This window comes from Pseudophryne corroboree, chromosome 7 (genome assembly GCF_028390025.1).
Source record: "Pseudophryne corroboree isolate aPseCor3 chromosome 7, aPseCor3.hap2, whole genome shotgun sequence".
NCBI lineage: Eukaryota > Metazoa > Chordata > Amphibia > Anura > Myobatrachidae > Pseudophryne > Pseudophryne corroboree.
Genome location: NC_086450.1, coordinates 41,061,768 through 41,133,856, shown reverse-complemented (window position 1 = coordinate 41,133,856; position 72,089 = coordinate 41,061,768). Strand labels below are relative to the sequence as shown.

The 72,089-nt window shown below is 47.3% G+C and overlaps 1 protein-coding gene and 1 long non-coding RNA gene across 3 annotated transcripts; one reads left to right on the top strand and one right to left on the bottom strand.

Moving 5' to 3' along the window:
• Positions 1-24,974: 24,974 nt before the first annotated feature.
• Positions 24,975-47,941, bottom strand: LOC134944481 (uncharacterized). Its single transcript, XR_010181864.1, has 4 exons — positions 47,769-47,941; positions 30,327-30,421; positions 28,771-28,923; positions 24,975-25,320 (listed from the first exon to the last, which is right to left on the bottom strand). It is a non-coding gene; the product is annotated as an uncharacterized LOC134944481 (long non-coding RNA).
• A 631-nt stretch (positions 47,942-48,572) lies between these two features.
• MYL1 (myosin light chain 1) lies at positions 48,573-70,465 on the top strand. Of its 2 annotated transcripts, none has more exons than XM_063933072.1 (7): positions 48,573-48,840; positions 64,640-64,667; positions 67,792-67,935; positions 68,382-68,555; positions 68,647-68,724; positions 68,928-68,970; positions 69,965-70,465. In XM_063933072.1, the coding sequence occupies exons 1-6, from the start codon at positions 48,721-48,723 to the stop codon at positions 68,954-68,956; spliced, it is 573 nt and encodes a 190-aa protein (XP_063789142.1). In that variant the 5' UTR covers positions 48,573-48,720; the 3' UTR covers positions 68,957-68,970; positions 69,965-70,465. The 2 variants fall into 2 exon arrangements, with proteins under 2 accessions (XP_063789142.1, XP_063789144.1); XM_063933074.1 differs by lacking the exons at positions 48,573-48,840; positions 64,640-64,667 and adding exons at positions 62,266-62,367; positions 64,312-64,336.
• Positions 70,466-72,089: the final 1,624 nt, after the last annotated feature.

The window sequence follows — 72,089 nt, the reverse complement described above, 5'->3', positions numbered from 1 at the left end:
TTTGCCCCTGACCAAGTAGCTGCTCGGCAAAGTTGTAAAGCCGAGACCCCTCGGGCAGCCGCCCAAGATGAGCCCACCTTCCTTGTGGAATGGGCATTGACAGATTTTGGCTGTGGCAGGCCTGCCACAGTATGTGCAAGCTGAATTGTACTACAAATCCAACGAGCAATAGTCTGCTTAGAAGCAGGAGCACCCAGCTTGTTAGGTGCATATAGGATAAACAGCGAGTCAGATTTTCTGACTCTAGCCGTTCTGGAAACATATATTTTCAGTGCCCTGACAACGTCTAGCAACTTGGAGTCCTCCAAGTCCCTAGCAGCCGCAGGCACCACAATAGGCTGGTTCAGGTGAAACGCTGACACCACCTTTGGGAGAAACTGGGGACGAGTCCTCAATTCTGCCCTATCCATATGGAAAATCAAATAAGGGCTTTTACAAGACAAAGCCGCCAATTCTGATACTCGCCTGGCAGAAGCCAAGGCCAATAACATAACCACCTTCCACGTGAGATATTTCAGATCCACGGTTTTTAGTGGTTCAAACCAATGTGATTTTAAGAAACTCAACACCACGTTGAGATCCCAAGGTGCCACAGGAGGCACAAACGGGGGCTGACTATGCAGCACTCCTTTTATAAATGTCTGAACTTCAGGTACTGAAGCTAGTTCTTTTTGAAAGAAAATCGACAGAGCCGAGATCTGTACCTTAATGGAACCCAATTTAAGGCCCATAGTCACTCCTGCTTGCAGGAAATGCAGAAATCGACCTAGTTGAAATTCCTCTGTTGGGGCCCTTTCGGCCTCACACCATGCAACATATTTTCGCCATATGCGGTGATAATGAGTTGCTGTAACCTCTTTCCTGGCTTTAGTTAGCGTAGGAATGACTTCCTCCGGAATGCCCTTTTCCTTCAGGATCCGGCGTTCAACCGCCATGCCGTCAAACGCAGCCGCGGTAAGTCTTGGAACAGACAGGGCCCGGGCTGCCGCAGGTCCTGTCTGAGTGGCAGAGGCCATGGGTCCTCTGATATAAATTCTTGAAGTTCTGGGTACCAAGCTCTTCTTGGCCATCCACGAGTATCGTTCTTACTCCTCGCCTTCTTATTATTCTCAGTACCTTTGGTATGAGAGGCAGAGGGGAGAACACATAAACCGACTGGTACACCCACGGTGTTACCAGAGCGTCCATAGCTATCGCCTGAGGGTCCCTTGACCTGGTGCAATATCTTTTATAGCTTTTTGTTGAGGCGGGACGCCATCATGTCCACCTGTGGCCTTTCCCAATGGTGTACAATCCTATTGGAAGACTTCTAGAGGAAGTCCCCATTCTCCCGGGTGGAGGTCGTGTCTGTTGAGAAGATCTGCTTCCCAGTTGTCCACTCCGGGAATGAACACTGCTGACAGTGCTAACACATGATTTTCCGCCTATCGGAGAATCCTTGTGGCTTCTGCCATCGCCATCCTGCTTCTTGTGCCCCCTGTTGGTTTACATGGGCGACTGCCGTGATATTGTCTGATTGGATCAGTACCGGCTGGTTTTGAAGCAGAGGCCTTGCTGGCCTCAGGGCATTGTAAATGGCCCTCAGATCCAGAATATTTATGTGTAGGGAAATAACCTGACTTGACCAAAGTCCCTGGAAGTTTCTTCCCTGTGTGACTGCCCCCCAGCCTCAAAGGCTGGAATCCATGGTCACTAGGACCTAGTCCTGTATGCCGAACCTGCGGCCATCTTGAAGATGGGCACTCTGCAGCCACCACAGTAGAGATACCCTGGTCCTTGGAGACAGGGTTATCAGCCTATGCATCGGAAGATGCGATCCGGACCACTTGTCCAACAGGTCCCTCTGAAAAGTTCTTGTATGGAACCTGCCTAATGGGATTGCTTCGTAGGAAGCTACCATTTTTCCCAGGACTCGCGTGCAATGATGCACCGCTACCTATTTTGGTTTCAGGAGGTCTCTGACTAGAGATGACAACTCCTTGGCTTTCTCCTCCGGGAGAAACACTATTTCTGGTTTATGTCCAGAACCATCCCCAGGAACAGTAGCTGTGACTTTGGACTGTTTAGAATCCAACTATGCTGTTGTAGCACTTTCCAAAATAGTGCTACCCCGACTACCAACTGCTCCTTGGACCTCGCCCTTATAACGAGATTGTACAAGTACGGGATAATTACAACTCCCTTTTTTCAAAGGAGTATCATCATTTCGGCCATTACCTTGATAAAACACCCTCGGTGCCATGTACAGTCCAAACGGCAGTGTCTGGACTTGGTAATGGTAATCCTGTACCACAAATCTGAGGTACTCCTGGCGAGGATGGTAAATGGGGACATGCAGGTAAGCATCCTTGATGTCCCGGGATACCATGTAATCCCCCTCGTCCAGGCTTGCAATAACCGCCCTGAGCGATTCCATCTTGAACTGAATTTTTTATGTTCAAGGATTTTAAATATAAAATGGGTCACACCGAACCATGCGGTTTCGGTACCCCAACCCGTGTGGAATAGTAACCCCGTCCTTGTTGAAGTAGGGGCACCTTGAGTATTACCTGCTGGGAATACCGCTTATTAATTGCCTCTAGCACAGCCTCCCTGCCTGAGGGAGTTGTCAGCAAGGCATATTTTAGGAAACGGCTGGGGGGAGACATCTCGAATTCCAGCTTGTACCCCTGAAATACTACTTGAAAGAAACAGGGATCCACCTGTGAGCGAGCCCACTAATTGCTGAAATTTTTGAGACGGCCCCCCACCGTACCTGGCTACACCTGTGGAGCACCCGCGTCATGGTGTGTACTCACAGGAGGCGGGGGAAGAATCTTGATTCTGGGAACAGGCTGACTGGTGCAGCTTTTTCCCTCTACCCTTGTCTCTGTACAGAAAGGAAGCGCCATTTGACCCGCTTGCTTTTCTGAAGCCGAAAGGACTGTACCTTTGTCTGTGAGGAAACCTGAGGTAAAATTATTTCTTCCCAGCAGTTGCTGTGGATACGAGGTCCCAGAGACCATCCCCAAATAATTCCTCACCCTTATAAGGCTCTCTATGCGCTTTTTAAGTCAGCATCACCTGTCCAGTGACAGGTCTCTAATACCCTCCTGACAGAATGGACATTACATTTATTTTGGATGCCAGCCGGCAAAATATCCCTCTGTGCATCCCCCATATATAAGACAACGTCTTTAATATGTTTTTATGTTTGCCAACTAGTATCCCTGTTTGACAGGGTCACCGACCACGCTGCAGCAGCACTATCTGCAGGTCTCAGTCTAGTACCTGAGTGTGTAAATACAGACTTCAGGATAGCCTCCTGTTTTTTATCAACAGGTACCTATTAAAGTGGCCGTATCCTAAGACGGCAGTGCCACCTTTTTTGACAAACGTGTGAGCGCCTTATCCACCCTAGGGGATATCTCCCAGCGTAACTTATCCTCCTGGCGGGAAAGGGTACGCCATCAGTAACTTTTTATAAATTACCAGTTTCTTAACGGGGGAACCCACCCTTTTCACACACTTCATTTATTCATCTGATGGGGGAACAAAACACTGCCTGTTTTTTCTCCCCAAACCTAAAACCCATTTATAGAGGTGCTTGGGTTAAAGTCAGAAATGTATAACACATTTTTTATTGCCGGGATCAAGTCACGGATGTTCCTAGTGGATTGTGTATATGTCTCCACCTTGTCGACACTGGAGTCAGACTCCGTGTCGACATCTGTGTCTGCCATCTGAGAGAGCGGGCGTTTTTGAGCCCCTGATGGCCTTTGAGACGCCTGGGCAGGCGCGGGCTGCGAAGCCGGCTGTCCCACAGCTGTTACGTCATCCACCCTTTTATGTAAGGAGTTGACACTGTCGGTTAATACCTTTTACCTATCTAGACACTCTGGTGTCGGCCCCACAGGGGGCGACATCACATATATCGGCCTCTGTTCCGTCACCATATAAGCCTCCTCATTCAACATGTCGACACAGCCGTACCGACACACCACAGACACACAGGGAATGCTCTAAACGAGGACAGGACCCACAAAAGCCCTTTGGGGGGACAGAGTGAGAGTATGCCAGCACACACCAGAGCGCTATATAATGCAGGGACTAACTGAGTTATGTCCCCTATAGCTGCTGTTTTTATATATAATGTATACTGCGCCTAAATTTAGTGCCCCCCCTCTCTTTATTAACCCTTTGTAGACTGCAGGGGAGAGCTAGGGAGCTTCCTTCCAGCGGAGCTGTGAGGGAAAATGGCGCCAGTGTGCTGAGGAGATAGGCTCCGCCCCTTTTTCGCGGCCTATTCTCCCGTTTTTTATGGAATTCTGGCAGGGGTATTTACCTCATATATAGCCCCTGGGGCCATATATTGAGGTATTTTAGCCAGCCAAGGTGTTTTTATTGCTGCCTCAGGGCGCCCCCCCCAGCGCCCTGCACCCTCAGTGACCGAAGTGTGAAGTGTGTGAGAGGAGCAATGGCGCACAGCTGCAGTGCTGTGCGCTACCTTGGTGAAGACAGAGTCTTCATGCCGCCGATTTTCCGGACCATCTTCTTGCTTCTGGCTCTGTAAGGGGGACGGCGGCGCGGCTCCGGGACCGAACATCAAGGCTGGGCCTGCGGTCGATCCCTCTGGAGCTAATGGTGTCCAGTAGCCTAAGAAGCCCAATCCGGCTGCAAGCAGGCGAGTTCGCTTCTTCTCCCCTTAGTCCCTCGCTGCAGTGAGCCTGTTGCCAGCAGGTCTCACTGAAAATAAAAAAATCTAAGACTATTACTTTCTAAGAGCTCAGGAGAGCCCCTAGTGTGCATCCAACCTCGGCCGGGCACGAAATCTAACTGAGGCTTGGAGGAGGGTCATAGTGGGAGGAGCCAGTGCACACCAGGTAGTCTAAGATCTTTCTAGAGTGCCCAGCCTCCTTCGGAGCCCGCTATTCCCCATGGTCCTTACGGAGTTCCCAGCATCCACTAGGACGTTAGAGAAATTGTTCTTTACAGGTGGCCTACAGGTCCCAGCAAGCCTGCCCCAGCATGCTGGCACTTGGAGAACCACAAGTGCCAGCATGCCCGGACATAAAGGGCCCGCTGGCACCTGTAGTCCACCTGTAAAGAAAATATTGGGGAAAAAAACAAGACACATTCTTTAAAAAATCCTTTATTAAACTGGGTCTTCACCTGGGGGCGGCGGCCTTTAAGCTCTTTTGCATGGCCGCCGCCTTCCCAGGGCTTCCGGCGTCTTCACCTGGGGGGGCGCCACCTCCCCAGGGCTTCTGGGGTCTTCCTCCGGCGTCTTCACCTGGTGTGCGGCGGCTGCTAAGCTCTTTTGCATAGCCGCCGCACATCCAGGACTTCCACGACGTCTTCACCTGGGAGGCGGCGGCCTTTAAGCTCTTTTGCATGGCCGCCGCCTTCCCAGGACTTCCAGCATCTTCACCTGGTGGGCGGCGGCTGCTAAGCTCTTTTGCATAGCCGCCGCCCATCCAGGACTTCCACGGCGTCTTCAGGAGCTCTTCTCCGCTCCTCCTCCGCCGTCGGACTGACAGCCGCTGCCTCGCGCTGACTTATATAAGTCAGCGGGAGGGGGCGGGGCGATGACGCGGCGAGCCATGATTGGCTCGCGGCGGCCATCTTGAATTTCAAAAATGACGCTGAGGCGCCATTTTTGAAATGGGTACCGCTTCCGCTGCCAAACTCTGCACAAGAGGTCTGAATACCGCATCCCGCCGCCGCTACCGCCGCTCGCCTCTCTGCCGCCAGCACCTCCGCCACCCGGCCCGCCGCATCCCGCATCTCCACCGCCCGCACCTCCGCAGGTACCGACGCCCACACAGTGATTGACAGCGGATCCAGTGACGGATCCGCTGGCCAATCACTGTGCCTTCACTCACAGGGACGTGCTTTCATAGGTTGAAAGCACGTCCCTGTAGGAAAGCGGCACCACTAATGGTGCCGCTTTCCCATGTTATTTCAATGGGCTTTTCCTGCCCATTGCTAGGCCCCGCCCGCGCCCACCCCCCGCTCCCCATACCTTTCCTAATCACTACGGGAGGCACCACGATCGGTGCCTCCCAAACTGATTTTCACATAGGTAAAATAATAAAGAAGATACTTATGTGTCATAAGTATCTTCTTTGTATTATTTTACTCATTAATGACAGGGGAGGCACTGCCTCCCCTGCCTCCCCTGACTGCACGTCCCTGGCTACAACATACACAGCACACACAGGGCAAATCCATTGAGTGAAAGCACACACTGGGTTCCACTGCACTGCACCAGCACACACAGGGTCAATCCGTACAGTGGCAACACACACAGCATGTGCGCAGACCCACAAACACAAATAATCAGGTATAACGTGCATCCAGTGGCGGATTTAGGGGGGGGGCACTCGGGCCCGTGCCCCCCCTGTCATTTGGGAACACACACCCCCCGTGCCGCCGCCGCCGCATACGGAGATGACGGGCGCCCGCTGAGATTGTGTTACCAGCGGGCGCCCGTCTCACTGCACAGCGGCAGCCGGAGGCAGGAGCTCAGTACTGAGCTCCGGCTTCCGGCGCTGTCACTGTGCGCTATGGGAGAGACGTCAGTCATGACGTCTCTCTGATAGTGCTGAGTGACTGAGGAGCGGACGCCAGGAGGAGGACTGCAGCAGCGCGGGAACGGGGCTCGGTAAGTATGTTTTTTATTTCCTTAATGCATCTACTGGGGGCTAACTATGGGGGACATTACTACTGGGGGCTAACTATGGGGGACATTACTACTGGGGGCTAACTATGGGGGACATTACTACTGGGGGCTAACTATGGGGGACATTACTACTGGGAGGCTAACTATGGGGGACATTACTACTGGGGGCTAACTATGGGGGACATTACTACTGGGGGGCATCAACAAGGGGCATTACTACTGGGGGTCAAACTACTGGGGGCATTATAACTGGGGCATCTACTGGGGGCATCACTACTGAGGGGTCATCTATTGGGGGCAGCTACTGGGGGCCATCTACTGGGGGCATTACTACAGGGGGGTCATCTATTGGGGCAAACTCGTAGGGGGGCATTACTACTGGGGGGTCATCTATTGGGGGCAGCTACTGGGGGACATTTTTCCTGGGGGGCATCTACTGGGGGCATTATTACTGGGGGGCATCTACTGGGGGCATTACTACTGGCGGGTCATCTATTGGGGGCAAACTCCTAAGGGGCATTACTACTGGGGGCAAACTACTGGAGGACATTATTATTAGGGGGCATCTACTGGGGGCAAACTGCTGGGGGACATTATTACTGGGGGGGCATCTACTGGGGGCCAACTACTGGGGGACTATTACTGGGGGCCAACTACAAAGGTGCTAACTACTGGCGGTGTAACTACAGGGGCATTACTACTGGCGGCTTAACTACAGGGGCATTACTACTTGGGGGCTAAACTAAAGGGGGGGTAAACTACTGGGGTCATGACTGCAGGGAAATTACCACTGGGGGCATAATGACTGGGGGCATTACTACAGGCAACATTACTACAGGGGGCAATACGGGCATTGCATAAGGGGCACCACTACTATGTGGTCTATATAAGGGGCACTACCAGTACAGTGAACATTGCATAACGAGCGCTACAACTGTGGGCATTGTATAAGAAGCGCCACCTCACGCAGCCGCACGCAAATGTACTTGCCCCTTCCATGGTGCCCCCCCTATCATTTTCTTCTGGATCCGCCCCTGCGTGCATCTCTGAATCAGGCCCTGATGTTCTTAAATCACCCTACAGATTTGTCCCGCTACAGCCTTGCTGCTTTTAACAGCGTGCTGTAGCGGGACCACAATGCGAATGCAGTGAATGGGAGGCGGGTGCATGCACACGCCAGCTCCCAATCATGTTTATGGCATAGCGGGAGTGTGCGATTGCACGCGCCCCGCTATGCCGTGCTGTGCTTACTGTGATGCGTACAAATTACAGCAAGGACAAAAAGGGACACAGCTGTATGCTGCTTTGCAGACAACTTCAGGGAACACCACCAAGTAGGGAAAAATCAGCTGTACCACTCACCAATCCTGGGTTTCAGAGATCCAATGCTGTAGTTGTCCAGGCTTCAGGGTATCCAGGTACTGAGGTGTTCTGGTGTAGTAACACCAAACCATAGGTTCTTCGGATGGCTGGAGTGCAGAGCTTAGAGCAACCAGGGGCACCCACACCTGGTGACATTTTCAGGTGACCAGGAGTGGGTTTATCATGACTGGGGGAGGAGTTGAGTGAAACCAGGGTGGTCTACACTGGTGACACAGCTAGTTCTGATGGCTGTGGGTGGAGCTAAGTGTGACCAGGGGACTCCCACCACACAAATGACACAGCTGCAAATGACACAGCTTCAAAGGAGCGGAGCTTAGTGCAGCCAGGAGGCTCCCACACTGGTGACAAAGCATCTCATGGCCGGGGGCAGAGGTTAGTGCTGGCAGGGGGCGGAGCTTATCACGGCCAAGGGGCGGGGCCTAGCGTGAAAAGGACCGTCTCACACTGAAGACAAAGCATTGGAAGGCCAGGGGGGGTGCCTAGCGCGGCCAGGAGTGTCAGACACTGGTGGCAAAACATCTGATGGCTTGGAGCAAAGGTTAGTGCTGACAGGGGCGGGGCTTAATGCGACCAGGGGGCGGGGCCTCACATGGCCAGGAGTGTCACACCCTGGTGGCAAATACTCGGTTGGCGGGGGCGGAGCTTAGCACGACCAGGGGCGGAGCTTCGGACAGCTCCGGTGATCAGCGCCAGGAACTGGGGGTACAGTGTGTACAATGCTTAGGGCAGCCAGGAGGATGATGTGCTCTGCTGGTGGTCACAGTCAGGGCCGGTGCTAGGGTGTTTGGCGCCCTCCTGCAAACTATAAAATTGCGCCCTCCCTCCGTTAACTTAGAAAGGGACAGCGTCCATCACAAAAGAGGGGTGTGGTCTCACAAGGAAGGAGTGTGGACACACAATAGCACCTCACAATAGTTGCTCCATTTCAAATTACGCCACACTGTAGCACAATCTTATTCACATTATACTGCACGTAGTCCCCATGATTCATATGACACGACATAGGGGTGTATTCAAGTAGGTCGGCTTTTTTCGCCTAGGTGAAAAAACAGGACTTGTTGCCATTTTTAAGGCGAATGTGGATTCACCCTATTCAATAGCAGGGATGTTTTTTTGCCTAGGCGATAAATTCAGCAGGAGCAAAAAAAATGTGGATTGGCGAATTCACATGTTTTCTCACCTGCGCCGGTGAAAAGGCTGGCCGTTTTTGACGATTTTCGCCAATACCTTTTCACACAAAAAAAGGTGAAAAGGCATTGGCGAAGATGCCTTAAAAATGGGCAAAAACGGCCCGAAACTAAATAGACAGGGGGCAAATTCAACAGCTCTGAGATTACGCTGATGGGGAGTTAGAGGGAAGGTGAAGGCAGGGGCGCTGACAGGGGAGTTAGAGGTAGAGTGAGAGCATGGACGCAGACGGGGTGTTAAAGGGAGGTTGAAGGCAGGGGCACTGAGGGGGGAGTTAAAGGAAGGGTGAGGGCACCCTGAGGGGGGAGCTACAGGGAGGGTGAGGGCAGAGGAACTGAGGGGGGAGTTACAGGGAGGGTGAGGGTAGGGGCGCTGAGGGTGGAGTTACAGGGAGGGTGAGGGTAGGGACGCTGAGGGGGGAGTTACAGGGAGGGTGAGGGCATCCTGAGGGGGGAGGTACAGGGACGGTAAGGGTAGGGGCACTGAGGGGGGAGTTACAGGGAGGGTGAGGGCAGGGACGCTAAGGAGGGAGTTAGAGGGAGGGTGAGGGCACCTTGGGGGGGATGCTACAGGGAAGGTAAGGGTAGGGGCACTGAGGGGGGAGTTACAGGGAGGGTGAGGGCTGGGGCGCTGGGGGGACAAAGCTGTGACAAAGATGCAGAAAGCTGTGACAAAGTGCGTATGCGCAGATGGCCAGGGAGAGCGCAGTGCAGCACAGACCAAGCGCAATGGCGATAGGAGGACTCTGTAGTGGCCGCGGCGGTGATGAGGAGGGAGAAGACAAAGCAGATGGGGAGCTAAGGGACAGCGGGGCGGTGACTACTCAGATCCCAGTGAAAACGGCAATTAACATGGCGGCGGAGGTTAGTACACCCCGCCCACATAGAGGTGACAAGAGAGAGAGAGAGGTGAGGACGAGAGAGAGGTGAGGACGAGAGAGAAAGAGAGGGAGGATGAGAGAGGGAGGTGAGGACGTCAGCCACTTACCCCGGCAGATCTCCTTTCACTGCCTGGGTGACGTGTCTCATCAGGGCCAGGGACTCAGGCAGGCTGCTGCAGATGGGTAGGCGGACAGCCATGTGTTGAGCAACACGCCGTCGCTCAATGCTGTGGTGCTGCTCCTCCTCCTCTCCCCTGCGGCTGTCCCTGCACTTATTGCAGTAGGCGCTGGCCATGGCTGGGTGCGGGGAACGGAGCGGAGGACACAAAAGACTCCCAGGAGCAGCGTGCACCAGACAAGGAGGTGATCAGGCCAAAGCTGCCGATCACTGAGAACTGTGCCGCACTGTTTACAGGCACTGGCCATTCACGATGGATTACTTTTGCCTAGGAAGAGGTGGGGGGGAGAAGGGGGAAGCGGAGCAGAGGGGACAGACACAGGGACACTGGAGAGGCATGCAGCAGGAGGCGCACGCAGGCAGCAGATACCGCGGGTGAGACTCAGCGCAGCTGCGGTGGGAGACGGCGCCATACGCAGATGCTGGCCGGCCCAGATCGCTCCTTCCCGCTGCCCCCTTGCCCGCTCCCCGTTCCGACGCCCCTGGCCGTTAGTAAAAAGGCAAAGAGGGGGGGCTGGTCTTCATGCTGCTGGCGCCGCTGCTGCCTGTCAGAGTGACAGGCGCTGGCAGCCGGCAGCAACAGTAAGGTCGCAGAGCGGGGAGGGCGCCTCCCTGCTTTGCAGGACCTTGCTGAGCGGGTAGCGCCGGGCCTGGTCACAGCGGTGACAGGAAAACTTTTTTCTTTTCCTGTCAACACTGCACTGCAGAGGATCCTCTGGGCCTATTTTCATGGGAAGGCCTGGAGCTGCAGCTCCACCCGCCCCATTGTTAATCCAGCCCTGTGTATGCAGTGTCGGACTGGGGCATGTAGGGCCCCCCGGGGGATTGCAGCGGTAGGGGCCCATGTTTAGAGGTGTGGCCAGTCTGCAGAGGGGGTGTGGCCTGCCACCTCATTTGTTTGACTAACGATTAGAGAGTGCATGGTCTGGGCCCCTTCATAAATATATACACTTTATACAGTAAATTCAGCTGCTGCATGCATGATAATGTACCAGATTAATAACAGCAATGCACCATAGTCCAGTATAAGGTAACATATGTATAATGTATAATTCAAGTACACAGTCTGGAACCTGATCCTTAGAGCAGGAGGAGGGGCCCCAGGCAGTGGGGCCCACCGGTGGTTTCCCCTACTCTACCCCTGTGGCCCGTCCAAGCCTGGATGTATGAGAGAATCCACTCCCCCGCAGTGTTAGACGGTATGACTGTGCACGAAAAGTGGGACTATCCCGCCAAAATCGGGACAGTTGGAGGGGTACACCAACAGCAGGTAAGCTATGGGGTCTATTCATGTTCCACAGTGACCCCAGGTGATGCGCTATGTGTGGGAGGGCATTGTACACAAAACTATACAACCTAGGGGAGATGTACTAAAGTGTGGAGTAGTGAGCCAGTAGAGTTGTTGCCCATGGCAACCAATCATCTGCTCTGTATAATTTTATAGTATGCAAATTATAAATTTTACTTAAATGCTGATTGGTTGCCATGGGCAACTTCTCCATTGGATCACTTCTCCACATTTTTCACTGCTTCATGAATAGACCTCTGAGTCTGTTCCCACCACAACTATGGAATAAGCTGCTTTTCCTCACCCAGCGCCGAAGTCAGACACTGGGTAAGGTGCCTGATTAAGGTTGGTTCACATAAGCAGTAATGCAATCGCCTCTGCCTGATTGAACGGCGTTCGCTGGGAGGGACGGGAAAAGGGGGTGTTGCCAGGAACGAGTGTCGCCCCCATTTTCCAGGAGTGGGGAGGTCAAGGACTGCATCCCAGGCACAGGTTTCTTAGCCTCACAAGCCGCACTGCGACTTTCAACCTGCTGTCGCAGATGAACAACCGATGGTCGCGATGTTCATCCAGAACTGCGATCACATCTCAGTTTAGAGATCGAAAATGCAGGTAGGAGTGATAAGCACATCCTCCTGCATATGCATTTCTGCGAGCAGCTTTGCAGTTCGCCTCTCTAGCTGCAGAGTGCCGTAGGGATGGCCATTGGTGTGTTCTCCATCGATGGTTACCTTCGATGGCAAAATGGTAAGTAGCCATCGATGGTAGTAAACTATGTAATGGATGACCATCGATGGTAACACTAGTCGATGGTCATCTCTTTTCCTGCAATGACTGGCCCGTGGACCAATTCGAACCAAAGGTCTGGGCTTCGCGGGTGTCGGGGGGGGTGGAGCTATGCTCCGTGTCCTGGCAGTTTGTTTAAAAAAATAAAATAAAATAAAAATGAACCATCGAGTGATTCTGTAGCATTGATGGCGGGAAACCATCTGATTCTTCCCCATCGATGCCAAAAAGTAGTCGACATCGGCCACAAACCATCAATGATTTTAACTCATCGATGGCCATTGATGATTTTAAATAATTGCTGGTCGATGGCAATCCCTAGAGTGCTGTTCTCGGCACCTCACAAGCTGGAGATGGGTGCTCTGGTCACATAAGTCTACTCCACCTGTCCTTACCTGTTCCTGGCTCATATACACAGGCAGATAATTACTGACCTGCAAATCACAGTCCTTAAATCATAATCCTAATCTATAAATCATTATAGGAAAATGGTTTCAAATGTATGTAATAAATGTATGCAGTTAGCGCATGTAATAAATGTACTGTATGTATGGCTTATCAGGGGCTAACAGGCAACTTTTAGCCCGGGGGCAAATGCAATCAGTGGTCCTGGCTTTCTACCTGCCTTCCCTGCATATCTCCCTGCTGTCTCACCAAATCCTACATGCATATGGGATGCAGTCAGGACACTGGCACACTAAATCCCAGAGCCAGAATCCCGACACGTGAAGAGAAGGGTTAGGCTGTGGGGAGGGGGAAGGGGGGGGGGGGAGGTAGGTTTAGGCACCACCAGGTAAAGTTATGGTTAGGCTGCACGGGAGGGTTAGGCTACAGGGAGGGGGGTTAGGGTTAGGCTGCGGGAAGGGAGGGTTAGGGTTAGGCTACAGGGAGGGGGGTTAGGGTTAGGCTGCGGGAAGGGAGGGTTAGGGTTAGGCTACAGGGAGGGGGGTTAGGGTTAGGCTGCGGGAAGGGAGGGTTAGGAGGGTAGGGTAAGTATATTTACCAAACCCCTGTTGGGATTCTCACCATTGGGATGCTACTGTCGGTCTTCTGACCGCCAGCATCCCAACCACCAGTCACATGTATGTATTCCATGCATATATGCTGATGGTCCACTCCAATAGCCCCTCCATAGCCCTCTCTCACTGCCAGTTACTTCCATATAACACTGAGCCCATCACAGCACACACTGCCCCCCTCACATCTCATTCACTGCCCCCAAAGCACATACTGATCACCTCACTGCACCCCCAGCTCACTCTCCACTTCAGTACTCTCACTATCCCCTTCAGTGCACTCACTGACCCCCCTATCAGCGCTCACTGCCCCTTTCACTGACCCCCCCTCACATCTTATTCACTGCCCCCCAAAGCACATACTGATCACCTCACTCCTCCCCCAGCTCACTCTCCACCTCAGTACTCTCACTATCCCCTTCAGTGCACTCACTGACCCCCCTAACAGCGCTCACTGCCCCTTTCACTGACCCCCCCACCCCCCTCACATCTTATTCACTGCCCCTCAAAGCACATACTGGTCAACCTCACTCCCCCCCCCCCCCCCCCCACCCCAGCTCACTCTCCACCTCAGTACTCTCACTATCCCCTTCAGTGCACTCACTGACCCCCCTAACAGCACTCACTGCCCCTTTCACTGACCCCCCTCACATCTTATTCACTGCCCCTCAAAGCACATACTGGTCAACCTCACTGCCCCCCCCCCCCCCCCCCACCCCAGCTCACTCTCCACCTCAGTACTCTCACTATCCCCTTCAGTGCACTCACTGACCCCCCTAACAGCACTCACTGACCCCCCTAACAGCACTCACTGACCCCCCTAACAGCACTTACTGCCCCTTTCACTGACTCCCTCCCTCACTGACCCGGTCACAGCTCACATGCTGCCTTTACAGCACTACCAATGAGCCCTTCACTGTCCACCTCAAAGCACACTCTCTTTCTTAAATGCCCTCACACACAGCATTCCCCCTCTCACTTCATTAACCACCTCGCAGCACCCCTCCATACACACACACACACACACACACACACACACACACACACACACACACACCACTCCCCCTCTCACTTCATTGACCACCTCACAGCAACCCACACACACACACACACACACACACACACACACACACACACACACACACACACACACAAAACACTTCACCACCACCTTCAATGTCCATTTCACAGTATTCCAATTGACCCCTTCATTATACACCTCACAGCCCCTGTAGCACTAAATGTGTACTGGCCTGGGGGGCAGATGGCACCCTGTCCCCCTACTCAGCCCGCCACTGCTTACAGAGTAAGCTCTCAACAGGTTCTATTCCCACTCTAAGAGTGTCGTGGACACCCACGAGTGGGAATAGACCCTGTTGGTCAGCATGCTGACCGGCGGGCTATTGAGTGTGCGTGATCCCGGCGTTGGTAATGTGACCGGCGGTCGAACAACTGCATCCTGGTGAAAATCACATCCAAGAGCTCAGTGCTCTGTGAGTCTGCAGTGTAACTACCTGTCGTTAACAGACCCCGGCGTCACAGCTTCGCCAAGCCCAAAACACTGCCAGCAGCTGAGCGGGCTCCTCCCTCACACAGTCCTGCAATACGAACGCCCAAGGACGGATTGAGATGGAAAACCAGCCCAGGAAATTTACGGAAGAAGCCCTAATGGGGGTGGGGTCTTTTGAGGGGGTGCGGTCTGTCATGAGGGGCAGCATGCTACCTCCTGATTGGGATAGATTGTGAGTTGGACGCAGTTGTGGCCTTTCTTATGTCTTCTGCTGCGCCTGTGTCTGTGACTTTATGCTAATGCAGCTACAATGTCAATCCCTGGTGTATATGGGTGCGTCCTAATATGCCAGGACTGAGGCGCCCCCTGTCAGTGTCTCACTTTCACCAGTCCGATGCTAGGTACAGATCATCCGTCTGAGCATGGCCTCCAATGTGAGTAATTCAGCATCTGTATACGCAACCACTTTCAGCAACACGCCCGTTACATCTGCGTCTGACGAGCCAGCCCCCTGTAATCATCTAGGAACGCCCAACACATTTCTAATACACTTCTTGGTGCATGTGTCTGAATCTGCTCTGCATCTCTGTATGAACATCATCAAGACGCATGCGCAGTACAACTCAGACACATATGCAAACAGAAACATTGCGCAATAGAAAAATAAAAAAATAAAACACATTGGCCCCCACAGGCAAAAAAACTATTACAATAGCACCTGACAGGGAAAAAAACACATTGACCTCCACAGGCGAAAATAACACATTGTCCCCCACAGAAAAAAACAAACAAACCACACTGGCCCCAACAAGTAAAAAAATCAAACATGCCCCCCCCCCCCTTTTCCACAGAAGAATGACCTGTCTGCAGCACTTGCTAACATTCTTGGCTCCGCCCCAAGCAGTGATGAGTATTCTGCAGTTTAGCTCCCGACACAAGAGCTGTTGGGAGCTGTAGTTTATTGTGATCACTGCAGTGCCCGGGCTGGCAACAGTACCAGTGTATGTAACCTGGGGTGGTGAGGGCGAGGGTACAATGTCTAAGGGCCCGGAGGGTAGGGTGGGCAGTGTATGTTGCTGGGGCCAGGATAGGGGGGATTGTGGTGGCAGGGTAGGTTATTAGGTCTAGGTGGTCTGGGGTAGCGTGGAGAGTTTAGTCCCATGGGGCCAGTAGGGAAGGAAGGGCATGGCATTATGGTATGGTATGTAGTATCAGACACCATGCACTATTGCATTCTCTCACTTTATCTCCCCACGTTCCTTCTTTTTTCTCCTATATTTCTCCCACTTTCCTTTTCTCCCTTCTCCTTAATTCTCTGCCCTCTCTCTCTTTCAATCTCCCCTCTTTGTACCCTGTATCTCTCTCCATCATCTCTCTCATGTTCCTAATCTTTCTTTCTTTCTTTCTTTCTTTCTTTCTTTCTTTCTTTCTTTCTTTCTTTCTTTCTTTCTTTCTTTCTTTCTTTCTTTCTTTCTTTCTTTCTTTCTTTCTTTCTTTCTTTCTTTCTTTCTTTCTTTCTTTCTCCTCCCTAGTTATTACTTTTTCTTTCTAGCCCACTTAAGATTGCAACTTCCAATGCATTATTGCTACATTGCCAGCATGCTTACATCAGTAATAGGTAGCGTGAATAAATAGAAGGCCAGGCGGTACCGTGAGGCCAGGGGTTAGGGCTGGTCCCCCCATCGGAGCCAGTTACTGGAGCATATACTCTGCGGTGCCGCCACTGGTCGGGGCTGGGAGCACCTGGAAGTGCCCGCTAGATGGAGCAGATGACAGCTTCCAGTTTGAGTTACAGCAATGGAATGCAAATCCTGGAAATGCGGTGGACAGAGCTGATGGCCAGTGCCAGTTGGCCCACTGGGGGTGGCATGGGACTGGTCCATTGGGGACTTACCCGTTGACCCAGTGGCCCAATCCGTCAATGCATCTGTCAGATGGCGTTACCCTGTAGTAGCCTATGGGCTGCTAATTTTGCACATTTTTTGAGAGGAAAGGGAGCGTCTCCTTACCTGGTGGCACTAGAACTCTGGACTACCAGAAGCGGGACCTCTGACCCTTATGTGCTACTGCACATGAGCGGCCATACGTTGGCTTCTTCAGCTCCATCCTACATAGAGGAAGGACGTCTCCCTCTGAGTCTCCATAATGGACAGACAGCGTTTCTCATACCTGTGACCCTGAGTTTTCCATTACATCACCACCACAATACGACTACATATATTGTATATGTTTGCAACCTACCCTGCCACCACTGTATATACATACGTTCCTGGTTGGATCTGGTACATCCATTATATATGTGCACTGTGTACCTGTGTACCTGTTGTATACTGCTGCATTAACCCTGTAAAGCCTGTCTTGTCAGGTTAATAGACCAAAGACCTTGTTATCACCAGGGCAGCCATCGGGGAGGGACTGGTGTCCCGGGCCCTTATAGAGAGGGGGACCAACCCCTGTCTCCTACCGCCAATACCTGGAGAGCTGCACCAGGCTGTAAAACAACCATTGGCTGGTGCACAGGGATGACTTAAAACAAGCCTTCCCTGTACATCAGCTCTCTGTGAACCATTCATGTAGGTCCGCAATGTTCCACCTATATGTAACATCACAATGTATGACATCACATGGGTTAGGGGTGTAGTAGGGTATGCCGGCGGCCGGGCATACCCTACTACACCCATCCAGGCGCATTTACTCACTTTGGGAGCTGTTCACATCCAATAGGATTCCCCCATAATGTTACTGAAAGCATTTTTTTTTAATAGCAATAATTATAGTTTTAAAACTTTTGTTTTTAAATATTTTTTTTACCTCAGAATTTCTTTTAAACGTCTTCCCAGTGAAATGTGGGGAATTAATCTTAACATCTACTTAGTACCTTCTGCATTTTGTCAGGGTTATAAACTCCCCCTTACATTTCATTGCATGTATTCCAAATCTCCTAAACTGTTGCAGATATTTCAGTACTGCGGCATACTGTAGCCCGTTGGCACCCGATACTCACTGAAGGGCCCAGTAATACAGGGTACGCATGTTCAGACAGTGAATCATTTTCCATAAGAAAGTGTTGTACTATTCTCTGCAGATGTTTAGCAGAAGTGCAGGCTGCCTCCGTATTAGCACCCGAGAGTAAGAAGATGCTGTGTTACACTTCATTTGACATTGAGGGGACCTGCAGCCCTAAGTGGCCCTCACTGCACTGTCCCTTCACATGCTTCCATACAGTGAATGCCTGTCAGCACTCTGATTGGTGGACTGCTTCAGCCATCCACCAATCAGCATCCTGCCAGCCCTTTACTGTCTGGCTACAGGCTGGAAGGCAGGTAGAGAATACTGCCCGGTCGCTCTGTTTGTGTCTAATTCACAATCAGAGCAGCTCCAGAGGCACCAACTTGGTGGGCAGATGTCCCCAGCCCAGTCTGGCTCTGCAAGTCGCCCAAGAAGAGGTGGAGGCATTGTTCAAAAGGGCCAAACCCAGGAAAGCCCTGGGTCCTGACGGAGTGTCACCATCTGCCCTAAGAGCATGTGCGGGTCAGCTCGCCCCCATATTCACCAAGATCTACAGAAAGTCCCTTCCTTCCTGCCTCAAAAGGTCTACTATCGTCCCGGTCCCCAAGAAACAATCTATCACAAACCTGAACGACCACAGGCCGATAGCACTGACGTCTGTGGTCATGAAAACGTTCAAGCGTCTGGTTTTGAATCACCTGAAAACTGTGACTGGCCCCCAACTGGACCCCCTGCAGTTCACCTATTGATTGAATTGGTGTGTCGTGGATGCAGTCAACTTGGGCCTGCACTACATTCTACAGCACCTAGACATTCCCGGTACCTACGCGAGGATCCTGTTGTCGATTTCAGCTCAGCCTTCAATACAATTGTTCCCAGCATTCTCCACCCCAAATTACTTCGCCTAGGGGTCCCAGAAGCTACCTGTTCCTGGATAGTAGACTTCCTGACAGATAGGACACAGGTGGTGAAAGCGGGGGAATTCTCCTCTCAAGCGCGGTCCATTAGTACAGGGGCCCCTCAAGCCTGTGTCCTCTCACCCCTGCTCTTCTCCCTGTACACAAATGACTGCACCTCAGAGGCGCAATCAGTAAAGATCATCAAATTCGCCGATGACACCTCCGTCATCGGCCTCATCAAGGACGGGGACGAATCGGCCTATAGACGGGAAGTAGACCGGTTGGCCCAGTGGTGCATCCACAACAACCTTGAGCTCAACCCCCTTCAGGAAGAAGTCATCTAGTGCACCTCTGCTAACGATTGCTGACAGTGTGGTATAGCTAGTGGACTCCTTCAAGTTTCTAGGGACCACAATCTCCCGGGACCTTAAATGGGGGTCCAACGCTGACGCCACTGTTGGGAAAGCGCAGCAGAGGTTGTTCTCCTCAGGCAACGAAGGAAGTTCAACATCCCACACAAGCTTCTGCTCCTCTTCTACTCCGCGATTGTGGAGTCGGTACTGTGCTCCTCGATACTGGTATGGTACAGCTCCGCCAGCGCGAGGGACAGATGCAGGCTCCAAAACGTGGTCAGAACCGCAGAGAAGATTATCGGGGCCCACCTTCCCTCAGTCCAAGACCTGTACCTGTCCAGAGCTAAAAAGCGGGCAACGAAGATAGAAAAAGACCAGCTACACCCCAGCCACAGCATGTTTAACTTGCTTCCTTCAGGCAGGTGTTACAGGGCCGTCCCCGCCTGGTCCACCAGAAGCCTCAAAAGTTTCTTTCCCCAAGCGGTCCCCCTGCTGAACTCCTGAACATTGACTGACTAGACGTGTAACTAACTTGTGTCCCTACGGTATACCTATCTGTGTGACTTTACTTGCCCCCCCCCCCCCCCCACATCTGCTTATCTGTTACCTACTTGGCTGTTGTATAGCAAACCGAAGAAAAATTCCTAGTATACGCAAGTATACCTGGCCAATAAAGCTGATTCCGATTCTGATTCTTAAAGGCCCCTACAATTGGGGTAATGGGCGGGAACGGTATGGGAACCCGACAGTCATAATTCCGTCAGCGAACGCAGCATGTCCCCTCGTGGGCTCGCTACACTCTCCATGCTTTGGGCCCGGTGGTGACCGAATCGGATGGTGGCGTGTATGGGTGAATACTGTGCTTGGGTTAGGATTCTGACCACTGGCATTTCCCCGGCTGTTGGGATTCTGGCACTTCAGTGCATGTGTATGAAAAAACATTAAACGACTGGCCCATGGCTACCAACGATGGTGAGAATCGGAATCTACGCCATCGATAGTAAAACCATCATACATCGATCCATCAGTGAATGACCATCTATGGCTTCTAGCCATCAATTGTTGATGGTCTTCCTTATCCCAGACAGGCCTGCCACCCTGCTGGCATTTATTTAGGTTGGGTATGAAATCCCGGCAGTTGAGAGAATTTCAGGTAAGTATTTTACCTCTAACCCACCCCTCCCGCAGCCTAACCCTAACCATACCCTTCCACAGCCTAACACTAACCGTACCCTTCCACAGCCTAACCCTAACCGTGCTCTCCCGCAGCCTAACCCTAACCATCCCCTTCTGCAGCCTAACCCTAACCATCCTCTTCTGCAGCCTAACACTCACTGTTCCCCCCAGCAGCCTAACCATCCCCTTCCACAGCCTAACCCTAACCATGCCCTCCCACAGTCTAACCCTAACTGTACCCTCCTGCAGCCTAACCTTCACCATGCCCTTCCACAACCTAACCCTAACTGTCCCGCCAGCAGCCTAACCCTAACCATTCCCTCCCACAGCCTAACCGTCACCATGCCCTTCCGCAACCTAACCCTAACTGTCCCATCCAGCAGCCTAACCCTAACCATCCCCTCCCACAGCCTAACCCTAACCATCCCCTTCTGCAGCCTAACCCTAACCATCCCCTTCTGCAGCCTAACACTCACCGTGCCCCCCAGCAGCCTAACCATCCCCTTCCGCAGCCTTACCTTAACCATTCCCTTCTGCAGCCTAACACTCACCGTGCCCCCCAGCAGCCTAACCATGCCCTCCCATAGTCTAACCCTAACCATCCCCTCCCGCAGCCTAACCTTCACCATGCTCTTCCGCAGCCTAACCCTAACCATCCCTTCCCGCAGCCTAACACTAACCATCCCCTCCTGCAGGCTAACCCTAATCGTGCCCTCCCACAAGCTTAACACTAACCGTACTCTCCCGTAGCTTAACCCTAACATCCCTTCCTGCAGCCTAACCCTAGCCATCTCCTCCCGCAGCCTAACTCTAACCCATCCCTCCCACAGCCTAACCCTTACTGTACCCTCCCACAGCCTAACTCTAATCGTCCCCTCCGACAGCCTAACCCTAACCGTCCCCTCCTGTAGCCTAACCCTACCCTCCCACAGCCTAAACCTAACCGCACACTCCTGTAGCCTAACACTAACTGTGCCATCCCGCAGCCTAACTCTAACCATCTCCTCATGCAGCCTAACCCAAATCATGCAATGCGCAGCCTAACCCTAACCATCCCCTCCTGGAGCCTAACCGTTTCCTCCCGCAGCCTAACCCTAATCGTGCCCTCCAACAGCTTAACCCTAAACGTACCCTCCCACAGCCTAACTCTAACCATCCTCTCCCATAGCCTAACCCTAAGTGTACACTCCTGTAGCCTAACACTAAGTGTGCCCTCCTGCAGCCTAACTCTAACCATCCCCTCATGCAGCCTAACCCTAACCATGCATCACGCAGCCTAACCCTAACCGTCACCTCCTGCAGCCAAACACTAACCGCACCTTCCCGCAGCCTAACCCTAACCGTTCTCTCCCGCAGTCAAACCCTAACCGTTCTCTCCCACAGCCTAACCCTAACCATGCCCTCTAGCAGCCTAACCCTAACTGTGCCCTCCCGCAGTCTCATCCTAACTGTACCCTCCTGCAGCCTAACCCTAACCGTGCCCTCCTGCAACCTAACCCTAACCATTGCCTCCTGCAGCCTAACCCTAACCGTCCCCCTAGTGCCTAACGCTAACCCAAAACCCTCATACTCCCTTCAGGGATCTGTCGCCATTCTTACAGGTATATTCAATTAAGGTCGAAACTGCCGTCTTGTCGAAAAGACAACAATTTTCGACTTTTTCAGGTCGGAAGGGGTTCCGACCTATTCAGTCCCCAGCATTTTTATTCGACAAGTCTAGGAATTCGACTTGTCGAATAGTACGTGAATTGGCGGTATAGGTGCCGATTCGTGTACTTCTGAGGGAAGAGGAGCCAAATTCGACAGATTTTGGCCCCGTTTCCGACCATCTCAGTTCGACTTAAAAAAAAGTCGAACTGAGATGAGGGACCTGAGAGGAGAAGAGAGGGGAGAACCGCGGGCAGACGGGAGAAAGCCGCAGGCAGACGGGAGACAGCAGCGCTACAGCACAGCGCTGCAGAAGGATGTGTCATAGCTGCCGCCCACGGCAGCGTCCGCCCGGCTCCAGCAAGTGAGGACTCGCTTGCTGGAGCCGGGTGGACGCTGCCGTGAGGTCTGGCGGCTGTGCCACATCCTCCTACAGCGCTGCTGACCCCCATCTGCCCGCGGCTCTCCCCCGTCTGCCCGCGGCTCTCCCCCCTCTCCGGTCCCTCATCTCAATTCGACTTTTTTAAAGTCGCATTGAGATGGGCATTGATTAGTCCTTGTTGGATCCATTCCAATAAATGCATGTCGGAATGGATCCGACCCTAATTGAATATACCCCTTAGTATCAGGATTGCGTTGTCGGGATTTTGGCCATCAGGATCTTGACTGCATCCCCCCTTTTTTTTATTTTTTACTTCCACATAAATAAATGTATTTACCATTTTTTTTCTGCACTGGACACTGGGGAGATGGGTGGGATTTACTCATTGGGGGGCACTCGGCAGAGACATGCCTGTGACAGGCAGACTGGCGGCCAATCAAATTAGTTGCCATGCATCTGCCTGGAGAAGTGTCCTTAGAACTCTCAGTCTCAATAATATATTAATGTAATCATGAGATTGTCACTTTCCCGCTGACAGCTCTAGTGTTGCACATATACACTGAGCCACTGCTTCTAGTTATGTCACTGCGTTATGGAATAAGTCAAAATACTCAGACAATGAATTTAGCAATGCTTGTCTGGTTTCTGCTGCATTGTAGAGAATTTTGTATCATTTATTTTCATCCTCACAGTCATAGCTAGACTGGGGGGGAGATTTATCAAAGCTTTTTTAGAAATGTATGGACAGAGATAAGATTCAGACCTGATCGCTGGTGTGCGTTTTTGCAGCGCTCTGCGATCAGATAGTCATCGCCCAGAGAGTGAAAACTCGCCCCATGCAAGTGTGTGAATGCATGCGTACACCGTGCAAAAACTTTACCAGACAGCGGACATCTGCAAATCCATTCGCAACTCACTCACCATCATTTTTGCAGCCTGTGAGTAGCCCAGGACTCACTCCTACAGTGCAATACAAACAGGCTGATCGGGGCCGGAACTGACGTCACACACCCGCCCTGAAAACGCTTGGGAACGCCTGCGTTTTTCCTGACACTCCCAGAAAACGGCCACTTACCACCCACAAACATCCCCTTGCGTATGCCATGTGATCAAAATTTTTGCACCATCCTGTTGTTGTTTGGTGATGCTCCTGCACATTGCGGTGCATGCGCAGTTATTCGATAATCGGCCGCTGAGCGAATTCGCACAACAACGATCAGGTCTGACTCGAGCCCGAAGTACAAGTCAATCAGCTTCTAACTGAAATTTGTCAAATACAGCCTGCAACATGGCAGTTAGGAGCTGATTGGTTAGCACTTTGGGTCTATGTACTAAGTCAGCCAATCATCTCCTGTCTGTCATGTCACAGGCTGTGTTTGAAAAATGACAGTTATGAGGTGATTGGCTGGTACTTTATCTCCATAAACTTTATCTCTTTCCAAGGCTTAGGACCCTAGTCAATAATCAGTTGCAGATTCTGCTAAAAAAAAGCAGAATCTGCTACTGATTAAATAAATTGCATGCCAGGGGCCGCCCAGCGCAGGGCAAGACACTCCAGCATGCTAATTGGCGCAGCCACTGATGCGATTGCAAAACAATTGCGATCACATAGCTAAGTCAGAAATTAGGGTTGGACCGTTGCCATTTTTCGTGTGACATCGCACGACCACCCCCACCAAAAACTATCTGGACACGCCTCCATTATCCGGATAACGCCCCCGCAACGCTGCGTCGATGCCAACCGATTGCTGTCAATCAAATTGCGATCACATCTTTAAGGGATGCGGCGATCGCAATGCGGAAATCCACGCTGGGATGCGGACTTTGCGCGTGCGCAGATGGACGAAAATCGTCCGGCTGTGATTTTTGCAAATTAGCGCTGGAAGCTGAATGAGGGCTTTAGTACATAGGCTCCTTTTATCTCTATCAACTTTATCTCTCCCTTTATTTCACTTTATAACATTATCAGTATCTGTGTGTTGGGGGGGGATTTAAAAGCCACGTAGTAGTAACAGAACTGTAAAACAAGTGATAAAAAAAACGACTGGCCCAGGTCCGAGTTGGGAATGAAAAGATGGACAAGTCTCAGAAATACGATTCTCCGATGAAAGTATTTTCAAGTGGGTCTAAAAGCTGGGCAGCCCTCCCACGGCCCTGGACTAATTGACAATGTGGGGGTGGTCATCCCAATTTGCTGTCTGGGTTCTTGGACGTTTGCATATCTACACAAGATCATATTCACAGAGTGATGAGAGTATGTTCCTTGTGGTAATCTCCTAGTTACCCAGATCTATCCACGGCTTTCATTTTTCCCGTTCTAAATTAAAGTGGAGATAGAGAAAAATACCAACCAATTAGATTCTGCCATGTTGCAGGCTGTGTTAGCTAGGAGCTGATTGGCTGGTACTTTATCTCCATACACATTATCTCTCTCCACGCTTTGATAAATCTCCCACTGTATATGATATTTTATTTACCTTAGTGTGTGTTTCTAAACCCACTCTGCCACAAAACATAACTTGGACACTAATAAAAGTTGACAAACGACTCAGACATAGACTAGAAGAGGATATAAATAGAGTAATAAATATATATTTGATTAATAATGACCTGATAATAGTTACAAGACAGTCAGAAAAGTACAGTTCCCATGTGAAACTATATCCAGATGAGATGAAGGACTAGGCGGTCTTTCTGTGGCAACGAAGCAAATATCAATATGAGGAAGGTCATCCCAGTTTCCGGCTAGCCAGATCTGACCTCTTCTGACGGCACCTCACTCTGTCCATAGGTGCAGGAGCGTGGGTCTCTTCCCGATTTATGTGTGTGGTCATGTTACCATTGATGTTGTCATCAGTACCTTTCCATCGATGACAGGAAACAGCAATGGAAAACCATTGATACTGTAGTATGAACCGTCGGTGGACCAATCAGAGAAGGAGGGCAGGACCAAGCAATGTGCTACAGGGAAAAGAAAAACGTTTGGTGCATCAGCATTGGAACTCATCGATGGTGCAGAAACATTGGAGCTCTACCTCTGGTAGCAACACTTTGCCCATGGGAAATTAACCATTGATGTTTGCTATACAATTTTCTCTAATACACCAAGGGTTAAATGTAATAGCGTGAGAGTTTCAAAAACTGAGAGATTTGGTAAGGTTTTGCAGGGTTTTTTTTTAAAGTGGCAATCATTTACACAGCAAGATCAACCTGGTTTTGCAGTGTAAATGATTGCCACTTTAAAAAAAAAAAAGAAAAATCTTGCCAAATCTCTCACTTTCTGAAACTCTCACTCTATTACATTTGGCCCCATGTATTTTTGGAAAAATAGGTGTACTTATTTACCTGATTTCAGCTTTTTCTATTTAACAACTGTTTTCATCTGAATTACTGTTTGCTTAACATTGTATAAAAAAAAAAGATGGTTTTAAGCAATGGCTGATGAGCAAAATCTGTTTGGAGGGTTTATACGCTCATCTTCTCCTTTGACTAATGTGCAAGTGTGCGATCACATGTGTAGCAGAGGTGCACAAACAGATTTTGTGCAGTCTCTGCGCAGCCCAGGACTTACTCAGCCGCTGCGATCACATCAGCCTGTTTGGGACCAGATTTGACGTCAGACACCCTCCCTTCAAACGCTTGGACACGCCTGCATTTTTCCAGACACTCCCTGAAAACGGTCTGTTGACACCCACATATGCCCTCTTCCTGTCAATCTCCTTGCGAACACCCGTGCGAATGGATCCTTCGCACAAACCCGTCGCTCACCGGCGACCCCCTTTGCAGCTGTGTGATGCGTCTGCGCAGTGCGGTGCATACGCATGCGCAGTTCGGATCTGATTGCCCGCTGTGCGAAAACGCACAGCAGCGATCAGATCTAAATTACCCCCTTTATACGCAGCTTTGTTAAAAGAAGCATTTACAGTGTGGAAGCCAACCAAACGTTTGACACTTCATCAATATCTGCTTATACGGTGAATTCATTGGACTATTGGGAGATACTCTTAGTTGTCACTTTTTGTTCCATCTGTAACTGATCCAATCAGGGGCATCTCTAGAGAGGAGGAGACCCATGTGCAGACTCCATGTGTGGGCTGACTCTTCTCCCGTAGCCGTTGCGCCGCTGCAAGCGCTCTGAGCGCTGTAGACTCTGGCACAGTGCCAGAGTCTACAGCGCATGCGCAGGACTCCCGAAAAATGGCCGCACTGTGCCAGAGTCTCTAGCGGTCAGTGCGCTAGCAGTGGTGCGACGGCTACGGGAGAGGAGGGGGCCCACACACGGTCAACAATGGACTCTGGAAAGGTACGTATAGGAGGAATGCACCCATTATAGAAACGCCAATGGATCCAATCCAATGAGTTAGAGTTTGATATGCTGCATTAAATAGGGCATGAAGGTAAAGGACCAGAATATTGGTACACGTTTTGCATTCAGCCACCATGAAGCCATCCTGGCTTTTGTAGTTGATTAATCTGTACAGAGGGCCTAACTCAGATCTGATCACAGCAGCAAATTTGTTAGGTAATGGGCAAAACCATGTGCACTGCAGGGGGGGCAGATATAACATTTGCAGAGAGAGTAAGATTTGGGTGGGTTATATTGTTTCTGTGCAGGGTAAATACTGGCTGCTTTATTTTTACGCTGCAATTAAGATTTCAGTTTGAACACACCCCACCCAAATCTATCTCTCTCTGCACATGTTATATCTGCCTCCCCTGCAGTGCACATGGTTTTTGCCCATTAGCTAACAAATTTGCTGCTGCAATCAGGTCTGAATTAGCCGCAATGTCCGCCGGGGTAATTTCAGTATTACGTTGTTCAGATGCAGAGGCGTCACCGGGTGTGCACCCCTGATCTCCTGCCGCGATCACGGCAAAAAAGGGTGTGTGGTTTTACAGTTAGGGGGCGTGGCTTCACGGAGATCCTGGAATCGTCACACTGGGGGCGTGCCCAGCATTTCCGGAGATGCTGGGCTTCCCCCAGAGGCGGTCTCAGTGCGATTTTGCCTCCTCTGCTATGACAGGAGCCGGGTGCTGTAGCAGAATTTCACACTGCAGCACCTGACTCCTGTCACTGCGGAGGAGCTGACATTTGGTGTCACACCCGGGTGCGGGCCGCACCCCCCGCACCCACCTTGTGACGCCACTGTCAGATGCCTGAGGTGTCATTTTAGGGTGGTTTGCCTCTACAGAAAAATGTAATAATTGCCAGCTCTTGGCACAGGAGTCGGCTGTTAGATGGCTGTCGGAGATTTTGATCAATTCTGGACTTTTCTTTAAATCTATACAGAAACACTGTAGGGAATTTGTGCAGCATTACCTCTGTCACCAGACCTGACATGACTACCACAGTGTTAATCTTATGTAGAAGTCTTGAAGCCAAGCCAGATGAATTGGAATGATGTGAAAAGGGTCATATGTTATTTAAAGGGAACCAGGTATTTTCAAGTAGAGCTTTCATCAATAGACAAATGCAAACTAATCGGATATTTAACTGTGGCTTGGACTGGAGACTCATCTGGTAGAGGGGTAGATGTATTTAGCCTTGGAGAGAGATAAAGTACCACCCAATCAGCTTTTAGGTGCCATGTTACAGGCTGTGGTGTCTATTTATGAAGGCTTGGAGAGAGCTGAAGTGGACTGAGATAAACCATTGAGCTCCTAACTGTCATTTTTCAAACACAACCTGTGTAACATGACAGTTAGGAGCTGATTGGCCGGTACTTTATCTCACTCCACTTTATCTCTCTCCCAGACTTAGGCCCTCATTCAGAGTTGTTTGCTCGCTAGCTACTTTTAGCAGTATTGCACACGCTAGGCCGCCGCCCTCTGGGAGTGTATCTTTGCTTAGCAGAATTGCGAACGAAAGATTAGCAGAATTGCGAATAGAAAATTCTTAGCAGTTTCTGAGTAGCTCGAGACTTACTCCTACACTGCGATCAGCTCAGCCCGTTTCGTTCCTGGTTTGACGTTACAAACACGCCCTGCATTCGGCCAGCCACTCCCCCGTTTCTCCAGACACTCAAGTGTTTTATCCTGGCACGCCTGCGTTTTTTCGCACACTCCCAGAAAACGGTCAGTTTCCGCCCAGAAACACCCACTTCCTGTCAATCACACTCCGATCACTTCAACGATGAAAATTCTTCGTTCGGACGTGAGTAAATCTACTAAGTTTTGTGCTAAAATACTTAGCGCATGCGCACTGCGTACCATGCGCATGCGCATTTTTGCCTTAATCGCTCCGTTGCGAAAATCGGCAACGAGCGAACAACTTAGAATGACCCCCTTAGTACATAGACCCCTGTGTTTGAGAAGTGACAGTTAGAAGCTGATTAGTTGGTACTTTATCTCTCTCCACTTTATCAATGTCCTCCAATGGATATTTTATTCATTCAGCTGAAGACCACTTACCTGGACTAGCAGAAAAGCAATTGTCTCTAACCCTTTCTTCAACAGCGGGAGAATATTTTGCAGCAGTACAAGTATGTCAAGAAGTTATATTGTGGAGGCACCCGTTAGCTGACCTGGCAGGCAGAATCAGAGGACAACCAAGGATGTCCGTCACTGGAACAGACAGAACGAGTTAACCCAAGAACCAAGCATAATGATGTATGTGACTTATAGTACTGTCAAACTGAGGACGTAATTGTAGACATCTTTAGAAAGCCTTCCTGAAGACATCATAAGCTATCAACAAAAATGGGTTTAATGAACTATGGGGGACATTTACTAAGCAGTGATAAGAGCGTAGAAGTGAGCCAGTGGAGAAGTGTCCCCATCAACCAATCAGCAGCTCTGTATAATTTTATAGTATGCAAATTATAGATGTTACTTCAGTGCTGATTGGTTGCCATTGGCAACTTCTCCACTGGCTCACTTCTCCACTCTTATCACTGCTTAGTAGATATACTCCCAACTGAGGCTTAGGGGGACAACAACAGCTATAGGTTACTATAACTTCAGAAACTATACGGATATACCGTAGGTGGCGCTGCATCTTAAGTTGTCGCTATGCAGTCTCTCTTTGCTGTGATAGAGAGCTCTCTTCTAGAATCTACTTGATAGAAATCCGTGTTATTAATCTTACATGTACATGTAAAATTTTGAAGTGGAAACATATGCATAATATCATTTATAAAGCAAAATCTCACTTCTGCTGTGTAGTAAAATAATAAAACTTCACACTGTGAATACAGTGATATAATAATGGATATTTTGTTGCAACCGGAGAAGACTAATGTGTAGGATGTTACAATTGTAACAAAAGCAAACACAGACCGTATGGGCAATGGGTGTGGTTCGTTTTATCGACAGTATCTAGGTCGACAATGTTTAGGTCGACCACTATAGGTCGACAGTCACTAGGTCGACATGGATGGAAGGTCGACAGGGTTTCTAGGTCGACATGTGCTAGGTCGACAGGTCTAAAGGTCGACATGAGGATTTTATTTTTTTTTGTGTCGTTTTCTTCGTAGAGTGACCGGGTTCCCAAATTAGTGCACCGCGTCTCCATGGCTCGCTTCGCTCGCCATGCTTCGGGCATGGTGCCTTCGCTTCGCTCGGCACACTTTACCGTTCCAATCGCAGTCCACGTGGATCGTTAAGTATGAAAAAATCCCCCCCCCCCAAAAAATGTGAAAAACTCATGTCGACCTTTAGACCTGTCGACCTAGCACATGTCGACCTAGAAACCCTGTCGACCTTCCATCCATGTCGACCTAGTGACTGTCGACCTATAGTGGTCGACCTAAACATTGTCGACCTAGACACTGTCGATCTTCAGACCGGATCCCATGGGCAATCCAAACACTTATAAGGAGAAAAGGTTCACAGTAAACAACATCAGCCAGAGATTTTTATATTTTTTATTATTACTTTCTGTTTTTCAATCACACTATATTTTAATATTTCACAATCTTTTTCGGGAATAATTTTAATGCATATCAATAAAGACATGTAATATTAACATTTCATTTGGTTCCAGTGTGCGCCCAGTAAAATGTTTCTCTTGCTTCTTTTTGTTCACAGCGAAGTTTATCCCATAATATTTCCTGTTTCATGCCTGAAAAAAGAACCATACTCTGCATCAGTATTGCACATACTAGGAATAGTAATACCCCGCTACACTCAGTATATCAGCAGTGTCGGTGACCCTCACAAACTAAAACCCTTTTTACACTAAAATCCCAGGTCTGACCCAGAATTTGGAACATGGTTCCAAGCCGGGTCAGACCCGGGACTCCCCCCTTTTACACCGCAGTGCCGGTCCAGGATATTCCTGGATTGGCACCGTTTACACTGCACCCAGATGCAGTGTCTTGTGGGCCGGCGCTTAGAGATGATGACATCTCCAATCACCGGGAAACCCTGCAGATCGGGACTCGGGTGTCACGTTGGGGGTAAGCCCAGCAATCTGGAAGCTGCTGTGCTGCCACCAGCCTCCAACGCTTCCGGGCACCAGACACGGCGCTGCTGTCTGAATAGCCTCAGGTACTGCATGCGCCGTGACCCCAGCCTCCCGACCGCCAGCTGGACAATGGCAGACCGGCTTACCCATTTACGCCGCCTCCTACCCCGGGTATTACCCGTGTACAACCCTGCTTGCAAGCCGGGTTGGATTCCTGGGAAAATAGACCCAGGGTTTTGGAGAAGGACCCTTTTACACTGCCTGCATTTCATGCACTCCCGTGCAAAATCCCGGGATATTTCAGGCGGTGTAAAAGGGGTATAAATGTACAAGCAGCGATGCAGTGTCCCCACACATAGAGCCTAATTCAGAACTGATTGCTAGGCAGCGATTTTTGCATTCCTGCGATCAGATAGTCGCCACCCACAGGGGGAGGGTATTTTAGCTGTGCAAGTGTGCGATCGCATGTGTAGCAGAGCTGTACAAACTGATTTTGTGCAGTCTCTGCTAGAGATGAGCGGGTTCGGTTTCTCTGAATCCGAACCCGCCAGAACTTCATGTTTTTTTTCACGGGTCCGAGCGACTCGGATCTTCCCGCCTTGCTCGGTTAACCCGAGCGCGCCCGAACGTCATCATGACGCTGTCGGATTCTCGCGAGGCTCGGATTCTATCGCGAGACTCGGATTCTATATAAGGAGCCGCGCGTCGCCGCCATTTTCACACGTGCATTGAGATTGATAGGGAGAGGACGTGGCTGGCGTCCTCTCCGTTTAGAATAGATTAGAGAGACACTTGATTTACTAATTTTGGGGAGCATTAGGAGTACTCAGTAGTGTACAGTGCAGAGTTTTGCTGATAGTGACCAGTGACCACCAGTTTTATTTATAATCCGTTCTCTGCCTGAAAAAAGCGATACACAGCACACAGTGACTCAGTCACATACCATATCTGTGTGCACACACATACCATATCTGTGTGCACTGCTCAGGCTCAGGCCAGTGTGCTGCATCATCTATTATCTATATATAATATTATATATATCTGTCTGACTGCTCAGCTCACACAGCTTATAATTGTGGGGGAGACTGGGGAGCACTACTGCAGTGCCAGTTATAGGTTATAGCAGGAGCCAGGAGTACATAATATATTATATAGTGAGTGACCACCAGACACACAGTGCAGTTTATTTAATATATCCGTTCTCTGCCTGAAAAAAGCGATACACACAGTGACTCAGTCAGTCACATACCATATCTGTGTGCACTGCTCAGGCTCAGGCCAGTGTGCTGCATCATCTATATATATTATATATCTGTCTGACTGCTCAGCTCACACAGCTTATAATTGTGGGGGAGACTGGGGAGCACTACTGCAGTGCCAGTTATAGGTTATAGCAGGAGCCAGGAGTACATAATATTATATTAAAATTAAACAGTGCACACTTTTGCTGCAGGAGTGCCACTGCCAGTGTGACTAGTGACCAGTGACCTGACCACCAGTATATATAATATTAGTAGTATACTATCTCTTTATCAACCAGTCTATATTAGCAGCAGACACAGTACAGTGCGGTAGTTCACGGCTGTGGCTACCTCTGTGTCGGCACTCGGCAGCCCGTCCATAATTGTATATACCACCTAACCGTGGTTTTTTTTTCTTTCTTTATACATACATACTAGTTACGAGTATACTATCTCTTTATCAACCAGTCTATATATTAGCAGCAGACACAGTACAGTGCGGTAGTTCACGGCTGTGGCTACCTCTGTGTCGGCACTCGGCAGCCCGTCCATAATTGTATATACCACCTAACCGTGGTTTTTTTTTCTTTCTTTATACATACATACTAGTTACGAGTATACTATCTCTTTATCAACCAGTCTATATATTAGCAGCAGACACAGTACAGTGCGGTAGTTCACGGCTGTGGCTACCTCTGTGTCGGCACTCGGCAGCCCGTCCATAATTGTATATACCACCTAACCGTGGTTTTTTTTTCTTTCTTTATACATACATACTAGTTACGAGTATACTATCTCTTTATCAACCAGTCTATATATTAGCAGCAGACACAGTACAGTGCGGTAGTTCACGGCTGTGGCTACCTCTGTGTCGGCACTCGGCAGCCCGTCCATAATTGTATATACCACCTAACCGTGGTTTTTTTTTCTTTCTTTATACATACATACTAGTTACGAGTATACTATCTCTTTATCAACCAGTCTATATATTAGCAGCAGACACAGTACAGTGCGGTAGTTCACGGCTGTGGCTACCTCTGTGTCGGCACTCGGCAGCCCGTCCATAATTGTATATACCACCTAACCGTGGTTTTTTTTTCTTTCTTTATACATACATACTAGTTACGAGTATACTATCTCTTTATCAACCAGTCTATATATTAGCAGCAGACACAGTACAGTGCGGTAGTTCACGGCTGTGGCTACCTCTGTGTCGGCACTCGGCAGCCCGTCCATAATTGTATATACCACCTAACCGTGGTTTTTTTTTCTTTCTTTATACATACATACTAGTTACGAGTATACTATCTCTTTATCAACCAGTCTATATTAGCAGCAGACACAGTACAGTGCGGTAGTTCACGGCTGTGGCTACCTCTGTGTCGGCACTCGGCAGCCCGTCCATAATTGTATATACCACCTAACCGTGGTTTTTTTTTCTTTCTTTATACATACATACTAGTTACGAGTATACTATCTCTTTATCAACCAGTCTATATATTAGCAGCAGACACAGTACAGTGCGGTAGTTCACGGCTGTGGCTACCTCTGTGTCGGCACTCGGCAGCCCGTCCATAATTGTATATACCACCTAACCGTGGTTTTTTTTTCTTTCTTTATACATACATACTAGTTACGAGTATACTATCTCTTTATCAACCAGTCTATATTAGCAGCAGACACAGTACAGTGCGGTAGTTCACGGCTGTGGCTACCTCTGTGTCGGCACTCGGCAGCCCGTCCATAATTGTATATACCACCTAACCGTGGTTTTTTTTTCTTTCTTTATACATACATACTAGTTACGAGTATACTATCTCTTTATCAACCAGTCTATATATTAGCAGCAGACACAGTACAGTGCGGTAGTTCACGGCTGTGGCTACCTCTGTGTCGGCACTCGGCAGCCCGTCCATAATTGTATATACCACCTAACCGTGGTTTTTTTTTCTTTCTTTATACATACATACTAGTTACGAGTATACTATCTCTTTATCAACCAGTCTATATATTAGCAGCAGACACAGTACAGTGCGGTAGTTCACGGCTGTGGCTACCTCTGTGTCGGCACTCGGCAGCCCGTCCATAATTGTATATACCACCTAACCGTGGTTTTTTTTTCTTTCTTTATACATACATACTAGTTACGAGTATACTATCTCTTTATCAACCAGTCTATATATTAGCAGCAGACACAGTACAGTGCGGTAGTTCACGGCTGTGCCTACCTCTGTGTCGGCACTCGGCAGCCCGTCCATAATTGTATATACCACCTAACCGTGGTTTTTTTTTCTTTCTTTATACATACATACTAGTTACGAGTATACTATCTCTTTATCAACCAGTCTATATATTAGCAGCAGACACAGTACAGTGCGGTAGTTCACGGCTGTGGCTACCTCTGTGTCGGCACTCGGCAGCCCGTCCATAATTGTATACTAGTATCCAATCCATCCATCTCCATTGTTTACCTGAGGTGCCTTTTAGTTGTGCCTATTAAAATATGGAGAACAAAAATGTTGAGGTTCCAAAATTAGGGAAAGATCAAGATCCACTTCCACCTCGTGCTGAAGCTGCTGCCACTAGTCATGGCCGAGACGATGAAATGCCAGCAACGTCGTCTGCCAAGGCCGATGCCCAATGGCATAGTACAGAGCATGTCAAAACCAAAACACCAAATATCAGTAAAAAAAGGACTCCAAAACCTAAAATAAAATTGTCGGAGGAGAAGCGTAAACTTGCCAATATGCCATTTACCACACGGAGTGGCAAGGAACGGCTGAGGCCCTGGCCTATGTTCATGGCTAGTGGTTCAGCTTCACATGAGGATGGAAGCACTCAGCCTCTCGCTAGAAAACTGAAAAGACTCAAGCTGGCAAAAGCACCGCAAAGAACTGTGCGTTCTTTGAAATCCCAAATCCACAAGGAGAGTCCAATTGTGTCGGTTGCGATGCCTGACCTTCCCAACACGGGACGTGAAGAGCATGTGCCTTCCACCATTTGCACGCCCCCTGCAAGTGCTGGAAGGAGCACCCGCAGTCCAGTTCCTGATAGTCAGATTGAAGATGTCAGTGTTGAAGTACACCAGGATGAGGAGGATATGGGTGTTGCTGGCGCTGGGGAGGAAATTGACCAGGAGGATTCTGATGGTGAGGTGGTTTGTTTAAGTCAGGCACCCGGGGAGACACCTGTTGTCCGTGGGAGGAATATGGCCGTTGACATGCCAGGTGAAAATACCAAAAAAATCAGCTCTTCGGTGTGGAGGTATTTCACCAGAAATGCGGACAACAGGTGTCAAGCCGTGTGTTCCCTTTGTCAAGCTGTAATAAGTAGGGGTAAGGACGTTAACCACCTCGGAACATCCTCCCTTATACGTCACCTGCAGCGCATTCATAATAAGTCAGTGACAAGTTCAAAAACTTTGGGTGACAGCGGAAGCAGTCCACTGACCAGTAAATCCCTTCCTCTTGTAACCAAGCTCACGCAAACCACCCCACCAACTCCCTCAGTGTCAATTTCCTCCTTCCCCAGGAATGCCAATAGTCCTGCAGGCCATGTCACTGGCAATTCTGACGAGTCCTCTCCTGCCTGGGATTCCTCCGATGCATCCTTGCGTGTAACGCCTACTGCTGCTGGCGCTGCTGTTGTTGCCGCTGGGAGTCGATGGTCATCCCAGAGGGGAAGTCGTAAGCCCACTTGTACTACTTCCAGTAAGCAATTGACTGTTCAACAGTCCTTTGCGAGGAAGATGAAATATCACAGCAGTCATCCTACTGCAAAGCGGATAACTGAGTCCTTGACAACTATGTTGGTGTTAGACGTGCGTCCGGTATCCGCCGTTAGTTCACAGGGAACTAGACAATTTATTGAGGCAGTGTGCCCCCGTTACCAAATACCATCTAGGTTCCACTTCTCTAGGCAGGCGATACCGAGAATGTACACGGACGTCAGAAAAAGACTCACCAGTGTCCTAAAAAATGCAGTTGTACCCAATGTCCACTTAACCACGGACATGTGGACAAGTGGAGCAGGGCAGGGTCAGGACTATATGACTGTGACAGCCCACTGGGTAGATGTATGGACTCCCGCCGCAAGAACAGCAGCGGCGGCACCAGTAGCAGCATCTCGCAAACGCCAACTCTTTCCTAGGCAGGCTACGCTTTGTATCACCGCTTTCCAGAATACGCACACAGCTGAAAACCTCTTACGGCAACTGAGGAAGATCATCGCGGAATGGCTTACCCCAATTGGACTCTCCTGTGGATTTGTGGCATCGGACAACGCCAGCAATATTGTGTGTGCATTAAATATGGGCAAATTCCAGCACGTCCCATGTTTTGCACATACCTTGAATTTGGTGGTGCAGAATTTTTTTAAAAACGACAGGGGCGTGCAAGAGATGCTGTCGGTGGCCAGAAAAATTGCGGGACACTTTCGGCGTACAGGCACCACGTACAGAAGACTGGAGCACCACCAAAAACTACTGAACCTGCCCTGCCATCATCTGAAGCAAGAAGTGGTAACGAGGTGGAATTCAACCCTCTATATGCTTCAGAGGTTGGAGGAGCAGCAAAAGGCCATTCAAGCCTATACAATTGAGCACGATATAGTAGGTGGAATGCACCTGTCTCAAGTGCAGTGGAGAATGATTTCAACGTTGTGCAAGGTTCTGATGCCCTTTGAACTTGCCACACGTGAAGTCAGTTCAGACACTGCCAGCCTGAGTCAGGTCATTCCCCTCATCAGGCTTTTGCAGAAGAAGCTGGAGGCATTGAAGAAGGAGCTAAAAGGGAGCGATTCCGCTAGGCATGTGGGACTTGTGGATGCAGCCCTTAATTCGCTTAACAAGGATTCACGGGTGGTCAATCTGTTGAAATCAGAGCACTAAATTTTGGCCACCGTGCTCGATCCTAGATTTAAAGCCTACCTTGGATCTCTCTTTCCGGCAGACACAGGTCTGCTGGGGTTGAAAGACCTGCTGGTGACAAAATTGTCAAGTCAAGCGGAACGCGACCTGTCAACATCTCCTCCTTCACATTCTCCCGCAACTGGGGGTGCGAGGAAAAGGCTCAGAATTCCGAGCCCACCCGCTGGCGGTGATGCAGGGCAGTCTGGAGCGACTGCTGATGCTGACATCTGGTCCGGACTGAAGGACCTGACAACGATTACGGACATGTCGTCTACTGTCACTGCATATGATTCTCTCAACATTGATAGAATGGTGGAGGATTATATGAGTGACCGCATCCAAGTAGGCACGTCACACAGTCCGTACTTATACTGGCAGGAAAAAGAGGCAATTTGGAGGCCCTTGCACAAACTGGCTTTATTCTACCTAAGTTGCCCTCCCACAAGTGTGTACTCCGAAAGAGTGTTTAGTGCCGCCGCTCACCTTGTCAGCAATCGGCGTACGAGGTTACATCCAGAAAATGTGGAGAAGATGATGTTCATTAAAATGAATTATAATCAATTCCTCCGCGGAGACATTGACCAGCAGCAATTGCCTCCACAAAGTACACAGGGAGCTGAGATGGTGGATTCCAGTGGGGACGAATTGATAATCTGTGAGGAGGGGGATGTACACGGTGATATATCGGAGGGTGAAGATGAGGTGGACATCTTGCCTCTGTAGAGCCAGTTTGTGCAAGGAGAGATTAATTGCTTCTTTTTTGGGGGGGGGTCCAAACCAACCCGTCATATCAGTCACAGTCGTGTGGCAGACCCTGTCACTGAAATGATGGGTTGGTTAAAGTGTGCATGTCCTGTTTTGTTTACACAACATAAGGGTGGGTGGGAGGGCCCAAGGACAATTCCATCTTGCACCTCTTTTTTCTTTTCTTTTTCTTTGCATCATGTGCTGATTGGGGAGGGTTTTTTGGAAGGGACATCCTGCGTGACACTGCAGTGCCACTCCTAGATGGGCCCGGTGTTTGTGTCGGCCACTAGGGTCGCTAATCTTACTCACACAGTCAGCTACCTCATTGCGCCTCTTTTTTTCTTTGCGTCATGTGCTGTTTGGGGAGGGTTTTTTGGAAGGGACATCCTGCGTGACACTGCAGTGCCACTCCTAGATGGGCCCGGTGTTTGTGTTGGCCACTAGGGTCGCTAATCTTACTCACACAGTCAGCTACCTCATTGCGCCTCTTTTTTTCTTTGCGTCATGTGCTGTTTGGGGAGGGTTTTTTGGAAGGGACATCCTGCGTGACACTGCAGTGCCACTCCTAGATGGGCCCGGTGTTTGTGTCGGCCACTAGGGTCGCTAATCTTACTCACACAGCTACCTCATTGCGCCTCTTTTTTTCTTTGCGTCATGTGCTGTTTGGGGAGGGTTTTTTGGAAGGGACATCCTGCGTGACACTGCAGTGCCACTCCTAGATGGGCCCGGTGTTTGTGTCGGCCACTAGGGTCGCTAATCTTACTCACACAGCTACCTCATTGCGCCTCTTTTTTTCTTTGCGTCATGTGCTGTTTGGGGAGGGTTTTTTGGAAGGGCCATCCTGCGTGACACTGCAGTGCCACTCCTAGATGGGCACGGTGTTTGTGTCGGCCACTAGGGTCGCTAATCTTACTCACACAGCTACCTCATTGCGCCTCTTTTTTTCTTTGCGTCATGTGCTGTTTGGGGAGGGTTTTTTGGAAGGGCCATCCTGCGTGACACTGCAGTGCCACTCCTAGATGGGCCCGGTGTTTGTGTCGGCCACTAGGGTCGCTAATCTTACTCACACAGCTACCTCATTGCGCCTCTTTTTTTCTTTGCGTCATGTGCTGTTTGGGGAGGGTTTTTTGGAAGGGACATCCTGCGTGACACTGCAGTGCCACTCCTAGATGGGCCCGGTGTTTGTGTCGGCCACTAGGGTCGCTTATCTTACTCACACAGCGACCTCGGTGCAAATTTTAGGACTAAAAATAATATTGTGAGGTGTGAGGTATTCAGAATAGACTGAAAATGAGTGTAAATTATGGTTTTTGAGGTTAATAATACTTTGGGATCAAAATGACCCCCAAATTCTATGATTTAAGCTGTTTTTTAGTGTTTTTTGAAAAAAACACCCGAATCCAAAACACACCCGAATCCGACAAAAAAAATTCGGTGAGGTTTTGCCAAAACGCGGTCGAACCCAAAACACGGCCGCGGAACCGAACCCAAAACCAAAACACAAAACCCGAAAAATTTCAGGCGCTCATCTCTAGTCTCTGCGCAGCCCAGGACTTACTCAGCCACTGCGATCACAACTGCCTGTTCGGGACCAGACAGACACGACCTGAAAACAGTCAATTGACACCCACAAACACCCTCTTCCTGTCAATCTCCTTGCGAACGGCCGTGCAAATAGATCCTTTGCACAAACCTATCGCTGACCGGTGATCCCCTTTGCAGCTGTGCGAGGCACCAGCGCAGTGCAGTGCATACACATGGGCAGTTCGGATCTGATTGTCCACTGTGGGGGTTGGCAGCAAATACTAAGTATCTCCCGAATGTAAGAAGGAGGGACCGCAGCAGGTATCTACGATTTCCCCTGCGATCCCTTCATATCCACCGACAGCTGCATCCATAGCCAGATTAAGGGGCAATGCTGGGCATACTGTACCCCGGGCCCCCCTTTGTCAGGGGGCCCCCGGCCAGAGCACACTGACATCACTAGCTTTCCCTCTTAAGCAGCAGCAGAATCAGCAGCCAGAATGTGAGCAGGACCGAATGCAGTGAAGGCAGAGACACAGGAGTATCATGTTTCATGAGTTACTGAAAGAGCTTTCTGACCAGAGGATAGGAGGGTGGAGAGAGGTGTAAGTGACCCAGGGATCCCAGCTTCTCCTCTTCCCTGCTGGGGTGTCTGAGTCTTGTGTAAACTGTTATGCAACTAAACCATTTGGGTCTAGAGATAGAGACACACACAGAGAGTCCTCCTGAGTCCTGTCCCAGTGTGTAAGTAACACAGAGGCTGCTGTTATTCTTGCATGTGACAAGTTAAATTATTTTTCTATGTGTATTTTAAGGTTAAGGTGTCTTTGTTCCAATACAAGAAAAATGTATATAATAGTTGTCTTTCAATTAAGTGGAGCTATAAACAGTACCCAGGCATTATTAAACTATTAGTTTAAAACTAATATACATCATTGGTTTAAATTTAATATACACAATCCATACCTCCCAACATGACCCATTCCAGGAGGGACAACATACTCTCTACCTGGACTTCCTTCTTGATTTAGGATTGCAATCACCTGTTTTGAAACACCTTTCTTATCAATTAAATAGTTCAACACAGGTGACGGCAATCATATATTAAGTGGGAAGTCCAGGCAGAGAGCATTTAGTCCCTCCTGGAATAGGACATGTTGGGAGGTATGCACAATCTAATATACACCCCCCCCCCCCCCACACACCTTCCACCGGGGCCCCGTGACGCCTCTGGCCCCAAGCACCCTCAAGGCTTAATCCGGCCTTGGCTGCATCCCCCATAAGTATCTATGGAGAATGCCAATGAAGATGGCATTAGCCCATTGTAGCCTATGGGCTACAGATCACATTTCTAGCCGGTGGAGAGTTCCCACAGAAGCCTCCCCAGAAGTGGCCTTTGTGCTTGTGCAGTTTAGCTGAGCATGCACAGAAGCCCGGGTAGCCCTCGCAGCACATCGCAGGAATCTGCATGTCCCTGCATCTGCTGGATGATACATTACGCCATTAGGATCACATATTGCAACGCAACCCTGGGTGGTAAGTTACTGCTTAGATCCTATTGAATATGCGATCCATGATAAGTGGCCCCCTTAAACTTCTCCAGTTTATCCAGTGCCGTCTTAACAGCAGTGTAGGCCCCTGGGCACAGCAATGCACTGGGCCCCCTAACCATCCTCCAGCGGTAGGTGTGGGGGGTGCTATCAACGGGCGGTAGGAGGTGTTCTATCTTCCGCTCAGCATGTAGGACCTGGAGCAGTAATTTCTGCTAATTACTCCTTTACTGCACAGATGGTGGAAGATGGGGCGGGAGAGAGAACACTAAACTGTAGAAGAGGCATTGGGCTGAATGAAGGGGCCCCGGTACATGACTTCCAGGGTGGTAGGGGGGGGGGTGTGATACGCAGGGGAGGGGTGGATAGTGGAGTGGGCTTAATATTCATCATTTTCTGGTGGGAGGGCAGCTTGCTTGGCTGCAGATATCTCATGTTCCTGGAAAAAGATTTCTTAGCTTTGAATGTGATAAAAAACTAGACCTTTCAGGAGGTACTGGGGACTTGGTGATCAGAGTTCAGGATCCAGAACAATCTACCGGTGAAAATATAAAACTGCATACCAGATGTGTGGAGCTGGAGCAGGGACCAGCTACTTGAAGGCTTATATTTCCGGTTCTGGGCACAGTAGAGTCAAGCTGCCAGTGTCCACTGAAAGGGAAGGGGTCCCATATTTTGGAGAGTCCCCTCAGAAAAGCTATAAGTCAGACAGAACCCAAGATATCTGGCTGGGAAGAGCAATTAACAGTCTTAGATGGGGACCACTGCTTCGAAGTTAGATATCTCTGGTTCCCCATGGCCGATTTTCAAAAATCTGGTACCCCTGGAAAGAGGGGACCCTCAGCTACCAGCCTAGGGCCCTTAGACTCCTGGAGCCCTTGGGCAAGAGCCCATTGAGCCCATACGAAAAGACGGCCCTGAGTTTATCTCCTCTGATACCACTTGGTTTAAGCTAATTGTTTCTCACATTAATCATTATACATATCATTATATGAACACTTTAGCGTCTTCTGCTTTAGTCATGCCTGTGACTTTATGCTAGTGCTAATATTAGCCCTTTCCCTAGTGTACAAGTGTGCGTCTGATGGTGCAAGGACTGGGGCTCTGAGCATCTATAGAGTATTACTATTTGGTGCAGATTGGGTACAAAATTCCGGCAGTCAGGATCCCGACGGCCAGAATTCTGACACATCCCGGTAAGTATATTTAGCTATTTGCAGAATCACAGCTGCGATAATATGCAAATACCAGTATCAGCCTTCCCTTCACCAGTGGTTCTAGACACAGCACTCTCGACGCACCATCATGTGCATCATTGTGACTGCACCCATCCTATGGCCTATTGTGCGTACACTCAGGTTAACGCATACGCCGTAGGGGTTATCAGGATTTTCTGCACATGCGTAAGTAGTCGTTTAACTACATGGACATCGGCATTGCCAGTGGCACACGCAGGATTTCTAGAGGTGGGTTTCCAAAAGCAATGCACAACTTCCCAGTCTGCGGAACAAGTGTGGAGCAAGTGCTGTATTCTGTGGGAGCAGTAGAAGAACGTAGTACTGACCGAGGACATTAATGTATACATTGGTCTTTTTATACACTGGATAGTGTACGGAATGCAGTATTAATTAACGCTATAGATGGTCTACAGCAGTGATTGCTAACCTTGAGACTCCAGCTGTTGTTGATCTACACATCCCAGCATGCCCTGCATCAGTTTTAGCATGGCCAAATAGCAAAACTGTGGCATGGCATGCTGGGATGTGTAGTTCTACAGCAGCTGGAGAGACGCAGGTTGCAGACCCATGGTCTATAGCAGTGATCTCCAACCCGTAGCTCACGAGCTACCGGTAGCTCGCCGTAGTATTTTCGGTAGCTCACAGAGCGCACGGGCTTGGGCAGTCACTGGCACTCCTCCTCCCTTCATTTTTAATATCGTGCCAGCCGTCAGCCAATCAGAACTCGTGGACCGGCAGTGGCGGCACCTGATTGGCTGCTGGACCGCAAGTTTTGATTGTCTCACTTACCGGCACCATATTTTAAATGCCCGCTGCCGCCGGAGACTCTGTCACCCTCATCGCAGCCGCTCTCCAGACTTCACAGGAGAGGCGCGCGCTGCGCTCTCCTCCCCTTCCGTCCCTCATACAGGAAGAGCAGCATCGGCGGCAGTAGAAGAAGCCAGCAAGGGTTAGCACTGTGTGGGGCACTGTATCGGACACTGCGGGGGGAAGGGGGGGGGGCATTTTATCTGGCGCTGCAGGGAGGCATTTTATATGGCACTGCGGGGGGAATAGTATCTGGCACTGGTGGGGGCATTGTATCTGGCATTGCTATAGGGCATTATTTGTGTATCTGGCACTACGCGGGGGGCATTACTTGTAGTTGTGAGATCACACCCACTTTTGTGAGACCACACCCACTTTCGCAGGAACGCACGCGCATTGGGGGGAGGGGGTAGCTCCTTCAGAGGTTTTATTTTCTGAAAGTAGCTCACACCCCAATTAAGGTTGGAGACCACTGGTCTATAGTCTGTATCAAACATATTTAACTAATATAATAAGATAAGTGGTCAGGAAAAGGTTAAACATACTATAATAAATAAATACACAAACATAATAGAACCAGTACTGCACTTTCTAAGCTCACATTCTCCCACCTCATGGTAAGGCTCCTGTCTCTTCTTCCTTGTAGCTACTCTCTGGTCCAGTGCACTGATTAAGGACTTAGATCCACACACACAGCAAACTTGGTAGAAGAAGCTGCTACCACTGGGCCTGTGCAGCAGCTCTGCTCTGTCCCTTAAACTGCGTGATGTGGTGGCAGCTCAATCGTATCCTATACAATTGCTATTGGCATAATTTGAGCCACTTGCCAAGAGGAGGGGGTCTCTGGGCAACCAAACCCCCCCCCATACCCCCTCCCCCTTGTGTTTGCCTATGACTGCGTGCTATTTTCGTGCACCTCCACATCAGGCTCCTTGTGTGGTCACAGCACTGACCCCAATGAACTGTATTGTATCAATGGAGATCATTTTTATGATTCTGCTGCTACCAGCCTAAGCTATGAGAGATGTCTCTGGGGAAGAGCTATGCAATTTTTTCATTTCAATTATTTGGTTAAGAGCTTTTTTTTTTTACACCAAGAAGTCTGTACTGATTTTAAACCAGCCCTTTGGGAGCAGCAATAGGATGCGGTCAATATCCCAGCAGTCAGGATTTCAACAGTCAGAATGCTGGCGGTCACAATCCAGTAAGGGTTGGGCACTAGGGGGTGGGTTAGGGTTAGGCTGCAGGGAGGGTGGGGTGGTTAGTTTAGGCCGTGGGGTTGATGGTTAGAGTTAGGTTATGGGAGGGGGAGCTTAGGGTTAGACTGCAGGAAGGGACAGTTAGGGTTAGGCTGCGGAAAGGAAAGATAGATTTATGCTGCTGGGTGGGGGAGCATTTAGGGTTAGGCTGTGGGGAGGGGAGGTTAGGGTTAGGCTGTGGGGAGGGGATGGTTAGGGTTAGGCTGCGGGAGGGGAGGTTAGGGTTAGGCTGTGGGGAGGGGATGGTTAGGGTTAGGCTGCTGGAGATGGAGGTTAGGGATAGGCTGCGAGAGGGGGAGGTTAGGCTTAGGCACTATGGGAAGGCTAGAGTAAACTGCGGGGGTGGGGGAGGTTAGGATTAGGCTGTGGGAGGGGCTGGTTAGAGTTAGGCTGCTGGAGATGGAGGTTAGGGATTGGCTGCAGGAGGGGTGGGTTAGGGTTAGGCTGCTGGAGGGGGAGGTTAGTGTTAATCTGTAGAAAAGAAAGTTAGGGTTAGGCTGCGGGGTAGAGGGTAGTTAGGGTTAGGCTGTGAAAGGGGGAGGTTAGGGTTAGGCACTAGGGGAAGGCTAGAGTTAGGCTGCGGGGAGGGGAAATTTAGGGTTAGACTGCAGAAGATGGAGGTTAGGGTTAGGCTGCGGGGTGGGGGGAAATTAGGGTTAGGCTGTGGGATAGGATGGTTAGGGTTAGGCTGTGAAAGGGGGAGGTTAGGGTTAGGCACCAGGGGAAGGCTAGAGTTAGGCTGCGGGGAGGGGGAATTTAGGGTTAGGCTGCAGAAGATGGAGGTTAGGGTTAGGCTGCGGTAAGGGTGGGTTAGGGTTAAGGCCCATACACACTGGACGATTTTGAGCTGAAAGCAGATCACTCTTAGTGTATTGAGCTGCTTTCAGCTCAAAACCGCCCAGTGTGTAATGTGTATGCCCCGGCGATGAGCGCGGATGCGCAGCCCCGCTTCATGAACGGTAGGGTGAATGGCTTTTCATAGCGTCCTGCTGTGGAAAGCCGTTCACCCCCGCTGACATCGCTGGGCAGGGGGGAAAATTGCTCAGTGTGTATGGACCTTTAGGCTGTGGGAGATGGAGGCTAGGTTAGGCTGCAGGAAGGGTGGGTTAGGGTTAAGGTGAGAGGGGGAGTTTAGGATTAGGCTGTGGGATGGGATGATTAGGATTAGGCTGCGGATGGTGTAGGTAAGGGTTAGGCTGCAGGAGGAGTTGGTTAGGTTTAGGGGATATTGTCATTAGGTCGACCACTGTTGGTCGACATGCATTAAGTTGACATGGACACTAGGTTGACATGGACACTAGGTCGACATGTAATATGTCGACATAGGAAAAAGTCGACATGCATTTTTCACATTAAAAAAAAATGTTTTGAACTTTTTCAGATTTTCCGATCTACATGGACTACGACTGGGAATAGTAGCCTGTGCTGAGCGCAGCAGTAGCGGAGTGAGGCACCTTGCCCGAAGCATGGTGATCAAAGCGAGCCATGTGAGGGGATGCGGTGCACTAATTGGGGTTCCCGGTCACTTTACGAAGAAAACAACGCCAAAAAAAGTTTAAAAAAACCCTAATTTCGACCTTTTTCCATGTCGATCTTGTTCATGTCGACCTAATGACTGTGTCGACCTAGTCACTGTCGACCAATAGTGGTCAACCTAGTAACTGTCAGCCTAATGCATGTCGACCCTATGACCCATACCCAGGTTTAGGATTATGGGCAGAGGTAGGGTGAAGATACCAGGGGCCATCGCGATTCTGGCTGTCTTGATTCCGCTGTCTTTTGACTGTCAAGGTTTCGCACTGGCCAGGCATATATGCTACTGAAAACAGGAGATTAAGGAGGACATTTACTAAGCAGTGATAAGAGAGAAGAAGAGAGCCAGTGGAGAAGTTGCCCATGGCAACCAATCGGCACTGAAGTAACATCTATAATTTGCATACTATAGAATGATACAGAGCTGCTGATTGGTTGATGGGGCCACTTCTCCACGGGCTCACTTCTCCGTTCTTATCACTGCTTAGTAAATGTCCCCCTAACTCCTGCTATGAGAAGAGCACTTGTATATGTATATATACCCAACGGAATATGGGGAACAATTAGCAAGTAAGGGAGACCCAAAAATATATTAATAATCAAGTTATGTTATGAAATATATTAATGGCATCTCAATCCATCCAACAATAAAGCATTAGAATAAATAACATTTCTCGCTTACAATTGCACCACATTTTGCGACATTTAGCTGCATACAGTATCCATGGGTGTGGATCATTGGGTCAACAGTAACTAGGTCGACAGTCATTAGTTAACATGGAAAAATGCCGACATGAGGGGTTTTTAGGTTTTTTTTTGTGTTGTTTTCTTCGTCAAGTGACCGGGAACTCCAATTAGTGAACCGTGTCCTCTCGTTTCGGGCAAGGTGCCTCGCTCTGCTACCGCGGCGCTCGGCACAGGTTACTGTTCCCAATCGCAGTCCTCGTTGATCGGAAAGTATGAAAAACTTTAAAAAATGGGAATTTTTTTTGAAAAACTCATGTTGAACTTTTCATGTGTCGACCTTTGCCATGTTATCATAGTGACCAAGTCGACCTAATGACCATGTCAATCTAATACATGTCAACCAATAGTGGTGGACCTAATGAGTGTCGACCCAAGTGTTCTCGACCTAAAGACCGGATACCCATACGTCGACTTAAAGTCTCCATACAGTTTCCAACTGACTTCTCTCTATACCACAGGTTCTCAAACTCGGTCCTCAGGACCCCACACAGTGCATGTTTTGCAGGTCTCCTCACAGAATCACAAGTGACATAATTAGCTCCACCTGTGGACCTTTTAAAATGTGTCAGTGAGTAATTAATACACCTGTGCACATGCTGGGATACCTGCAAAACATGCGGTGTGTGGGGTCCTGAGGACCGAGTTTGCAGACCTGTGCTCTATACAGTCTCCATACCGTTATAAGTTTTTATCTCCATTGTAATCATTACTTAAATTATAATGGTCTAGTTAAATAATAATAGTAATAATACATGTAGCCTCGGTGCCTCTACATCAGACAGTTCATGCGGCTTGTAGGGTTCTCTGGATCCAGCCGAAGCCATAAAGATGCCAAAGGTGTTTTCTAAATATAAAGCCTTTCCCTGCACGGATTTACAAGGACATGAATCATGGCTGTGATTGCTGTGCACATATTAATGCTAAGCAGCTGGGCCCTACAGCCCTATTTAAGTGTCACATATTGTCCCAAAGTCACCAGAAAATGTTCTACCAGAGTGGAAGGAACTGGGGCTCTTACTGATCTTTCCTTTCATCTGGAGAGAGAAAGAGAGAGAGAGAGAGAGAGAGAGAGAGATGTGGTCGGGCAAGCGGAGGGGGTCCTCATTAAACAGGACTGGCAGCAGGATGCACTGGGGGGCTCTCTTTATAACATAATAGAGGGTTAGAATAATATTCTGCATTGTATCTCTATGACTAGCTGCAGCAGTTACACAACGACAGGTGCATCGCTCCAGAAATATTTTATTGATGCGAAGTTAAATGGCTCAGGGAATATGTTAACAAGACAGCTGTGGGAAACCCACTGGTGTTATATAGCTGATCCCCTGTCTATTCTCACATGCACATATTATTTATATATCTAATGCACACACACTGACACAGCTATAGATTTAGATATCTAGGCAGTCGCACGTCCCTGGCCACACAGGTGTTGCGACAGTCGCACCTCTTTTTAGTGCATTGTAGCAAGAATCTGCACGGGCAATGGTCTGCAGGGGTCTCCTCCAGCGCTTGCATTGTGGTGAAGGCTAAGCTCCCTCTGATCAGTGACCAGGGAACTTCAGCTCCGGGTGAAAATGTAATTAATATACAAAGCAGAGAGGATGGGGCCCGTGCGTACTGTACATTCTCTATGAAACAGGAGGAGGTGAGAAGGACGACTTGCCATATACGTCTGCTTTTATTTTTAAACCCCAGGGGCCGCTCTCTCTGCTTCATCAACACTTTTCTGCAAATGAAAGGAAGAGAATTGGGGGGGTGGGGGTCGGTGGGTGCAAAGTATGTGCAAAGGGGAGGGGGAGGGGAAGAAAAAATGGGTAGAGCAATTTCTGTACCCCACTCCTTGGAGGGCAACATTCCAGTGAAATCCCATCTGCTGGGAAGACCTTGGTGCCTATGCCAGGAGAGGAGGGGTAGGGGGATTTTGTGATTTACACTTTGGGAAAAAGAAAAAAAAAATGACACTAAAGAAAAAAAAATATTGGAATAAAAAAGTTCCAACCTGCGACTAGATGTCAACAAGGTCTCTCTAGGTATCTTATTCATGTGTGTTTGTCCTTTACACTTATCCCAAAAATCCAGGCAGGCTAAAAAAAATAAAAGTCCCGTGGCTTGATGTAGCCCTGACCCCTTATATTCCATTTATAGTCTTAGTCCCTATGACATCCCTCCTCGCCTGGAGAACTGTCCAATCCAGCAGCATGCGTGGAGATTGTGTTAGGTACTTAGTGAAATATAAATATGGCCTAATAGTGAAAACCCCACTGGATCCCACATCTAGACTCTGGGCAGAGGACCGTCCTGACCTTACCCTCCTTTCCTCAGCAACATTCTCCTACTGGGCTGATTTCTGTCTTGGATCCTTTTAATCACCTCCACTGGTTAAACTCTAAAGCACAATGGCACCCAAGAAGGACGTGAAGAAACCTGCCCCAGCAGCTGCTGCCCCTGCAGCTCCAGCACCAGCCCCAGAACCAGTTAAACCCAAGGAACCAGCATTTGACCTGTCCAGTGTCAAGGTAACAGTGCTGCAAGAGGGAATTGAGGTGTGTGGTCACTGGAAGCGCAGGGGGATAGCCTAGGGGGGTCCCTGGTTTGCCCAGGTTCCCCTCCTTAGTGTTGAGGACTCGAACTGTCACTTTGTGAAGAATAACTTGCACCATTGCCCAGGTGTCATGTGCACTTTATTTGGGGAGAGAGCACCTTGATGCCTGGCTTTTCAGCTTTGCCACACCTTTGGAATTAGGAGTGTTATATCTTTATTGGATGCTAATTCCAGCTGCTCTTATTCATAATAATTATTTAACAGATGAAAATAAATGTGTCATAAGAACACTATGCAACCTACACCCCAACCTAGGGGTAAATTTACTAAGATGGGAGTTCTATTTAAGATGGGATTTTGCCCATAGCAACCAGTCAGCTTCTACTTCTCATTTATCTAGCACTTTCTAGAAGATAATACCTGGAATCTGATTGGTTGCTATGGGCAACATCCCATATTTAATAGAACTCCCATCTTAGTAAATTTCCCCCCTAGTGTCATTATATACAGTACAAGAGGTCTGTATGGACCATATGGGGTGTAATACATATGGGCACTCATTATTCCCTATCAGATGGCATTAATAATAGCTGCCACACATGTACAGTACCTGCCATACAGGCACATTACTTACCCCTCACCCTGATGTGCCCCTGAACTTGCTGGTGCCAGCAGGTCTTATAATGACAGGCTTGTCCTCTTATTTACGTTTTCCAGTGACTACACCACCAGTCCCCCCTATTGCCAGTGTCTGCTGTAACTGAGTGCAGATTGCAGTGGGGTGCTTTGAGTTCTCAATAAGTTTGCTCCTTGTAGTGTAAATGGAACTTGTACAGGACTGTGAATGTGCCCTGACAGGTGGCAAGATAGCCACACACTGTCCTCCAGGCTCCTCCGCCTTCCTGGCATCTTATTGGTCTATAAACAAGGACCAGATGAAGGATGCCCTAATATAGAGACTGAAGGAGGGAGGGCTTCAAGTTTAATCAAGGTTATTGCAGAATCTTTGGGACTGCATTCAATGTTGCTTGAACCACCTTGCTCTAGTTTCAATACTCTTCAGTGAGAATTTATTTCTGCAGTGGGGGAATTGCATCAAGTCTGCCTGTGGCTTTACCATCGTTACTGTTTCATATTAACAAGAAGGAGCAATGCTTTTGAGAATCAGGTTTATTTACTGCACTGGTGTTGTGGTGTTTTGCTTGTTATTTCCTTGTTTACATAAATAATTAACTAATTTACACAATACTTCTAAAAGTAGGTTTAAATAAATGTACAGATAATAGCCCTGTATAATGACTGACTTCCTTCCCCCTGTGAAACACAGAGAACCTATGACATGAAATCATTGGGATTCCAGATGCAATCACATCGTTAGACAGATTGCATAACAACTATATCGATATAATGTAAAAATTGTCATGCAGGTTCATTTTCAAATCACATTTTATTGTTTTAATTTTGCATAATTTTACAATAATTCATAGCATCATAAAAGTGTCTTTTAATAACTACAGATGGATAAATTGCACCCTTTTTTTTGCGCTACTTAACTTTAAAGCACCAAGTTACTGAATGTACAGTGCAAAATGAATTATACACATACTGTACTGTATTTTAGAGGACACACTTTCCTATACAAAAGTTAAATTAAGCTGTAATTAGGCTTCACGATTCAGCAATAAAGGAGCTTGAATGTCACTAAAATGAAAATGAAATTGTTTAGACTTTTAATTACACTATCTGTTTAAAATAATGTAAATGTCTTGTTTTAACTACAAGCCAGTATACAGTATGCAGAGTAATGACACGTTTGGTGAGGATTGTATTCCTAATTGGATATATCAAGGATACTCTTCTAGGAAACCTAGAATATCTTTACATGTTATTACAATGGTTATGCGTTCAGCAACACAGTAAAATACTTAAGAGCTTAATAAAACATCAGTGTTTGTATATATTGTCATTCAGCAGCTATTACAACAGTATTTGCAGTGCTACTGCGCTTACCAGTCCAGTGATAACAATTAAACCGATGTGCTGATAGGTAACAGGCATTCATCGCCATCTAGTGGATATTTTGTATATTGCAGCTATTAAATCCCTTCTGTTTTTAGCTACTCGGCCCCACAGTGGGCATAATTAATGTGGATTATAATACTTATGAGAATGTGCGTAATGAAGCCACCATAAATGAGTGATATCATAGGGGAACACAAAACAAAAAAATAAAATGCATAAAAAGACTTAGAAATCATTACAATGTTTAAGACACTGCTGACACATGTACACATACTGCTTGGTGCATGAGAGCCTATAATGATGATGATGATGATGATGATGATGATGATAATAATAATTGTTTTTTATTATTATTATTAATATTATTATTATTATTATTATTATTATTATTATGTTACAAGGCATCACAGAGGTCCCAATGTGCCACACAATGGGGAGTAAAACAAAACAAATGACACATACAGTAAGTGTTCTCCACAGTAAAAGCAACATCCAGCCGGCACCTTAACAGTGTGCCTTATTGCATCCTAAACATAAGTGCTCCTGCATCTTATTACCCATGATACTCTGCTATCTAGTGGTTGGTTGAATAATAGGAAGATTTTGACGTGAGACCCGTTTCTGTTATACCCCGGTTTATTCCATGTTTGTTTTCTTGTTTCTTTTTTTTTTATTTGAAGATAAAAAAAAAAAAGACAACAACAATATACTATCAAAACTGACAGTGATACATTTTACATGCAAGAAATTGCATTATACTTGCTTATAATTATTTAACAGTGTCATAGTCTAAAGCAAATGCTCTGCCCATAATACCTTTATAGCACTACCGTGTCTATTAGCCATGTATATTCATCGTTGCTGCTGGGTCACTTATACATGCAAGCCACTATGGGCAATCTCATCCACATTAGCATGCAGAGCTATGGGGCCGGGTGACGGGGCAGTGAAGAAACTTCAATATGGAAAGCTAATCACACTTTGAGAGGCGTGGTAAACTCTAAAGTCAGTTGGACCACATGAGAATATTCAGCAACCCTCCCTTTTGGTAAATAGCAGGAATCACTGAACCCCCTTATCCACAAAAAAAATGATGGAAAACAGCTTGATTATTGAATAGAGTGCTTAGGGAATAATTTATCAAAGAGTGATAATACTCGCTGTGACTGATAAAACTCATTGTGTATTATTATTATTATTATTATTATTATTATTATCTTTTATTTATATGGCGCCACATAGGATCCGCAGCGCCCAATTACAGAGTAAACAAATAAGCAAAACATGAAGAAAGTGACTTACAGTTCAACACAATATAGGACAAATACGGGGTATATAAACATAGCTGCGTCAGTAAACAGCACTGACATAAGTATCAGGGTGGCAGAAAACTGAGGAATTTGGTGCCATCAATGGGAGTATTGAAAAGAAGATAGGTTAAGTAAGAGACGTAAAAGCACGTGATGACCCTGCTCGTGAAAGCTTACATTCTAAAGGAGAGGGGCATACAGACAGGGGTGACACAGATGGGGTAGAAAGTGAGCGTGGGCCACAGAAGGTTTAGGATGAGATTTGGCTGGGTTTGTTGAAGAAATGCGTCTTGAAAGACCCTTTGAAATTTTGTAGAGAGGTGGAGAGTCTGAGGGGGAGAGGTAGAGAATTTCGGAGAAAGGGAGCAGCACATGCAAAATCTTGGAGGTAGGAGTGGGAGGAGGTAATCAGTAGGTAGGAGAGGTGGTGTGCATTAGCAGAGCGGAGAGGACGGGTGGGAGAGTAAAGGGAGATAAGGTCAGAGATGTAGATGGGAGAGGAGTGGGTGAGGGCTGTGTAAGTGAATGTGAGAAGCTTGAAATGAATTCTGAAGGAAAAGGGGAGCCAGTGAAGGGCTTGTAGGAGACGGGAGGTGGATGTACTGCGTTTGGTGAGGAAGATGATCCGGGCAGCAGCAATGAGGATAGATTGGAGTGGAGAGATGTACGTGTTAGGGAGGCCAGTCAGGAGGAGATTACAGTAGTCCAGTCTGGAGATGACCATGATAAATGGTGCTCCAGCCAATCAGCACCTAACTGTCATGTATTTTAAAAATTACAGTTGGAAGCCATTAGCTGGGGCACCATTTCACAAATGCAACAAGTTTTATCACTCACAACGAATTTTATCACTCTTTGATAAATGGGCCATTTTTGGTTAGCAGCATTATAAAGATTTAAGGCACCTTATATTAGAGTCACTCCACACAAGCTTACATATACAGTAATATAGCTGTTATTTCCAGGCAAGAGTGACAGCCTACTACTTGGAAAGGACAGCGCTACACTAATAAACAGAACCATTTTCTTTCTGTGTCTCTTTTACAGGAATTTTTTTCTTAAAGTGCTAAGTGCATGTATGTTCTACACAGCATGACTTGAGTGTTGTGGTAAGTTTGTGTATTTTACTTGTTTGATTGTGACATTGTGTATGTTTTTGTGTGGGAACATCGTTGTAACCTGCTCACTTGCCAGACCAACACGCGATGACGGAAGCCTGCAAGTTCGGTAACAAAGGGTCTATATCCGTGTAAGAATCAAACGGGGCAATGCATTGACAGAAAGTGATTGGGCGAGGGGGGAGGGGGGGGGGTGTATCAAGCCTTGGAGAGAGATAAAGCGGAGCAGTTGCCCAAAGCGAACAATCAGCTGTCATTTCAAAGACTGTGCCAGATCAATGACAGAAGCTGAATGATTTCCGCAACTTCTCCACTTCATCTCTCTCCATGGCTTTATTACACCTCCCCCAACTCAGGGAGATCATGTTATTTCCTCAGGGATGTTATGTCTAAGTCACATTACAAGTGCCCGAAACACAGATAAAGGGTCATGTAAAGTTTTGCCAAGGCAATATTTTTGCATCATAAAATAATAAAGTAAAAAACAAATATAAATAATATTTTATGTGGGAGATGTATTAAAGATTGCAGAGAGATAAAGTACCAACCAATCGCCTTCTGTCAGTTTGCGAACACAGCCAGTAACATGAAAGCAATGAGCTGATTGGTTGGTCTATTTAGTAAAGTTTAAAATTGCAACATCTTAAATATCGCTGTTTATCACAAAATCGATTTGCCAGGATAGGCGGGGCGAGAAAGGGCTGACCGGTGGCATTGTGTCTGTATTGCGCACACTTTCTCTGCCAGGCAAGCTCAGCTGAGGGGAGGAGTCTAGGAAGCAATTCACCATGGCAACTAGAGGGAGGAGCAGTTGAGTCAGGCCAGCTGACAGAATGAAGGTACTGAGGGGAAAGTACAGTATTTAGAGGGAGATTTGTGAAACCTTCTAATGGTGTTGCCCATAGCAACCAATCAGATTCTAGCTAGCAGTTATATCGTATAGTGCACACCCTGCACCCATTTCTTAAATATTTACCTCTCCGGAGTCCAGCATCGGCAGCTGCAGTGCTGCAAGATCACTGAGAAAATGGCCGCCGCTGCCATTTTCTTAGCATTTTGCGCATACTCAGTAGGGAAATCACCAGGAAAATGGGCGACGCACCATTTTCCTGGAGACCTGTACGTGCACAGTAGGCTTTGGCACATTGCCAGAGTCTACTAGCGCTCAGAGCACTAGTGCAGTCTCTCCAGACGGATACTGAATGTGGGCCCCTTCCTCTCATGATACGCCCCTGTGTAGGGGCCTATTGTATTAACCTTCTTATGCCCAAGATTCACACAGAATCGTCTGTTCCCACCTGAATATTTCACTTTTAAGTAACAGAAGTATTTATACAAAGGAGTCTAAGCCTTGGAGAGATATAAAGTAGAGAGAGATAAAGTAACAACCAATCAGCTCCTAACTGTCATTTTTCAAACCCAGCCTGTGACATGGCAGCTAGGAGCTGATTGGCTGGAACTGTATCTCCGTCCACTTTGTCTTTCTCCAAGGCTTAGTACATAGCAGACTTGCCTACTCTCCCGGAATGGCCGGGAGGCTCCCGAAAATCGGGTGACCCTCCCGGCCCCCCGGAAGAGCAGGCAAGTTTCCCGATTACAGGGGTCCCCCCCTGCCCGGCCGCCCACTTAGCGAGTAAAGTGGGCGGTCCGGGCAGGCGATGACGTTCTTGTTGAATCGCGTCATCATAGCCACGCCCCCTGCTGTATAATGCCGGTAATAGCGGCATTACACAGCGGGGAGGGGGGCTTACAAGGGACGATCCCGTAGTCACGCCCCCGGCCCGCCTCCGTCACGCCCCCGGCCCGCCTACGCCACGCCTCCGGTCCGCCCCCCTCTTCACTCACATCGCAACCCGCCCCCCTGCCAAACCGACCTGGCTGCTCTCTCCCGGAGAGAGCAGCCAAAAAGTCGGTAAGTATGGTACATAGACCCCCAAGTATCTCTGAATACTGCTGCTCCTATATGGACACAGGGGGTAATTCAAATCTGATCGCCAGGCAGCGCTTTTTGCAGCCCTGCGATCAGAAAGTCGCCGCCTACAGGGGGAGTGTATTGTCACTGTGCAAGTGCGCGAAAACTGATTTTGTGCAGTCTCCGCACAGCCCAGGACTTACTCAGCCGTTGCGATCACATCAGGCTGTTCAGGACCGGAATTGACGTCAGACACCCTTCCTTCAAACGCTTGGTCCCGCCTGCTTTTTTTCAGACACTCCCTGAAAATGCTCAGTTGCCACCCACAAACGCCCTCTTCCTGTAAATCTCCTTGCGAACGCCCGTGCGAATGGATCCTTTGCACAAACCCATCGCTGACCGGCGATCCCCTTTGCAGCCGTCCGTCGCGCCTGCACATTGTGGTGCATACGAATGCGCAGTTTGGATCTGATCGACCGCTGTGCGAAAACACACAACAGCGATCAGATCTGAATTACCCCCACAGTCTCTCGTCCAATTTAGCAAGCTCCTAAAATCCATCTTTCTATGAAACGCGTTACCGGAGAGTGTATAGGAATCTCCACAGACCACTTTCCTTCTTCCTAATCAGTGAGCGCACACACACTGATCTATGCACATGCAGCTGCGGCAGAACGCGGATGTGTAATCCTTCCCCCGCTGCGATCTGCGGCCAAATAGTGGCTTTTATTTTGCCTCAGTGCTACATCTTGTATTGCTGCGAATAGTGGAAATTGCAAAGGGTCTTAAATAGACCCCACAGTGTAATATTGCACAGCATTAATAAATTCCGGGGTGTGGCTACAAATTATGTGGCAGATGTATAAAGCAGTGATAAGTGGAAGGTGATAACGCACCAGCCAATCAGCTCCTAACTGTCATTTTTCAAATCTGTAATGATTGGCTGGTGCGTTATCACCTTGGTCTTATCACTGGTTTATCACTTCTTTATCCCTTCTCCAGGTTAATACATCTGCCTCTATGTTTGTTATAACAAAATCACCTAACCTTAATTTGATTAGTGGACTCTTATGGTAGAGGAAATTGCGCTCTACAACAGTAAAAACAAAACCTCTGTTTTTTTTAGCTGGAAACTCAGTGCCAGGGTGCGATTTTGGAACATCAAAAAATACAGTATTGCACATCTTAAGGCCCGTACACACTGGTCGATGTATCGGCCGTTCTCTTGAACGGCCGATACATCGCGGGACCGTCGGCCAGTGTGTACGGGTGATACGTCTGTGAACTCCGTCGTTCACAGACGTATCGCGTCGGCCGCGCAGCACAGCCGACAGCCAATATATCTACCGATATATTGGCCCGTCGCTGTGTGTGTACGGGGCGGTCGTCCGACCGCCCGTACACATGCTGCGGCGGCCGGCGGTGATTGACAGGTGAACTGGGCGGGATGACGTCAGTCCCCCGACGGATCGGGCAGTGTGTATGCACAGCACACTGCCCGATCCGTACATAGATATATCTGCAGATCAATAGATCTGCAGATATATCTAATAGTGTGTACCCACCTTTAGTGGTTCTCAAACTTTGTTATATCACAGTGCCCTATATTTATCAGCGTTTTGTTCATGGCACCCCGAGGCCAAACTTTTCTTATTGAGAAATGTATAAAATAATATTAAATGAAATAACTTGTGTGGTGGTCATGGTTGCGCCTCTGTTTATCCATATATTTTGTGATTGGCAGCCACCAGCACTGGTTTTGCCTATTACTTTGGCCATAAATAATTTGATTTGGTCCTGGACCACCAACCCTTGGCACCCATGCAGGTTGCCCGTGGCAGCCTAGCACCCAGTTTGAGAACCACTGTTATATCTGACAATAAGTGGAGCACAGGTACAGATTTGGGGTCATCCTTGAGGCCGCCCGATAAGGGCTGTGTATCTCTATTCAACAAGTTTCAAACAAACACTCATGAATTACACAGGTTCTGGGGCTTGCTGACTTCAAGCCTGTATTTCACCTGGTTTTAATCAGCCACAAAACCTGTGTAATTCATCAGCATCCTGGTTTAAAGGAATAGGGGGTCAAGTTATTATTATTATTATTATTATTATTATTATTATTATTATTATCCTTTATTTATATGGTGCCACAAGGGATCCGCAGCGCCCATTACACAGTACATAATCAAATGAGCAAACAAGAAAACAACACTTACAGTACAAGACAATATAGGACAGGTATAGAAAACCCGGGGTTAGGTGCCATCAAAGGGAGTATGGAGTATAAGATTGTGTAAGTAAGAAAAGGAAAGGCACATGAGGAAAGAAGTCCCTGCTCTTGTGAGCTTACAATCTTAAATGTGAGGGGCTAACAGACCGGGGTGACACACACAGGGTAGACAGTGAGCATAGACAAGAGGGTTAGGAGGAGAGTTGGCTGGGTTTGGTGAAGAAGTGGGTTTTTGAGGGCCCATTTGAAGTTTTGTAGAGAGGTGGAGAGTCGGATGGGGAGAGGTAGAGAATTCCAGAGATAGGGAGCAGCACGTTAAAAATCTTGTAGGTAGGAGTAGGAGGAGGTAATCAGTTGGCAGGAGAGACGGCGTGCATTAGCAGAGCGAAGAGGACGGGTGGGAATGTAAAGAGAGATAAGGTCAGAGATGTTAGAGGGAGAGGAGTGGGTGAGGGCTTTGTAGGTGAGTGTGAGAAGCTTGAATTGGATCCTGAATGGGAAGGGAAGCCAGTGAAGGTCCTGCAAGAGAGGGGATGTGGATGTAGTACGTTTGGTGAGGAAGATGAGACGGGCAGCAGCATTGAGGATAGATTGAGGTTAACCTTGGAGAAAGATAAAATGGACATAGATGGGGTCTATTTACTAAGTTTTGGAAAGAGATTAAGTACAGTAAAGTACGAACCAACCATCTCCTGTCATTTTTCAGACACAGCCTGTAACATGCCAGTTCGGAGCGATTGGCTGGTACTTTATCTCCGTCCACTTTATCTCTCACCAAGGCTTAGTACACAGACCCCTTAGTATGGTAAAGCTGGGTACACACTGAGCGTTATGTCATCAATTCCGACAGATTGGATCGACATATCGCTCAACACGGCACACATCGCGCAGTGTGCATGCCGATATGCGGGTGTCCACAGTCAGCTAGCGATGTCGCCAGGTTTGATGTGCTGAACATCAAATATGACAGTATTGCTAGCGACAACATGTGTGCTAATGAAGCATGGAACTGTGATCGTTAAGTCCCCCATTAACATTGCTCATTGTGTACACAGGTTCCGATATGTCGGCCCGTCGACTTGACACATCAGCTGGGTACACATAATTCCAATGTGCACCCAGCTTTAGCCTATATATATATATATATATATATATATATAGAACGAGGGGAGATGGATGGCACTCCAGCATGTAAATAAATAATCAGAAAACCAAGTAGGTAGCCAACGTTTCGGAGCGGTGCTCCTTTATCAAGACTTAACAAAGTCTTGATAAAGGAGCACCGCTCCGAAACGTTGGCTACCTACTTGGTTTTCTCATTATTTATTTACATGCTGGAGTGCCATCCATCTCCCCTCGTTCTACATTATCTTAGGAAGGGCACCCAGACGAGCTGATTCCCAGTCTATTGGAGTGTGCCGGACATTGTCTTTGCTTTTTTATATATATATATATATGCTATTTATCATTGGTGGAGCCCTGTAAACTGTAATTCCTTATCGCAGTGCTAAGAAATGATTATTAGTATCAATTTATCAAAATCCTCATGCTGGGACAGTGGCTCTGATAAGAGTGTATCCCAGCGAGGAGTTATTAGCACAGCTGTCATGCAATCAGGCTGCCTGGGAGGGTTCATAAATCCCTTCCCTACGAAAAAGTAGCCTGCAGACTGCAATGGCTAATAGTGGTATTAGCTAATTGCTATCTAGGCCAGGTTCTGAAAAGTTACGTTTTTAGAAGCCGGTGGTATTGATAATGTTCTGCAGGTCCTTAATTAACACAGGAGATATCTGTTATTTCCGACATTACAGCTTTAATACATTACACTGAAACCGAAGCTGCGAAAATCATGCGGAAATGTGACTTTTCTCATGACTTTTGTAAGCAAGCAAAATGATAAAATAATCAGTATGTATTTTTTCAATTAGCCTAAATTACTTATTAGCATAATCATTTGCTGCAAAGGGGATACTGTTAAAATACCAGAATCCCAACGGTCAGAATCACAACATACCCTGGAGGTAAGTGCAGAGGGTTATAGGCCCTACACACTGGCCGATCCCCCGCCGGCGGATACGGCTGACAGGCGACCCGGCGGCGGGGGGCAGTGACAGGGGGAGTGAAGTTTCTTCAGTCCCCCCGTCACCCGGCTGCATTGAAGTGCAGGTAAATATGGACGAGATCGTCCATATTGGCCTGCATGTACAGCCGACGGGGCACCAGCGATGAACGAGCGCGGGGCCGCGCATCGTTCATCACTGGAGCCTCCACACTGCACAATATGAACGTTATCTCGTTCATTAATGAACGAGATCGTTCATATCGTGCAGTCATGTCGGCCAGTGTGTAGGGCCCTTTAGGTCGCAGAAGGGGTCAGGGGGGGCGGTGATTAGGCGTATGGTAAAATACTTACCGGGATTTTGTCAAGATTCTGGCTGTCGGGAGCCCGCTGTCTGTCTTCTGACTGTCTGGGTACCCCACTGCCGGTATTTCGTACCCAGCTCCTGTAAAGGTCTCCAAAATTAGTAGAGTCCATCATGTGAGGTAGGCTATTCAGTCGCTGGAAACTCTGCCAGCTGCTTCATTTTCATGGAGACCGTTTTTACGAGTCGGCGCAGAGGTGATGTGGAGCAATGTCTTTAGTTTCGCATCTGAGTCGCAACGCGCATGAGTCCTGAATTTGTTATTAGAGAGTCACAAAAAGAAATGTACAGGGCTATCCTGGGCGGCACCTGGGAAGTAAGAGTGAGGCGGCTAAAAAGATGCGCAAAGATGTTGTTTTTTAAGGGGGTGTTGCAGGCCTGATTCATGTTTGTAAGTAAAGCAAAAAAAGCAAGCAACTGGGCAAAACCATGCTGCAGTGCAGATGGGGCAGATGTAACATGTGCAGAGAAAGAGTTTAGATTTGGGTGGGGTGTGATCAAACTGAAATCTAGATTGCAGTGTAAACATAAAGCTATCTAACATTTGTGGGCTACATGCAAAAGCAGCTAGTATTTACCCTGCACAGAAACACTATAACCTACCCAAATCGAAATCTCTCTGCACATGTTACATCTGCCCCCCTGCAGTGCAACATGGTATTGCCCAGTTGCTTACGTTTTTGCTTTACTTACAAACATTAATTAGGCCCTTGGTCCCAATATGTGTATTTTAAGGTGTATCTTAAATTGAGCCACATAAATTACAGTAATTATGGAAAACACTGGAACATTATTTATAGATTAATATAGATTTCAAAATGAAAGTTATTGGAAGCGGTTTCAAAACTTTCATCCTTAAGAAGAATTGAATAATTTTGTTTTGCCCTAAACCGAATAAAGCTCACTTCCAGTTGCTTCGTGTCAGTTACAGCGATCCGTGCTATGTCAATTAATAAGACGAATAATGATCCCTACATTCTACCCTTTGACCCCCACCAATTATAAACATTAACATATTTCATTTCTTTAATATGCAGGCATTAAGGCTGAGAACATTAGCAAACTATAGACACTTTAACTGGGGGGGGGGGGATGAATTGTGGAATTACAAAGTCTTTCTTCCCAGTTATCTTTGACACGTTCCAGTGATTACATAGAAAATCCTTTAAGACCAGCGGCTTTGAAAACTCACATTTCTAATGTAAACAGCCACTAGGTGGCGCTAAAAACACAAATTCAACGTCTCAGGGACTGTCACAAGCTCCAATTGTTGTGGGACATTTAAATAAAGCATAATAATTAACTTTTACATGGGATTTTCCTGATCTTCCTGAAAAACATCTCACAAATTATAGAACCCTCTTTTCTCCCCCTCAACAAATAGTAAAGAATTGGTCTAAAGTTATTGGCTACAAATGACTAGTATTTGAAATATCCCAGTATTTTTAGCCATAGGAGTATTCCACTCATTCTGTATTATTATATATCTTCTGCTATTTGTCACTATGACATATAGGGCTAAATTTACTAATTTGCCCATAACAACCAATCAGATTCTATCTATTATCTTCCAGAAGCAGCTACATAAATGTTAAGTAGAATCCGATTGGTTGCTATGAGCAACATCACCAGTTCTAAAAAAAAGATTCCACCCATTCTGTATTATTATATATCTTCTGCTGTTTGTCACTATGACATATAGGGGTAAATTTACTAATTTGTCCATAGCAACCAATCAAATTCTATCTATTATCTTCTAGAAGCATCTAGATAAATGTTAAGTAGAATCTGATTGGTTGCTATTTACCCCATAGAGAGAGAGATTTAGAAAGCCTTCTAAAAAAGGATGAGTGGAAGTGTTGCTGAAAGCGACCAATCAGAGACTAGCTATCACTTACCTAGTACATTCTATAAAATGATATCTAGAACCTGATTGGTGGCTACAGTATGTCCTCTTTAGAAGGTATGATAAATCTCCCCCATAGTATTTTCAGCACTAGGACCTGAGGACCATGCGGTTCCCACACCCCAGGTAATGGCGAGGAGTCACACATAAGTGTGGAGTATTTTTGGACCCAGAGCTCTGTTGACACAGTTGTAAGTTCCCATGAAGGAATAACTGAGTATTTGCGCGCAAAAAGCAGTCAGGCCCAAAATTGTCCTGTCCAGCCATTGCGAATGTCCCCCTTCTTGCAGAAAAAGTGCTGACAAGTTTTAAACTCATTAAAGCACGTCCAACTAAAAATAGCCCTCCCAACTGGTGGCACTGGAAAGAGATCCCTCCTTTCGCTTTGCCCTAAGAAAGCCAAAAACTCACCAGGGGGTGGGGCCACCTCCCCCCTCTGATACCCGAGCTGGGCAGTCATGTCACTGCCCCCAGATAAATAAGAGGAGCTTGGCCATAGCACAAGGACCACAAGCTCAAGCCTTCCTCCGGACAACGTCTCAGCTCCCGGCTCATCACCAGTCCCAGGATCACCATGGTGGGTGTCCTCTAGCAGCACGCTAGGTGCTTATTCCTTCACCCTAGACAGTTACTGTACACACAGGTCTTATATGGGACCAGGTGTCTCCTCAGAAGCACATGTTCCGTTGTATTATTACTATTTGCATTATACATTGCAAAGACTAATTACATGGGGCTTCTAAATAGAAGTGAAGGTATATAGAATCCTTCAAAAGTAGACTCAAGACTTTTCTGTTTACTCAAGCATTTCCATAATGTCCCTTTTAGTATCTTCATGCTTCTGTATTTTATGAAAATGTACTTCATTATTTTCTGTACTATATTATGCTATCTATCGGTTAAGCGCCTTGAGTCCTACTGGAGAAAGAGCGCTATATAAATAAAATTATTATTATTATTATTATTATTATTATTATTATTATTTTACTTCCCAATATCTATCTATCTATCTATCTATCTATCTATCTATCTATCTATCTATCTATCTAATCTAATCTATCTATCTATCTATCTATCTATCTAATCTATCTATCTATCTATCTATCTATCTATCTATCTATCTATCTATCTATCTATCTATCTATCTATCTATCTAATCTATCTATCTATCTATCTATCTATCTATCTATCTATCTATCTATCTATCTATCTATCTATCTATCTAATCTAATATATCTATATCTATCTATCTATCTATCTATCTATCTATCTATCTATCTATCTATCTATCTATCTATCTATCTATCTATCTATCTAATCTATCTATCTATCTATCTATCTATCTATCTAATCTAATCTAATCTATCTATCTATCTATCTATCTATCTATCTATCTATCTATCTATCTATCTAATCTATCTATCTCTATCTACATTTATTGATTGACTTTTGACATGTATTTATATAGCGCTAGCACATTCCACTGCGCTCTACTGGGTAGTGACAGATAGAGAGGTAAGAGGGCCGAGCTTACAATTTAAAGCATACTACAGGGTGAGTATCCCTTATTCAAAATTCAAGATCACACATTTTTGGTTCCCCTACTGAGATAATGACACTTATATATGTATATTATATATCTATATAATATATCTATAAATACACCTAATATATCATATATAAGTCATTATTTCAGTAGGGGATTTAAAAATGTTACATTTTGGATAAGGGATAATCAACCTGTATCTATATAACAATTAACAATACCTTTGAAACTTTTAAAGGATTTAGGGGCCTATGTACTAAGCCTTATGGGATAGATAACATTGACGGAGATAAAGTATCAATCAACCAGCCATGGTACATGGCAATTAGGAGCTGATTGCCTGGTACTTTATCTCCATCCATTTTATCTCTCGCTTAGTACATAGCCCCTGTAGTGAGATGCATCTAAATGAAATATTGCTAATTATCTGTAGTCATAGTAGTATTCAAGAGGCATCTGATTGGGGATTTGTCTGGGTTAAACCTCCCGGTGCAATATTTGGTTTGTAGGGCTAAATTAAACAGCGCATGCGAGATCTGTAAATCTTTTTTAGCTTTTTTTGTGGGGGGGAAGGGGAGAGTTTATTTTACGCCCTGTCTCCTTGTTCAGTTAAATACCTAAGGAACCTTTGGTTAAGTCAGAACTTTGTTGCAAAGGATTCTGGGAATGGGACATTGCCTGTGTGCATACTCAGATCTCCGGCATATGAATGTATTATCTTTTACAGTGGAGTTTACGCCATTGCAAACACTTTATGCTATACGTAAAAGCATTTGATCTAATAAATAAAATATGCACTAGTAAATAAATAAAAATAGTATTAATTGAAGGGGAGGTTTATGAGAATAAGCTGACAGCTTTTACTGGATTTGACATCACACAGTCTAGATATTCAGATACATATATCGCTGCAGCTTGTCCATCTGTCAATGCATATGCTACCATACTAGTTCTTGCTTTTCTCTTTCCTTGCAGTCTTTCTCCGCAGATGAGGTTGCTGGTAAGTGAGCTTAAGTTAGCTGGAGGTGAAGTAATGCCTTTCATCCCTCCTGGGCGTCCGTCCAGGACAAAAATTAATTATATTGATGTTATAACTTATAATAACTGAAAGAGATTTCCCTCTCTATCGCCTGAAAACCAATGACCACAGCTAGGCATCTCCTTCATTGCCGGCCTAATTTGGGTTACAGCTTCCTGCAAGTCCCTGTCTGCATGGTCCGATTTCCTGGACTAAAGAAGCTGTGACACTCAAATTCCAACAGGCCTTTAATGTAGTCTCTGTGGCTGATTTTCTCTTTAACAGATCGAATTCTCCCAGGATCAGCAGGATGGTAAGTTGAGGATCAGGGTGAGGGATCGATGTTCCTTGAAAATGTCCATTTGCTTGTGTAACGTGAAACATTCACATGTTTAAGGGAGACATTTACTAAGCAGTGATAAGAGCGGAGAAGTGAACCAGTGGAGAAGTGGCCCCATCAACCAATCAGCAGCTCTGTATCACTTTATAGTATGCAAATTATAGATGTTACTTCAGTGCTGATTGGTTGCCATGGGCAACTTCTCCACTGGCTCACTTCTATGCTCTTATCACTGCTTAGTAAATGTCCCCCTAAGTCACCGGTGCGTCAGACAATGGCCAGGTTCCCTTAATTAAACGGTTTCTGCGTAAGCCTGCGATACAGAGATAGTCACACATTTACATCTGACAGCTTCATTAACTTAATTATAAATAATTATAACTGGGATATTGTAGTAAATGAATGTGTAGTGACATCAGCGCCGATGTAATAAAATGCATGAAGGAGTAGCGTGTTAACTAAAAAAAAAGTAGCTAGAATAGTATGAGGATGTAACAGCTTACCACACGTGAGGGGGAGGGGTATCAAGCGTTGGAGAGTGATAAACTGGATAGGTGGCCAAGCTGTTGTCTGTCATTTCACAGACTGTGCTAGCTGAATGACAGAAGCTTACTAGGAGCTTTGAGAAACTTCTCCACTTTTTCGCTCTCTGTTTTTGTTTTTTTAACTAAAGGTCGATTTAAATTTCAGATCGATGAAAAATGATCTCAATCGATGCTGAGTTTCAGGGGCTGACACACATTTACTAACAGATAATTGTATTCATTTTTAAAATGTTAGTAAATGTGTGTTTTAGCCCTGGAAGCAAAACATTGATTTAGTTCGATATCCATCAGATTGAAATCGATGGAAATCGATTTTTGGTGAATATACTCCTAAGGTTTAATACATTTCCCCCTTAGTATTATATTGGGTTACAGCCTTTATGCACATTTGGGCAGTTCATTTTCATGTAAGGAGTACAGCACAGATAGCTGGTCACATCACTATGGCAGTGTGAGTCACAGAGGGTATTTTGGGATTACTAGTAAGTAACCAAAGGTCAGACCATCAGGTCACACACATTATAGGTTCCAGCGAATAGCACTGTATGGCTGTCATCACAATTGTAATAGGTTTGGACCTTCTCTAGAGATCAGGTTTTCAGTTCACAAAATAACTCCTCCAGGCCTAATTCAGACCTGATTGCAGCAGCAGCATTTTGCTCGAATGGGCAAAACCATGTGCAGTGCAGGGGGGGCAGATATAACATGTGCAGAGAGAGTTAGATTTGGGTGGGGTGTGTTCAAACTGAAATCTAAATTGCAGTGTAAAAATAAAGCAGCCAGTATTTACCAGGCACAGAAACAATATAAACCACCCAAATCTAATTCTCTCTGCACATGTTACGTCTGCCCCACCTGCAGTGCACGTGGTATTGCCCAACTGCTAACAAATTTGCAGTTGCGATCAGATCTGAATTAGGCCCTCCAACTGGCATTCACTTTCTGAGTTGCAAGATAGTTGACAAATAGTTTTGAATAGTGTTGAAAAGAATGAATCTGAGGGTGAGATAAGTCTTACACTTGAAAGACGGTGACTTGGTCTTAAAAAAAATTCGGTATTGTGGAAGCGGGTTACAGGAGAACAATTTTTTTGGGAGCTGCCTATAGCGCTGTCACACCATATGAGTGGTCAGCTGTTAAGCAAGATTCTGCCTTCAAAAATTAGGTTATTAGTTAAGTAGTATTTGCAGCAGCACTGTGGTATGATGGTTAGCATTGCTGTCTGACAGGCTGGGGGTTGGCTCTGACAAGGTCTGTATCTGTGTGGAGTTTATATGTTCTCACTGCATTTGTGTAGGCTTCTTCAGGGTACTGATTTGATTCTGTCAGTTTTTATGGAGTGGGAGGTCAGGGAGGTAGAAGTGTGGGGAGGGGGGGGGGGGGGGGGGGGGGTTGGATGTAATGTAAGCTCCAATTGGGCAGAGGCTGATGTGACTGATTACATAGTCTCTTTACAGATCTGTGAAATAAACAGTAATAAGTCTTTCATGCATTTGCCTCCCAGTCAGTCCTAGAGTTTTGTGGGACACTAATTACTAATAACTTAGATGCTCCATAGGGTGTAGCAACACCCTCAGCCCTCTTGACCTATAAATGATCCAATACATTGCATAACACTGACCCTCTGTGTTTTGCTAAACAACATTCCCGTAGGATTTGTTAATAGGCTTTGCATTCATTAGTAGTGACCCTTCGCAATGCCCACAGGAAGAGCACCCAGGCAGATAGTACCCTGCCCCCCCCCACCCCCTCCAGATTATTGGCTCTGGATCGCAGTGATATATAGAGACGTTCAAGAACAAACCGGCCAGGTGCAGCGTGTGGCTGAGTGCGTCCTACTTGTGAGAGCAATTCGTGACACTGACACACTGTTCTGTAGTGACAGGTGCCTGTGTTAAGCCTCTTAATTGCAGAGCACTCTGGCAGCGCAAGGGTGGATGGGGCTGTGCATGTAAGATTAGTGCAGGGAAAGGGCTATCCTGTTACAGGAGTGCTGACCCCTCGCTAACATTAGCAGCTTTTTACAGTGTGTCTGTAAAACCATCTTTGGCTCGGTTTGGAAAACTCTCTGTGCTCCTCAAAATAACACAGTTTCAAGTGTCCCAGTCGGAAAAGGGACTGAAGGAGCACACGATCCATCTTCACTACCGCCAGCCCCCTTCCATCCACTGGGACGGACAACCCTTTCTTGTCTGTACACAAGATAGCCAGCACAGGGCAACACCGCCCCTCTTTATTTTAAGTGGTCCATAAAACAAATCAGTCATTAAGGCAATATTTACAATGTTAATAAAATCAATACGTTTGAGGGGTTTTGCTATAATAAGGTGGTTATAAACCAAAGTTTACAGTTTATTAAAGTTAGGGTTGTTGATGATTCTGTAACAATGGATCCGCTCAACCGGCAATAGTCGATAAAAAACAGCAGTCCTACATTGGGCTGAATGAACATTTGTAGCAGTAAAACTTTATTGACCAAGTAACAGTGCTGACATTGCACCAAGGTGTTCTACAGGCTTTCCATGTTCATTACTTGCTTTCTATTTTCACAGACTTCAAAGAGGCTTTCCTGCTGTTCGACAGGACAGGTAAAAGCAAGATCACCTACAGCCAGGTCGCTGATGTCATGAGGGCTCTTGGACAGAACCCCACAAACGCTGAGGTCAAGAAAGTCCTGGGCAACCCATCTAACGAGGGTAACTAGTCTCTCCTACCTTGTGCATCTCCAGAGCTTACGTGTCCAATGAATCAGGGTTAGAAGAAGTATATCAATCTTCTCAGAGGTCCAACTACAGCGTGTTCCTCATTTTTTATATACTAGTATATTGGACCTGATCAACAGGTCCCCCCCCTCTACCTTCACTTACAATCTTTTAGCTGGTTTCCAGTCTACACTCTGCCACCCATAGTGGAGGGCTGCACTCCCCCACTCCCATTGTGCATGTCGATCTCAGGACAGGGCCATAGCCGACTATTATATAGATTGATAAGTACATTATTGTGAGGTGTGAGGTAAAGTCATCTTGGAACCTCTTGCAGACACGCACTAAGCATTAAATTCATGCATCACCATTGAAAGCGCTACAGCTGTGCAGGTCGCAGGCTGATGTCCTCACACGTGCTTCTCGTTCCTTCCTTCCAGAGATGAACGCCAAGGAGATCGAGTTTGAGCAGTTCCTTCCCATGCTGCAAGCAGTGGCCAACAACAAGGACCAGGGCAGCTTTGAGGACTTTGTTGAGGGTCTGCGTGTCTTTGACAAGGAAGGCAACGGCACCGTTATGGGCGCTGAGCTTCGTCACGTATTGGCCACACTGGGTAAGGCACTCCGACTTTACCTAGCGGCAGTTGGTAGCAAGTGATGAAAGTTGGACTCTTCATGACCAATGCGTTCTCTGTGTCCTGACAGGTGAGAAGATGAAGGAGGATGAAGTAGAGGCCCTTCTGGCAGGACAGGAAGACTCCAACGGCGCCATCAACTATGAAGGTAAATATAGAACTGGTTATCATCCTGCTCTAAGAATAACCCAGTTACAATTTCATTAGAAATTAACCGGACTCTAGCTTACGTAATTTGCTGCTCATAGCATCAGTCTGTATTTGTAGCGGAAGTAATCTAATCACTTTTGTGTTTTGTGTTATTTTATATCTTATTATTTCATGTTTTTTTGTTTTTGTTCCTGTTCGCAGCTTTCGTGAAGCACATCATGTCCATCTAAACGAAACCTTTAAAGTAAGTGGAACTTTCAATGTAACCTCTTATAATGATAAACTCCAACAACTAGAAAGGGAGGTCAACTTGTTTCATGTAAAGCTCAGTTGCCTCGGCAACAGCTTCTCTTTTTGGGGTCATTATCTCACTTTTAACTTAAGGCCCCCATCCACTAGTGAGACATATCTGAACTGAAAGTCGGATCCTATTTTCTCCCGACCTTCCTGGCAGCTTCCCGGGAGTCCTCCGATTACGATTTGCAACTGGTTTTTTTTTTACATCTGATGAATCGCATCCGATTGTGTGCAAATGCATTCCGATGTGTACCTTTTCTTCCGATTGAGATAAATAATCATGCCAGCCATGAGGATCTGCGACTCCGATCCGAGGAGCACGGGAACGCGCCTCGGATCAGAGTTGGATGAAAATGACATGCGATGTCACACTTTTCATCCGATCCATCAAACAGAAAGCTCAGAATCGGATGAAAATTGGTCATATCGCACTAGAGGATGGGGGCCTTTAGTCTGTTACAGCAGACAACGTTCGGAAGTACTGTCTTTTGTCTAAACACTGAATTTGATAGGTCCGTTTCCTTAATGAACGGACTCCTTAAAATATGTTGGCTGTGTTTCCACTTAAATATCATGCTGTACTCTATTGCTTTTTGGAAAGTGGGATTTTACTTTGCTCTCTTGACGTTTCCCCTCTTCAAATTCACTTTATAGGGGAAATGTATCAAGCCATGGAGAGAGATAAAGTTCCAAAGTTGCCCATAGCATCCAACAAGCTGCTAGCTGTCATTTCATAGACTGTGCTAGATAAATGACAGAAGCTGATCCACTTTATCTCTCCAATGCTGGATACATTTCCCCCCTCTATAACTCCAACTTCGCAGCTTATGGCTCGATAGACTTCAGGGCTCTTCATGTCGTAACAGAATTTTGGCTATAGATGTTTTAACGTCTTTAATTATCCAACTAAAATGCTCTTTGTTTTTCTTCTTGCCTTCTAGCGCTACCTTCAAATGTCTCAGAAGACCCGGAGACATGGAAAATTAACAAAGGCCAGCAACTGGCTATTACCAACCTTATGGAAATGTACTGTATAATACACTCACCAATTTATTTTTATTTTCCAACATTGGGACATTTATCTTTTTCCACGAACCCTAATATTGTTTAAAGGAAACAAGATCATCTCACAGGACGTATCACCCTGGCGAAGCTGGTGGAGATTTTGATCGAGCAACACTGTGTAACATGCCGCGGAGTATTGTAAAACCAAAAGACAACACAATAAAATCCCCTTTGCTAAGACGGTGGCTACAAAGTCTCTCTTAATTTATTTGCCCACAGTTTTGGGCCAATATACAGTACCAAAGAACGCTACTGTGCCATTCATGGTCAGGGGGCTCCACTAGCCTAAGGTATAGCTGGCTCCTCTGATAGTAGAGTGGTTAATTTATTCTTTCTGTATTCCATACTGTCAAAACAATAAAGTTTTAATGAAAGGATCCTAAGGATGTGTTCTTACTGGTGGGGCAAGTTCATAGCTCATTAAAGGGCTTCTTGGTCTGCAGCACAGTGCCACGTTCTGCCGCTTGGTATGTGTAACTCATCTTAAATTAGATTTCTGATATGCGCAAATTAACAGGATAAGTAAGGCTATGGAGGAGATGTATCGAACCTTCTCAAGAAGGTATCATTTCATAGAATGTATGATATAAGTGATAGCAAGAATCTTGGTCTCTTTGGAAGTTTTGAGACATCTCCCCCTATGCCCCTATAACTATTTTCACGTAGGAGGCTGCTTAACCCATTAGTGTCTGGTACAGGTAAACAGCCCAACGCAATGATATCACAAGCACTTGTATCTGTTAAAAGCCACACAAAAAGCAAAAGTGTAATGCAAGAAACACAATAGTAACATCCTCTGACATGTTTGGGACATAGGCACGTCTATGACGCACATACAATAGGGGGAGAGTTATCAAATCTTCTATAGAGGTCAAGTGGAAGTGGCCCAACAAACCAATAGAATTTCAGCTAGCACTGTATAGCCTGCACTAGATAAATGATAGTTAAAGTCTATCAGCAACACCTGTCTTCTATTGGTTTGATACATTCCCCCTATTGACTCAATATACAACGTGATCATAAGTAAAGTTTCCTAATGGGGGTACGCACATGGCGATTTTTGCCTCTTTTCAAAGCAATCTGTCTAGATCGCTTAGACATTAAGCACGGATCGCTCCGTGTGTACACCCCATAGCGAAGGCGATGCGCAGTCCCACACGTCGCCATCGCCCGCTCAGATCTTTAGCACATGCCGGCAAGATCTAGTTAGATCGCCTAACTTGTGGATAATGAACGCGGGATAGCACAGATCGCTCAGCAAACATCGCTGCGCGTATAGCAATGTGTGCTGAGCGATCTATGCTAACCTAGATCACTTAGTACAAGTCGCCGCGTGTGTATGTCCCCTCAGTCTGCAGCTGTAACTAATAGGTGGAATGCCACCAAATTTACTAAGGCACAGGAAGAAGGATTCCATGGGGAAAAAAAAATAGTTCTAATCTGCTGATAGGATGAATCGTATATGGGGGGTAATTCCAAGTTGATCGCAGCAGGATTTTTGTTAGCAATTGGGCAAAACCATGTGCACTGCAGGGGAGGCAGATATAACATGTGCAGAGAGAGTTAGATTTGGGTGGGGTGTGTTCAATCTGCAATCTAATTTGCAGTGTAAAAATAAAGCAGCCAGTATTTACCCTGCACAGAAACAAAATAACCCACCCAAATCTTACTCTCTCTACACATGTTATATCTGCCTCCCCTGCAGTGCACATGGGTGGTCATTACGAGTTGTTCGCTCGGTAATTTTCTTCGCCTCGCAGCGATTTTCCGCTAATTGCGCGTGCGCAATGTCCGCAGTGCGACTGCGCCAAGTAAATTTGCTATGCAGTTAGGAATTTTACTCACGGCATTACAAGGTTTTTTCTTAGTTCTGGTGATTGTAATGTGATTGACAGGAAGTGGGTGTTTCTGGGCGGAAACAAGCCGTTTTATGGGAGTGTTTGAAAAAACGCTACAGTTTCTGGGAAAAACGCGGGAGTGGCTGGAGAAACGGGGGAGTGT

Coding starts and splice junctions, on each gene's coding strand:
- MYL1 (XM_063933072.1), top strand. CDS start 48,721: ATGGCACCCAAGAAGGACGTGAAGAAACCTGCCCCAGCAGCTGCTGCC. Junction 64,668..67,791: donor CTCCCAGGATCAGCAGGATG/GTAAGTTGAGGA, acceptor CTATTTTCACAG/ACTTCAAAGAGGCTTTCCTG. Junction 68,556..68,646: donor TCACGTATTGGCCACACTGG/GTAAGGCACTCC, acceptor GTGTCCTGACAG/GTGAGAAGATGAAGGAGGAT.